The 72,089-nt window shown below is 35.0% G+C and overlaps 1 protein-coding gene across 1 annotated transcript; it reads right to left on the bottom strand.

Moving 5' to 3' along the window:
• Nucleotides 1-35,860: 35,860 nt before the first annotated feature.
• LOC112819864 (uncharacterized) lies at nt 35,861-58,844 on the bottom strand. Its single transcript, XM_073887371.1, has 2 exons — nt 58,610-58,844; nt 35,861-36,334 (listed from the first exon to the last, which is right to left on the bottom strand). Exons 1-2 carry the CDS (start codon nt 58,842-58,844, stop codon nt 35,949-35,951), a joined length of 621 nt encoding a protein of 206 aa, XP_073743472.1. The 3' UTR covers nt 35,861-35,948.
• Nucleotides 58,845-72,089: the final 13,245 nt, after the last annotated feature.

Below are 72,089 nucleotides of genomic sequence, written 5' to 3' on the forward strand. Positions count from 1 at the left end.
AATTTCTTCAGTCCCATCCTGTATCTTCTGGATTAGAAACCTCGGGAGTAGACGCAGCAATGTGTGTTATACCAAACCCTTCGGATGGTTCTGACACATGCTCATGTATTTTTGTTTGTTTTTTTTTTTAAAGATTTTATTTATTTGTTTGACAGAGAGAGACACAGCAATAGAGAGGAACACAAGCAGGGGGAGTGTGAGAGGGAGAAGCAGGCTTCCCGCTGAGCAGGGAGCCAGATGTGGGGCTCGATCCCAGGACCCTGGGATCATGACCTGAGCCGAAGGCAGATGCTTAACGACTGAGCCACCCAGGCACCCCCATGCTCATGTTTGGAAAACACTTCCCTTGTCTCCACTTCCTATGCATGTTTTCTTTGTTGTTTATTCTTACCCTCCCATTTCAGCTAAAACATTTTAATTTAATTCAAGTAACTAAACTGTGGCAGTGATTTTCTTTTAGGTTTCTCTGAATTCAGAGCTGCCATCTTCTAATCCTTTCCCATTTAGAGACAGAGTGATCTTCTAAAATGTGAACCTACTGTGATTATATTTCAGTGCCTAACAATTGCCCTTAGCGTAACATACAAATTCTTCCACATTTTGACAATGTCTTTCTCTTTAGATTCACTTTACTGCCACCATTATGTTCATTTTCAAACCTACCAAACTCTTACCAGTTGCGTCTGCTCTTCCATATTTAGTGCTTGGTACTTGCTGAAACCTTTCCCACTGCTTCCTTCTTGTTCTCCTCCTTTACTTTTTTTTTTTTTTTTAAGATTTTATTTATTTGTTGAGAGAGACAGTGAGAGAGGGAATACAAGCAGCAGGCAGAGGGAGAGGGAGAAGCAGGCTCTCCGCTGAGCAGGGAGCCTGATGTGGGGCTTGATCCCAGGACCCTGGGATCGTGACCTGAGCCGAAGGCAGATGCTTAACAACTGAGGCACCCAGGCGCTCCATCTCCTTCTTTACTTTTAACTGGCAACTTCCACCCTGATTTAATTCTACTGTATAATCCTTAAACTTAGAATTCTTGATCTAAAGTTGGTCATTTCCCCTTGCTGTTTGTTCATTCTCACCCCTCCCTGTTATCAACATTCATTATACTTAATTATAGTTAATTTTTAAGTTGTTTGTCCTCATACATCTCAGGTTAGGATTTATCTGCCTGTATCCCCAGCATCAGAGCTTTAGTTTTCTCATCATTAAAATAAAGATATAATTGTATTTCTGGGATAGATGTAAAAATAAGATGAAATCACAGATTTAGCACAGTGCCATTATTACTGCCTATAATGTGTTGAGTGAATGAAATGTAACTATCCAGTTACTGCGAGTTTCATACTTAATACTACTTTAACCATAATAGTAACATGGTTAACTATTTTGGTTATGGTTCAATATTTGTAAATTAGGAAGACAGTTATTCAAAGAAGTTGCATACACAGTGAATGGTGTCCATTTTAATGTATATCAGGATTGTTCAGTTTATTCCTGTATATAATATGTAGGGTAATTGACATGTGGGATTTACAGAAAGCTCATTGGGAGCTCTTTAAAAAAAAAAAAAATATCTGGCAGACTGCCAAGGAAGAAGTATGATGCAGTGAAAACCAGTCAAAATAATGCTTCATTTAACATTGCAATCATAGATCCTTGGATAATGAGTCTACCTACTTTTCTTGATGATGTACTGGTCTTGGAAGCACTCTGAAATTTTATTCAGAACTTAGAAGTTGTATCTCATAATTAGCAGGTGCTAAATGGCTGGAATTGAATCTTTGGAAAATCAAGGTAAACTTGATGGGTAAACATTGGAATGTGCTATACTCAATGCATTAGTCCTATACTAAGCTAGCCAACTTTTAAAGCTGTAAGAAATGAAATATATATATATGTATATATATATGAAATATATGAAATATATATATATGTATATATATATATATAATAGGTAATCAAGGATGTTACTCTTAATATTGGGTTTCTTTTCAAAATGATCAGAATATCTAGAGATATACTTGGGAACACTGAATAACCAAGAGAAAGTTTTTATTTTTTTTTCTCATGAGTTTTTTAAATAGTACAATGCCTTTTTTCTATCTATCCTGGAACTTCATCATTTAAAAAGTGTCATGTTATGGTAAATTTTTTGGTGTTGAATCAATTGGATTTTGTTGTGCTTTTCCAGTAAGCCAGTATGAAGTGGCTGATATTATCTGACATACAAATTACAAAAGATGAGTCACCTCGGGTTGACAAATTCAGTATTCATTTGTTTACTTCAGAGGACAGAAGGCGTTAAAGTGAAAAACATGCAGCATTAGCTGTAAAATATATTGAGTGGATGTACCAGAAAGGGAAAATAAAGGGTACTCATGGTACAATAGCCAGTAAAATGAATTGGTTAAACAAAGATATCACATGTAAACTTAACGGATTTGCCATTTGATAAATATACGTTTTCTAAAAATATCTCAAAGATTTGCGTGCAAATTTATGTGCCACCTCATCCATGAACAATTGGAATACAGTTACATTCTCTACTCATGTTGAGAATTAGTAGAAATTCTAGACATGTTACTAATTCTAATTAGTTACATTCTCTACTATGTTGAAAGGCAAATACTCAAAAGTTGAAAAGGTTTTCCCCTGGATACTAGAATTAGTTGAGAGATGGGGCTACAAGTTCACATGTATAAGTATGTCCCTACAAGGGGACTCTATGAAAGCATGAACTTCCCGCTTTCACATTAGGCTGTTTGTCTTCAAGTTATTGAGCAGAAAGTTGTTTCAAAGGAAAACCCTTGAGGCCTTAAGATTTTGCCTTTTACTCGGGACTGTAGTTTAGTGTTCCTTGTAGGCTATCATGCTGCCTCTTATCCTATGTCTTAGAGTCCTTTCCCTATCTTGGAATGGTTTTTGGAAGTGAAACTGACATCTCATACAAAGGTGAAGGGACCCTTAAAATTAATCTTGAAATATTCTAGTCAAATATGTTCTTTCCTCTTGTTTCAACTTTATCTTAAAATTCATTTCTTCTCCTTTGCAAAGAAAATGTTTGCACACTGTGCTGCAAAAGAGCTTTCATGGCTGATGATGTGGTTTAGTGTTTGAGTTTGAGTTCTACCTCCTTTCAGGCAATTAATATCTCGAATTCTCTTTTGACCAACTCTAGAGGATTGTTCAGACACCTCTGTAATACTGAAAAACTGCTATAATATGTCTCTAATCTTGAAATATGAATGGAATTCAACTATTTACTATCACACCAAAACACGTTAGTCTAGAACCTCATTAATTTCTTTCCTGAATTATTACAATAGAATCTTAACTACTTTTCTTCTGCCTCGACCCCTCATCAGTTTTTAAGAAAGAAGCCAGTGATATTGTTAAAATGTGTTTAATGCCACTATTCTGCCCAAGCATTGCCATGACTTGTAATCTCAGTCAGAGTAAAACCACACTATAAATATATTTGAGAGTCTTTGTAAGCTGGCTCCCCATCCCCTCTTCCTTCATTATTCCTCTTTTCCTCTCATTGACTCAACCACATTGACTTCCTCTCTATTCTTCTACCATAACAGGACAACTTTCAACTGCCAGCCCTTAGATTTCCATTCCTTCAGCAGGAAATGCTCCTCTATAAAATGTACATAATCCCCACTCCCTCATTTCCTTTACGTCTTTACTTCAAATTTAGATTCTCAGTGAAATCTTCCCTGATCATTCTATTGACAATTTTAACCATGTCCCTGACACTACGCTACACTTCCCAGCTTCATTCCCCCTTTGTTGTTACTATTATTCTAGTTTTCATAACTTATGTATCTTATTACTGCTTCTTTTCTTCACTGCAGTGTCAGTACTGTGAGGGCAGAGATTAGTTTTCTTTCTGTTCTCCACCCACAAGGATTATTACAATTGCTTAACAAATATTTCTTTAATTGTTGTAAAGATATATGACTATTCTAATATATTGGCCACTTGCTGAGAAACTGAAACAATTTTGTCATAAAAAAATTATATGTATATATATATGTAAAAGTGTTCATTGAAAGTGGATTTATTTTATACTCTCTTATTTTTTTATTGATAGTCACTGTTTTTGCATGGTTATGATATACACAGATTTCAGTTAGGACAGATTAGTTAAATAATACCAGTCTCCCAAGAACATGGGTCAGATTTCAGTTGCTAGGATATATTAACTGTGAGTAATTATGTGAAGTATTAACCTGACTGCCTTACCTGAGTCCATAAATCACTATGCAAATAATATAGATCTGCCTCATGATCAATACCAATCCCATCACTTCTTTCAAAGTCTATTGAAAATTGGTCACCACACACATACTCAATTTATGCACAGATACTTAGCATGTAGTTGTACTGATTCTTTGTCCCTAGTGATAAGCCCATGTGATATTTTAAAGAAATGGGCTATTGAATTGACCAACAAAGATGAAAGTGTAGCACAGAAATTAAAAGTGGTTAACACTTGAAGTAAACTTTGAATCAACAGAAGTGGAATTAGAGAAGAAATAGCTGATCATGGGAATGTTGACACTGCTGTTGGGAACCTCTGGATACAATGCCAACAGAGCGGAGTGAAGGCAAACTTAGAGACATAAAGGAGGAAAGCAGTCGTGAAGAAAAGGATGGAGAAGTCTCAGAGGAAGTGACACTGGCCAAAAAAATACACTAAGGGAATGCTGGAAACATTTCATGTCACTGAAAGGGCAAGGGATAAAATGCTACCACTGATCAAATTTAGAAAGGCATGTTACAATTTCCAAGACATGAACGATGCTCTTTCTCTCTTTGGATCATATGACTAGAAGCTAAACACTGTTTAAACTACTGCTACATCAGAAGAAATAAAACACTTTAATCTCATTGTTTCTAAGGTAAAATGCAGTGCAATAAGTAAGTATTAGTGTATTTTTAAAACTTTATTATGTATTTATAACTGACAGGATTTTTAAAATTTTGACAAAAAAAGTTAAAGTTCACAGGACAGTTGTTAAGATGATAAATTGCCCAGTAACTATTATGGTCCCCTTCTACCATGCAGATTGAGGACTATCATTAAGTGTTTGGGGGCTTACAGAGATTTATTATTTATTTTGTATCAGTTGATACAAATTGGTAGAAAGAAATTGAAAGGACATTCTATTACATAAATGTTAGGGGCACAGTTGCAGAGCTAAGAACACATAGTTTCTATTGATACTGTGTTTTTATGCTGGTAGCAATTTACCCTGGTATCAAGTAATTCAGCCATTTTTTTAATGTGCATTTTTGTCTGTAGAACTGTAACACTAGACCCCTGAACCTTTTTACTCAAGAAGCTTTAAACCAGTTCACAGATCCCTAAGTCAACCCAATTTTTAGTACTTTGATTAATATACTATGTTTACCAAACTGATATTTTATCTCTATCATTTGCCTGCAAATGCAAGATCTTGGGTGGTTTGTGTTTGGAGATTAGAGACAATAGCATTTAGTTAAGATTTTACTATTTAAAAAGTACTCTATATTATTTAATTTGATTTTACAGATTTAGAAATAAAGTGACTGGAATGTGGGCAGATTCAGTGCCGTATCATCAACTAAGTTAATAAAGATAACATGTTTTTGTAAGCGTAATTCTCATATGCTTTCTAGTATGTAATGCTAACGGAACTATAATATAGAAAAACCTGTTTTTCCAGTCTAGGACATAGTCTACATGCTGCACTGTGGTGATTTCAGGCTTTAATTGGTATTTATGAACTTTGTGATTAGTGTTGTTTTTTAACATTCTGGATGATTTCTGACAAGCTCCTCAGTCGTTTTCCTTATAATTACTGCTTACTGACTCGATGCCTATTTGTAGAATAGAGTTTTATCATTAGGGCATCACATATCTCCTTTATATTGTTTCTTCTTCATTTGTAGTATATCCACACAATCCAAACCAACCCCATCCAGCTTTCAAACCAGGGTAATCAGGCATTAAACAATGAATGTTTAAATCAGGCATTAAAAATAAATGTATTTCCAGCACGAAGAGATTTTCATTGAATTTCCAGAATCACTGGTAAATTCTATTATTATTTTTTTGTTTTTAAAATAAGGTTTTAATTTTAAAATTAATTTAGACTTAGGGAAAAGTTGTAATACAGAGTTCTCATTACCCTTATACATAGCCCCCCTTATTAGTAACATATTAGTATGGTACATTTGTCACAGATAAAAAACTGATATTGACACGTTATTGTTAACTGAAGCTCATGCTTTATACAGATTATTTTAGGTTTTTAAAAATTTAATCTTTTGTTTGTTTGTTTCAATATCCCAACTAAAATATACCATTATGTTTAGTTGTCATGTCAAATTAGGTTCCTCTTGTCTATAACAATTTCTCAGATTTTCTTTGTCTTTGATGACCTTGACAGACTTGAGGATTATCAGATAATTTGTACAATGTTCCTCAATTGGGATTAGTCTGAAATTTCCTTTGATGATATTGAGGTTATGGGTTTTTGGTAGGGAGACCATGGAGGTAAATGCCATTCTCATAACATCACATCAAGGGTAAATGCTATCTATATGACATTACTGATGATGTTTTCATGATCATCAAACCAAAGTCATGTTTGCCATATTTCTTCACTATAAAGTTATTCTTCTGCCCCCATCCCATACTATACTTTTGAAAGGAGGTCACTATGCACAGCCTATACTTAGGGACTGGGGAGATATGCTTGCCTTCCTTGAGGGTGAAATATCGGCATAAATTACTTGGAATTCTTCAGGATGGGAGATTTGTTTATCCTTTTTGACTTTTTTTTTTAAAGGTTTTATTTATTTATCTGAGACAGTGTCAGAGCACAAGCAGGGGGAGGTGTAGAGGGAGAGGAAGAAGCAGACTCCCTGCAGAGCAGGGGGCCTGATGTGGGGCTTGGTCCCAAGACCCGGAGTTCATGACCTAAGCTGAAGTCAGATTGCTTAACCCACTGAGCCACCCAGGCACCCCTATTCTTGTCAACTTTTAAAATTTTATTTAATCATTTATTTATATCACTATGGACTAATAGATATTTATTTTATACTTTAAGTTATAATTAAATTATCCTTTAAAAAATCTGTTGCTAAATTTTGTCCAGCCTTGGCCATTGGGAGCTTTTCACAGTTGGCTTCTATGTGGCTTTTGTTTTTTGTATGTTTGTTTGTTTTTCTTTTCAACATACTCAATCATTATTTATTTCTTTTTGAGCATTTCTTTATTTTCTGGCATTACAAGATACTCAAGGCACATCTTGTATATCCCATGCCCTCCAGTGCTAGAATCAGTCATTGCTCCAAAGTGTTTCAGTTCCCTTTTTTGGAGAATAATATTAGAAACCAAGATCTGGGTAATAAGTGTGATCATTGTAGTCAGGATGTTGATACTTCCAGGTTCTTGGGTGACAGAATAAGAAAGTACATATATATTAACTCAAGTATACACTCATGTGCATAATTGTCTCTCTGTGTGTACATCCATCTATATCTGTATTTAACTAAACATGAACTCATATAGATGCATAATACATTACCATGTGGATCTTTCTAGCCTTCTCCCATTAACTGTCTCCATCATCCCACTTCAACAGTTAAGAAGCCTGCCTTCTACACTCTGCAATTAACTTGCTCATTTTTTCAATTACATTATCCATGTATAGCAGTTTCCAAATTGTTACCGTCTAACTCCATGGAAAATAACCTCATCAAGTAGAATGCAGTCCTTTATTCTTATAGCCACACTTATTTCCTGAACATCTTACATCAATGACTTCTCCACCCTTTTGAGTGAGGTTATTTCATACATTTATAATACAGTTAGAGGGTTTGGGGGGTTGCTTGTTTGTTTTTGTTATAGTCCACATTCAACGTTAGGAACTCCCTACTTCCTAAAATATTTTTTTAGATTTTCTTATGTTAAGGTTTATTTTTGTCCTGTAAACTTCCTTTATTTTTTGATAAAGGCACAGTTGCTTGTACCCACCATTACCGAATCACATAAAATAATTTAATCACCTTATATGTCTCCTATTCTTTATCAATTCAGTTCTTCCTTCTCCCAAGGCCCCAGCAACCACTGGTATGTTTATTATCCCCAAAGTTTTTCCTTTTCCAGAAACTGATGTGAAACAAAACAATACAATAGTTTTTTCAGACTGACTTCTTTAACTTAGAAATAAGCATTTATGAATTATCCTTATCTTTGTATGGTTTCATAGCTGATATCTTATTATAGCTCAAAAGTACCCCATTGTATGTTTTCTAGTTTGTCTATTTATTTACCTGTTGAAGAACACCTTGATTGCTTCCAGTTTGGGGAGATTATAAATAAAGTATGTATAAACATTGGCATGCAGGTTTCTGTGTGAACATAAATTTTCAAATGAGTTAAGTAAATAGTTAGGAATAGGATTGCTGGATCATAAACTCTATTTCGTTTTTGAACAGTCTGAGAAACAAGCTATGAATGAGAGTTTCAGTTGCTCTATATCTTCTCCAGCAAATTGCGTTGTCTATTTTTAATTTTTGTCTATTCTAGTAGATGTGTGGTAATATCAACTTATTGTTTTAATTTGCATTTTTCTAATGACAATGTTGAGCATCTTTTCCTATGCTTATTTTACATCTATATGTCTTCTTGAGTCAAGTGTCTTTATAGATCTTTTGCACATTTTATAGTGGGTTTGTTTTTATTGTTGGGTTTTAAGATTTCTTTATTTTGGATGCACCGCTTCTATTGGATGTTTTGCCAACTTGTTTTCTAGTCTGAAGCTTATATACTTCATTCCTCTCCAGTGCTCTCAAATGTATCTATTGAAAATAAGAACCAATTTTAGTAACTGGAAGAACAAAGATCAACAAATCATGCTCTTCTTTTATTGCCCCCTGTAATGATGTAAATATTCTCAACTTACTTCCTTTTGGTCATTCTGGTTCCATTAGTATTCTATAACAATTGCTGGAATAAGTGGCTTGTTATTTTTATGCTCTTCAGAATACTTAATGTCTGTTTGAATTTTAGTGATGAAGATAGTATTCCATAACATATGATTAAATCTTTAGTTGAGAAATTGCATATATATATTTATAATTAAGTGTGGGTGGAACTAACATACTGTTTTTGGAAAACCTACTGACCTAGGCATTATAATTTCCAGATTAGAGTTCCTGATCTTTTATTAATCAACTGTGCTACCTCTGATCAATTATTTTACCTTTCTCAATCTCAGTTTTCTCAGATTCAACTTTGCTAGGTTATCTCAAAGTGACTGTCCCATTCCATGGTGTTCTATACCTTTGCCAGAGATTTAGCTTGCAACACCTGTTATGCTGCTGTCTGTATTTCGGATATGAAGGAGATTGATAGAGAAAGAAGAAAGAGAAGAGGTATATTTGTGATTTGGAAAGACATTATCATAGTTGTAGGGAATATTGGATATTGTAAACTTTTTTCCTAAGACTGTCTTGATTTGACATTAAAATTAAATATAAGTGTATATCTAGCTATTTTTATTTTATTTGTGAGATTACCAAATAATATGTTAAGAATTTTTATTTCACAGAGCTGATTTGGAATCCTATTTAGCTTGCTCTTTTATGATATACAAGATGTCTTGATTCATCTGAAAAGCTTATGGAGTGATATATATTCCCAGTATCATTCAAACCATTTGCTTCTTTGTTGTGTCCTTATAACTTAGTAAGAAATACTAGTGGTAAAATATTTCTTAAAATTTTGTTTTGTTATTTCTAGAAACATGTTTCCAATTCATCTTCTCAATACCTTTCATGATTGATACTGTCACCATTTTAAAGATAAGGAAACTGAAGATTATAAAATGTAGGTAAATTAATCAAAACCAGCTTCATTTATGCTTTCGATTATATTAATCTTTCCATTAATCTCTACATGGTGCTATTAATATGGGAGTTATAGGCATCAATTCCAATGAGGGCAGGCAGATAATGTAAGTGATGCTGATTGGTTGAGAGAAAGAGAATAAAAGCATCATGATAAATGACAACTGATAAATTAGCCTGAGGCCATTCTTGCCCACTTAAAGATATAATGTTTTTCAAATACCCTAGCATGTCTTCTCTTTCTCCTCCTTCTCATTCTTCTTATAAAAGAATGAAATCTAAAAAGCAGTCATGTATCTGAAATATCTGAATTATTCAATATTTGCAGCTAATACAAAACATGTTCTGACATCTTGGTAGACCACATGTCTGATGTGTTGTCTGGCTGTAACTTGTGTGCTAGTAGTTTCTGAGATGTGTTTTAAAGAAATAGCAGGAATCATTGTAATACTGCTTTTGGTCAACCAGCATGTACACTGACAGGTGCCTCTCATGGAGCACTGGCTAGGCCCCACACTGTACGTATATATGCCTCCATTGTGCTCATGTTTTGTCATTTACTTCACACTCTTTGTGTTTTATTCTATAAGAACTATAAAATCCTTGATCTATACGTAGTAGAGAGTTCCCAATTCCTATGACATATAATGGAAAAAACATTAAAAATGTCACCTATAGATGACTAAAATAATAGACATTTAGAAATTAAATCATGCTTGATTTATTTTTCAAGTATTTTCTCAATTTGCCATAAAAGATAAATAAATAAAACCACAGGCAAAAACAACAGGCAATAGAGTGATAGTCTTCCTGATTGGCGTTTCTTGCCAACAACTTTATTAAAAATGAAAACTCAGATGCCTCACACATACTAAATATTTCATAGTTAGACATACTCTCCTCCAGAGCTCTTGACACATTTGATTAACTTTAATGTGTTAGTCCACAGCTACCTCTTTCAGATAAAAACACATCATATCTCATTTTATTGATAAGGGATTGGTACCAGAGAACTCACATAACTTTCCAAAGCCACACAGAGATTTTTTTTTCACATGGTAGCTGTTATTATGGAGTAGAAACTCAACTATTTGAATATTATCACAGAAATACATATATTTTTAATTTTGCCTTTTTTTTAAAAAAAAATGAAATCATGGACAATCTACAATAACATCAAAGAAGATTTTACAAGTTTCCAGATTAGTTCCCCATTTTAATTACAAAGAAGGGTCAATCAGATTATTTGGGAAGAAAAGTGTATAAGAAGACACGGCAAATAGGATTGTCTTAAACTGTAGCCGTGTGTGTGTGTGTGTGTGTGTGTGTGCATGTGTGTGTTATGGTGTCACATGGGTTACAATTAGGGATTCTTTCGGACGGCATTTAACTTTCTCTGACTGAGAAGCTTACCTAGATTTCCTGATTCCCTTTCTCATTATCTACCTGATCTTGTAAGCTTGTTTTAAATGGCTTCTGTAATTTTGCTAGGTTGCCCATTCTGAATTCAATTGAAAAAAGTAATTTCTATTGAATGATTTAATTCATTTTAATTTATCAATCTAAGTGGTTTTTGATTTTTGAATTATTGTAGTATGAACTACTTCCCATCCAATTTCATACCAAGATTTGGAGAGATTGAAGTCCTTTTAAATGACATTTTTAAAAATAAAATCCCTATGGTTACTTCTTTCCGTATGGATGCAGTTTTTTTCTCCCTGTAAAGCCATTCACATATCCACCTACTGCATATATATCCATCAGGAGATATGTTTGTGAATTTAACCTAGTGATCTATAAATAGTCTGAGTTGAATATGTTACAAATTATACAAGTTACCTAGTTTCTTTAAGTAATATGATACAAAATATGAATCTCAAAGCTTATTGACTTATCTTTTAAAGTTGGAAATCTGCTTAGATTTTATTGAAGGAAAATCCTAAAATGATAATCACTGTATAATAATTTATTACACCAAATACTCTGCATAATATGGTTCTAATACATTAAAAAATCTTCCATTTCTGTAACTGTTAAAACTAAACCACTGATACTAGTTTTATGATTTTACATATAATAATAATTACATAAATAGTTATAACTATAATTTGGGAATTTATGTAAACTAAGAATAATGATACAGAACTTTAATATATAATACTTTGCATTATTTTACTTTATATTAGAGCAAGAAAACCACATGTTTAATATTTGCTGCTATCTTTCTTGGTAATCTTCTGTAGTCAGTTAGGCCATATTATCAATGTGAAGTAAAATCTTTTTAATACTCCAGTTCATATTTGAAAAAATCCATTCTGCTTTATCTTTGTGTTCAGAACTCACCTTACTCTTGTTAAACCGCCGAAGAGTAGATAAAGAGGTTTTCTATTTGTTTTTTGTGTCTCATTTATCTGTTTCATACCAGTTAATTTCCTTTTCCATAAGAGAATCAGATGTGTTTTCCTCAGTTTTGTCTTCTAGAGACATTGCTTCTCCTCCTCTTTACTGCTCAAGAAAGAGAAAACTATTATTTCCAAATATCTTTGATTTTTTTTATTTTAAGGAATGTTATATTAGAAATGAATACCTGGATTTGTAAAATATTAGTCTTTTCTTTTAAAGATTTATTTATTTATTTGACAGAGAGAGATAGATAGCGAGAGCAGGAACACAAGCAGGGGGAGTGGGAGAGGGAGAAGCAGGCTTCCCGCAGAGCAGGGAGCCCAATGTGGGACTCGATCCCAGGACCCTGGGATCATGACCTGAGCCGAAGGCAGATGCTTAACGACTGAGCCACCCCGGCGCCCTAAAATATTAGTCTTAACAGGAGGATCCTGAGCAAGAAGAGAGGATATATTGAAAAATAATGACTGCAAATTGAGATCCTCATACAACCAAAGACAAAGGATAATTGAGGTCAGAAAGGAAAGAACTAAAAGGAATTAAGCCAGCAGGTTAAAAAGAGTGCAGTGAGTTATCAGTTGAGCCTAAACTGGGATTCAAGCCCTTGCAGAGCTCCTCTCCGAATGCATGGATGTACGCAGTGAGAGTGGATGAGGGAGACCGAATGCAACGTCTGTGTGTCTGGGTCCCTTGCCGAGGTGTGGAGAGATGGAGATCCACTAACATCTCCTGCCACCCAAGCTCCAAAGACCATGCCTCATTTCTACAGAGAGTGAGCTTGACCAAAGCAAAATGAGCCATGTGTATGAAAGAGTCTATAAAATTCAAGATGCAGAAATTAGGTCAGGTGACACAGATTTCAAGAAAGTGACACATTTCAGACTTTCTTCAGGAGGACACTCTGGTCCCAGCAGTGACACACAAGCTTTGATTAACAATCCAGGGTTTTTCTTTTTAGAAGATTTTATTTCTTTATTTGACAGAGAGAGACAGCAAGAGAGGGAACACAAGAAGTGGAGGGGCAGAGGGAGAAGCAGGCTTCCCGCAGAGTGGGGCTCGATCGCAGGACTGTGGGATCATGACCTGAACGGAAGGCAGATGCTTAACAACTGAGCCACCCAGGTGCCTCAACAATCTAGGGTTTTTCAATTTGGAAAACATCCTAGGGAAGAAATCAGAGCTACTTTTAACCTCTATGGTGACTTTATTAAATTAAATAAATCTCCATTTCCAAAGGAGACTTTAACTCTTTCTGTCAGAAAACTCTGCTAGTATATTGGTTTTGGAAGAATAAGAACAAGTATTGCTACCTGCTGGAGAACCGCCATAGTAAATATGCAAATCTGTTATGTCCAAGATGTGAAAGCTGTCCACAGGTGTATGCAGTATGGTGTAGGGGTAGGCTCTGGTGGCAAAGGAGCACTTCCTTTGGAGGACCACAGCGACAAGGTCAGGGGCATAGAAAGATACCACTTAAGTAGCTTATAGATATCGATAAGATAAGCAGGGTGGAAAACATGAGTGTGTTTCACCTGTGCATGGGTCTGACCCTTGTTAAATTCCAGAAACAAGGGGGTCATAAAAGGAATCCCCAAAGAAGCAAACTATTGAAATTAAGTATTAATATTACATTACTGTCTGAATATAAATTTTGCTGGGTACATTCTATCTCCTTTTCTTTCACAGGGGGATTTAAGTCAACCTTCATGGTGTACTTCATTCAAAAATCTTCTGTTGTAAGATTACTGGAGGAAAATAAATGAAACCGTGTGCCTTACTAATGATTTAAATCAAGCCCTTGGATGTTTATATCCAATCATTTAACTGCTTGAAATGATTCCTGTCAGGTTATTTTAAGTGTTGCGTTAATTGCTTACATATTAGATAATTGTTAGACAATTGTAGACAATGAAAAAAATGTACAGTTTTTGTGAATTTTTATCATTTGATTTCCACAGCTAACAGGTTAAAAAGAGTGTAGTGAGTTGATTCCCAGTTCTTTTTTTTTTCTTTTTCCTCATAACATTTATAGTCAGGGATGCAGATGTGGTTGGAGGAAACTGTCTAGAATGTGCCACCGTGGAATTTAAGTACCTGGCAAACTGCCTGATGTATGCAGCATAGTCCTTTCTTCCCAGGGCCTACCCAAATAAATTTTTTCAAACTTGTAATTTAAGAGTGAAGAAGTTCACATGCTTTCATTTGCCTTAGCCTGCTTCTTCAGCAGGGCATTTTGTTACTGGAATTACTTGGTAACCACAGAAAGGCACTAATGAGAAGCTGCCATGGCAATCTTGAGAATTCTTCAAAAGTCTTGCTTGTAAGATTCATTAAGCTGCATTATCATATTGAGTTCTTCTTGTTTGAAACATTGTCATTATTTCCTTTTTGGCTACATAGGATGAAAAGCTAAGAATTTTGCCATCCAAAGAAATGCAACAGTTTTTTTTTTCCTATACTTGACTCATTAATTGGAAATATATTTTGCCATTTCTGACCTTTATGAGCAGTAGCAGCTCAGGATCTTTGGTTCTCTCCAACACGAGATGCTTCAGAGACTGTAAGGCAATCACAAATTCTAATGACAGCAGACCACTTTGTACTCCATGGTAATTCTCACCTCACAGGGGCAATGGATTGCAGATGCACCATTGTCAAGGAGCTGCCATAGAGACCACGTTTTTTGAAATCAGGATGAGTCTATACAGCGATTCTGTGTGTCATTTACAGTATTCTTATCCTGGTGATTATTGTCATTTATATAGTGCAATTTAAGTGGTTTCTGAGATGCTTTGTATACTCAGGCCAACTCGTTTCCATTTGAAACTTTAGGTCAACAGTTTCAATTTGGAACTTCCAGAGTTTAGCAAATAACCCTTGCTTGTCATACAGATTGTTTTGAAATACAATAAACTCCATTTCTCAATTACTACAAGATCGGGTTTCTTCTCTTCTTTTTCCATCACAGCCTTACATTTGTTCTTCTTATGGCCTTGAGTCACGTATTAGTGCACTTTTCACACCAGGATCCTTATAATTCTTATATTTTTCTTCTATCTTCTTTAGCGTCTATCACAGTTCGAGGCACATGGTAACAACCCAGCACAAATGGAATTCCTCTTCCTTCCCTCCTTCCTGCCATTCTTGCATCCTTTCATTCTTTGGGACATATTTTCTACATACGATTTCATTGTTGACACAGATTTAAAGAGTTACCAGGTTGAAATGATCGCATAACCCACTAATTCTTAGCAGGGTGTGAAGGACCACAAGAATCACTTGAAAGAGCAAAGAAGGAAAGAATGAGTGGGGAGGATAATGCACGTGCAGTGACTCAGATACACCTTACTGACTGCTAAAAGAACTATTATTAATTTATTACCATGATTCTCAAAGTATGGCCCTGGGTTTGCAGGAATGGCATCACCTGAGAATTGTTTAGTATGTAAGTTTTTGAGTCCCACTCCAGACCTACTCAATTAGAAATTCTGAGACTGGGGACCAGCATTCCAGTTTCTAAGAGGCTCTCTTGTTGATGTTGAGGCATGCTCATGTTTGAAAACTGCTGATGTCGAAACCTACCTTTACACATAGGGAACAGAGAACAGAGAAGTCAGGTGGTGATTCAAGGTCATATAGCTAGTTCACATAAGCATGCTTGTAGACATTCCAGGTCCACTTACCCACAGCATGAGAGAACTAGTTCCAAGTTTAGGTGTGCCCTTGCATGGCAAATACTGTTCCTCCTTCAATTCAACATATCCATATAAAACTTAATTTTATGTACGGCAATCATCGAGGGTACAATAAACATATGCATAAGACTTAGGAATTTGAATTGGCTGAATGATTTCTGAATGTTCAGATCTCAATCTCCTATTATACTTCATCTGACAATTTGTTTCTTAAAAATCTGAAATCTTCTTACATGTATAGTTAATGTAAAATTAAAGCAGAGCTACTCCTATTTTCTTTTATTAAGACATCTTGATTCTTTTTTGATAGCACACTCTATTTTCACAAATCCCATCCCTTTACCTTCATATGGCAGCACCATAAAAACTTATATTCCCTTTGTGCACATTTTTCTATCATTTGGACTTCTCTGTTTTTATTTATATAGGTCTGCCTACTGGTTATGTTTATGTTTACTTGAACTACTTGGTAGGAGAGTCCCTACATGAATACTCTAGAAATGAACATGAGAAAAATGAAGCCCTGATGATTCTTTCCTTAGAAATAACACTTTATTGATGCTGAAAATTGAGCTGTAATCTACCTGCTGTGGATGACTATATGAGCATCTTTCCTTCCTCCTATTTTTCTTAGACTCATGAGGAGAAAAAAAATATTTGGTTTGTGAAAGAAGGTTTCCAACAGAAAAGGTATGCAGAAATGGCTGAAAGCTATTCGAAGATAACTTACAATCAAGAAATGACTATTATATTTTCTAGCATCTTATCTTGAAAATTCCTTGGGATCATTTCATAAGTGGCACCACCAAACACATATGGTCCAGGTCACAAAGCACTCTGTATAATGGCGAAGAGTATGGTTTGAGAAGCGCAGTAGACAGAATAATTCCCTACTCCCCTGCCCCAAGATATCCACATTCCAACCCCAGGGACCTAGGAATATGTTCAAATATGGCAAAACGGGGATTCAAGATTACAGATAGAATTAAGGTTGGTAATTGCCTGACACCAAAATGGGGAGATTGCCATCAGAAGGGTTCTTGCAAGTTGAAGAGAAAAGCAAAATAGCAGAGTCAGAGGGAGATGTGACTATGGAGGAAATAAATGCGATGTTGGCTTTGAAAATGGAGGAAGAAGTCAAGGTATATGGGCAGCCTCTCTAACCTGAAAAAGGCAAGGAAGCAGTTTCTCCTCTAGAAAGTAACACAGCCCTATCAACACAGTGATTTTAGTCCTGTGAGACCCATGTAGGACTTCACAGAACTATAACCTAAATTTGTGTTGTTTTGAGCCACTAACTTTATAGCAATTTGTTAACAGCAACAATGAAAAATTAATGCAGGAAATAATATAGATCTGGACTTGAATCTCAGCTTTACCTCTGCCTAGGTGTGTCCTTGAGAAACTTTCTTAAACTCTGAGCTTTAGTTCATTCATCAACAAAATGGGTTTAGAATAAAAAGGAATTTTAAAAACTCTCCCTCTGCTAATACTCCAGTGCACGTGTTGTGTTTCATTACTGACTTTATTCCAGCTGATGATATAAGGGCACAGTATCTTCAGCTTTGAATCTCTATTAAGGCTTTGGATTCCTCTGAATCCAGCTGGCATTTGGGAGAAAAGAGGTGGAGAAGATATTTCCACTTTTTAACCATTTTTCTCTAGAAGTTACATATTTCACTTGTGATCACATTTCCTCTAGAGAATAATTCATATAGCCACATCCAGATGTAAGCAGGTCTGCAAAATATAGTCCCCAGCTGGTGAACACTGCCAGGTGACAATTGTAAACTGTGAAAAGAGAAGCAAACCTTTTTGGTGAGCAGTGAAGCCACCTTAGCTTCTTTACTGTAGAGAAACAAAGACCTAAAAGAGGGCCTAGAAGTCATCTACTGTGGACCTAAATCTGGGTAGTCTGGTTAGATTTTCTCATTTTCCAAAATGATAGGCATCATGTTATCCATCAATAAACACCTTTTTGTGCCAGAGTTTTAAGAGTTTAAAATGATAAATAATATTTATAAAATCATTTTGCTCATGCTTGCCATTTTATATGTGCAATATATGTTAACAGTTTAAATGTATATCCATTAATTTTGCATATTAATGGCAGTGACCAATACAGGAGTATTTTTTGCCTGGGTGAGCCAAATATACAGAGATTGATTTAAAAAAAAAGGTACATTTAGTGATGCTAAAATAGAGAATACTCATCTGACCTTTATTTGGGAAAGATATTTAGAGGCGGTAAACACATATATGTTTCTAAAAAGGGTGTTTTCAATCACTTCCAAATAAATGAGAGCTACCTATTTATTCAATGTTAATATCACAGCTTATAAGCTTTACCTCAAGCATAACTATTGGTGGTAATTAGGAGACACAAGATTTCAGTTTTTCAGAAGAAATTCACTTCTTAGAAATGTAGTGCAATCTGTTGTTTGCTCATCATTAAACATATGTTGTTTTGATTAGTTCAGAATGAAAATAATGACCCAATTTAAAGTATCCTTAATTTATTTGCCAAGTTTTTTTTTTTTTTTTAAATTTTTTTTTTTTTTTTATGAGAGAGAGAGAGAGAGAGAGAGGCAGAGGGAGAAGCAGGCTCCCAAGGAGCAGGGAGCCCGATGCGGGACTCGATCCCAGGACCCTGGGATCATGACCTGAGCCGAAGGCAGACGCTTAACCATCTGAGCCACCCAGGCGCCCCTATTTGCCAAGTTTTAAATATATTTTCCTCTTATCTCAGCATGACATATTTATGCAAACCCCTTTTGGCTTATTTTTTGGAAGATAAATAAATGTCTGAAGCACCTACATGTGCTGTGTATTCCTATATATCTTTCAAGAAAGTTTTTTTTTTCTTTTTGCTTGAACAAGACATGACATTAAGTATTCAACTAAAGGAAGTCCCAAGAAGCTAACATCCATAGAAGATTTTTCACCAAACTCCTTCATTTGCATAGCAGTCTTCAAAGACATAATCATATGATTTTTATAAATATGAAAAATAATAATAAATTTTAACTTCATTAAGTTGTGATCACTGTGCCTTTGAACTCTCTTACCCTTCATCATACTTCCCCTCCTAAATACAGATATATATAAGTCTGCTTTGTTTCTGTTGCCTTTTCCAACTTATAAAATCTTTAAAAAACAATTAAGCTCCTTAAAAATAATTATATCATTTTAGGAAATACTGAAGTTTCCGTAAATTAAATCAAAGAAAATTCCCAGGGACTATGATTTTGCCGCCAGCTTTCAACAGGGGCATCTTGTTGTTAAATGCTTTTAGATAAACTGTAAGTTGTTAGTATCTACAGATCTTTATGTGCTGCAATTGTTGCCTTAATAATTCATATGTGTTCCTTTTGAGCTTGTAGATGTCTTTGCACATGGACACTCCACTAGAGTTTTTTTCTGTATAGCAGATGCTTTTAAGTATTGTGAGGGGTTATAAGAGAGTGATATAAATTACTGAAGTTGACTGGGATTCTCATTCAATGGTATGTTTTCCACACTTTCTTTCCTGAGCTTGGGGCCTGGCTAGGGGTATTTGAAAGAAGAAATGAGAATGAGAAAAGAATATCTAGTGTTCAACTTCTCAAGTCCGTTCCACTTTTGTAAATATCTGGTAGGTGTCTGTGTACTTTGTTCTTGAGCATTACATGGTTTTAATCCTGTGCCACTGGCTGGGAGTTAAAGTGGGGCCTGGGGAGAAGACACTTGTCTTTCCATGAGAGAAACTCATCTTGGGAGATGAAAACTCATCTGAAGAAAATAATTATTGGGAGATTTTCTGGTAATCATTGATTCACTAGATTGTTGTCTTCTTTAAAGTTGCTTCCTGCTCCTTTGATGACTCAACACCCTCTTTTTAAGCTACTAACTAGGATCTGCTTGTTCTTGATTATCAGATCTCAGTCTGAGATATTTACCTAAGAATGAAGCTAGATGAATTTGGAATAAGACTAGTACAGTAAGCAGTTCAAATATTCACATTATTCTTGCTTTAAAAATCTCATTCATCACTTATATTTAGATAAAAATATTAAAATATCTTCATGTGTAACAGTTCTTTTGTAGTATTCAATTGCTTTTGAATAGTATCATCAGCAATAAGAAAATGTTTTGTGTATGAAGCAAAAATTTCTTTTTGAGAGAGAGAGAGAAAGAGACTGTGACTGGGGGGAGGGGCAAAGGGAGAGTGGGAGAGAGAATCTCAAGCAGGCTGCATGCTCAGCATGGAGCCCAATGCTGGCTCAATCTTACAACCCTGAGATCATGACCAGAGCCGAAATCAAGGGTCTCATGCTTCACTGACTGAGCTAAACACGTGCCGCTGAAGCAAAAATATTCTTATTATTCAGGATAGGAACAAAGAGGAGGTAATTGGGTTTAATGCTTCTAATTGTCAGTCTTTTCAGTTTTAGCCAATCAAATGGGTATGAAATATATCACTTTGGGGTTTTCATTAATATTTCCCTTATGACTAATATTCTTGAGCAATTTTTTGTGTATTTATTGGCCATTTCTATTTTAAGTTGTGAATTATCTGAATTATCTCTTCTTCTTCATTTTTAAATTGTCATTTTCTTTGTTGTTTGTTCATTTACTTGTAAGGCTTCATTGTATATTATGAATAATAATCCTGTATTAGATATTTATATTGTGAAAATTTTCCAGTCTGTGATTTGCCTTTTGATGAGTAAGAGTTTTAAATTTGATGAAATCCAATATATTATTATCTTTTTAATTTTGTAGCCAGTGCTTTTTTATCATCTTTTAAGAAATATTTACCTATTCCAACCTCTGGAAAATATTTTTCTTTGCTTGCTTCTAGAGGCTTTATTTATTTTTTTAATCTTAAAAATCAGATGTAGAATCCATCTTAAATTACTTTTGATGTAAGGTGTGAGGTAAGGGCTGAGATTCAACTTTTTCCATACATTTGTTAAACAATGTTTATATTTTTTGTTTCTGGACTCTCCCTACTGTTCAGTTTTTCAAAATATCTAGGCTTATGCCACTATCATACTTCCTTGATTAGGTAGCTTTATAATAAATCTTTTAATCAGTTAGCTTTATTAAATAACAAAAATTCAACTGAGTAAATTTTAAAGATCTAACTGGCTTTTATGAATCAATTCATGAATTGGGCAGCATCCCATCTAACAAGTAGAGGGGAATGCCAAAGGAAAAGATTTTTGAAGGCCTGACAAAGAAGTCCTAGGCAGAAAAAAATAATCATTTCATGTGAGCCAACCTTTCTTTGGGGACAAAGGGTCTTATTAGGTGGATTATCTCATTTTACAAAAGGGTCTTATTAGGTGGATTACCTCATCTTCCTTTGGGGCATGGAGAGGACCTGTGTGACAGATTGCCTTACTGGTACTGAGTGGAAAAGCCCTGACTGACCAGTTAAGACTCTATTTCTGGGGAAGATCAAAACTATAATTAGGCTAGGTATTAAACCCTCATTTGGTAACCTGGCCTAGCATGACTGACTCCACTTTGCACCTGTGGTTTTCTTTTTAACCACGTAAGTCTTCTAACTTTGTTCCTCTTTCTTCATCATTGTTGTGGCTGTTATTCTAGTTCCTTAGCATGTTGTGTCATAATTTATTAAGTTCTTACCTTTCAGTTTCAAACAATCCTAGTCTCTCCTTTTTGTGATGCTGGAGATTTGATTCTATAAATTACTTTTCTCCTTTGACTTAAGCTCTGACTTTTTCTCCTTAAGCTCTGCCAGTTGCATGCACTACAGGGACGTGACACTGCAAGGTGAGGGACTATGAATTAGATTTTTGTTTGTTTGTTTGTTTGTTTTTGCTGGAAAACTTCCTGAAAGCTTGCAGTTCCTAGAAACACCACTTTAGGATCTCCATAGTGACAGCAGAGCCCAGGCTTACACCCTTTCCTTTACTCTCCCAGCTCCATTTGCACTATGAGGGCCTCACATTCAAGCTTTACCCAAATCCCTCTATGTGGCCACCACTCAAAAATAGATATGTCTTCATCTGTAACCCAAACTGTCTTCATTCAGTATGAGCCAGAAAGACCCGAGATGCTTAGAACATGGTGTAGAAGGGGACCTCAGGCTCAGGTCCAGTTGTTAATTTGGTCCCATAGGCCCCCTCACCTCAGGAAGGTAAAAGAGAGCAATCGTGAGTGTCCTAGAGCAGGGAGCCCAGGGCATGGAAACTCTTGCCTGCCTCTAAATGTGATTCTGCTTGTAATGTTCATTAATATATTCAAGACATGTAATAAGGATTACATATTTTGTGCCTGACTCTGTGTAATATGCTGATTATTCCACAACCAACAGGAAATAGCCTTATTTTTCCATAAGTATTCAGGAAGAGGCAACTACTTCTACTCACAGTGCTCTGTTGTTTGGATTTGTTGTAATGAGTATAGACAAGCTTTATAAAAATAGGCTGGAAAAAGACATTTGCAATGCTTAAAACTGATGGTGGAATAATACAGAGAACATCTAAAAAACTCTTGTGATTTAACATGAAAAGTAGAAATATCACAAAAGAAGTTGGCAAGGGATATGAGCAATTTAGAGAGGAAAAAAAAATCAGGGGCCTTACCAACATAAGGAGAAAATCTCAAAATCTTCCACATTCAGATAAAGCAAATTGAAACAAAATTATCTATTGCTATTTATTACTAGAGCATCACAATTTAGAAGTCTAAATAATCCATTCTAAATTATAAAAATATCTCTGCAAGATAAACAGTGGGTAATGGCAGGAAACTGGTCATTAAGTCATCAAATATGATACTAGATACATAGTTCTCAGAGTTGCATGGAATATTAAAGAGGGCAAAATATAGGACATATCCTGTTGGTGTTTGTAGACTTAACAAAGGTAAATTTAGCAACAGTCTAAAATAGGGAAGGAGAAAATCTAATGGGTTAGGGAAAAAACATGTGGTTTCAGATTGAGCTGTATCTTGAAGAAAGTTAAACACGAATGATCAGGTAAAGAAGAACAACCAGAAGCCAAGAAAATAGGAGCCGAGGAGTCCAGAAGGAAATTAATAATTTAAGTTAATATTTTGTATAAATATAACAAAAATATTAATACACTTGAGAATTCCATGGTAAGATTTTAAGGCCCTATGCTCTGGAAGACAGCAACGTTAGGCACAGAGTGAAGTAATTATATTTGCCTAGGAGAATTATGATGTGCATTAGATAATTAGCGTCATTTGTTTGCTCACATTTTTGGAATCTTTTGAGTCCCCCACCATTCCTTTCTCTCTTTCTGTGTTCATGCTGGAAGCTTCACTGGCAGTTGGAGTTAGTATTACCAAGCCAGCATCCCAATACACCCAAAAGGAAGATCTCTATCAGGGGACACACACAAGAATCCAGGACATAAAAAATAATAATTAATTAATTAATACATGCCTACAGTATGCAAATTCTAAACAGCAGGATTTTACTTTGTCTTTCTGGGCTTATTCTTCTTCATATCCCTTTGTTTTATATGATCATTTTATATACCCATTATTTTACACATACACACACACACACACACACACATACATGCACACACTCTTTCTAAACAAATGTAAATGGATTAACCACTTACATAGTTTACCTTCTGGAATGTATCAGTTCTAAGTCTATTGATTACAAACTTTCTATGGGATGAGTCCTAGAAAGTCATTTTACAGATACTGTTGGGTATAGAATTCTGATAGTTCAGTACCAGGAATCTGGATCCTTTTGGTTACATTTTAGTTTGTTGCTCTAAGAATAAGATGAATAGCACCTTCTATGGTGAGTGCTGTGAATTGTGTAAGACTGTTGAATCACAGACCTGTACCTCTGAAATAAATAATACATGATATGTTAAAAAAAAAAAAAGAAGATAGCAGGAAGGGAAAAATGAAGGGGGGGGAATCGGAGGGGGAGACGAACCATGAGAGACTATGGACTCTGAGAAACAAACTGAGGTTTCTAGAGGGGAGGGGGGTGGGGGATGGGTTAGCCTGGTGATGGGTATTAAAGAGGGCACGTTCTGCTTGGAACACTGAGTGTTATACGCAAACAATGAATCATGGAACACTACATCAAAAACTAATGATGTAATGTATGGTGATTAACATAACATAATTAAAAAAAAACATTAAGTTACTTGATAAAATTAGTGATTTTCTTAAGCATGAAAAAAAAAATAACCAGAGAGTATGATTAAACGGTTAAAACGCCAAAAAAAAAAAAAATGAATAGCACCTTCTATGCTTCTAGAATTTCTCTGAAACACTATAGTTGGTGTGGATTTCTTTTATGTAGATTTATCTTAATGTGAAGATGCATATATGTAAAATATGAAGAAACTTGTCTCATTGAAGTCTGATTTCTGACAAGTGCATTTTTGAGTTAATCACTGTAGCTTCCGAGTTTTACAAAATTAGGATCGGCTTTCTGTTTACTATTATCACATCCATTGACTCTTATGGTTAAGTAAGTGTGACAAATGCCTACAAATAATGAAGTGTAGAGTCAGTTATAGGAATTTATTTGAATGAATTATTAATATAACAAAGACAAGACCATCATGAAAAGTACCCTTTTGATTGTGTGATTAGTAACAAAGAACCCAAATGGAAAGTCATTTTAGAAAAAAAAAAAAAAGGAATAATCAAATTGCTTAGCATCATTTAGTTAACAAATACTGATTGTGCACTGTTTACCCATCAGTGTTTTGCTGGCCAAAGCTTATGCTGCAGATGAATATTCTTCCAATTACTGTCTTCACATGTTACTGGATTTTAAGAGAGAGGCAAAATTCCTCATTTAGTATTTGAAGTAGAATTTGTAGCATTTAACTTAGAGAAGTAATGTTATCTTAATTTGTTAATATTCTCAACTGACCAAGACAAAAAATCTCTCACCCAATGTGAGAGATTTATTTCATTTAAATTTATTTCATTTAAATTTATTTTTACTCATATACTCAGAAAATGCTTTGATTTCAATTTATTGCATAAGGTATTTTTTCTAAAGTTCAGATATATGTGTATTAAAATGTATTACTACTCCACTCACATAGGAATGTCCTTTGGTTAGAAAAGTCAGTTCACATTTATTGCATTCATTTTAGTCTCTCTGATTAGATCTTAACTGAAACACTTTGCGTTGCTCCAGGCTAGAACACTTAGAATGGAAACAATGTTTCTGCTTAGTTCTTTTCCCATTGTATAACTAGAAAAATATCTGGTGGAATTCTTGTTTCTCTGTACTCATGTGAAAAATCATATCAGGACCTTTTGTTGCCCAGGGGTCAATTACTAGGATCAAGTACATGGCCATATATTAAAAGTGACACTAGCCTACTTAGTATTTCCTGTTTTCTTTTAAATACTAAAATATATGCATCCCGCATTTTTTTAACCAACTGCTAGACTTTGCTTCTTTTTTTACCAACAGAAAGGACCACTTGACCAAAACTTACAGAGTTATCCCAGATGGTATAAACAACCCAGATCTTGGGTATTAGAAATTTAAGGAATTACAGTGCAGAATTTCAGATATCAGCACCATATGGTTCCCCCTGATGATCTGCCTCTAACTGTGTGGTACAGTGATGATAATGGTCTCCTCTCTTTTTTCACTTGTGCCCACTATACCTTCTTGGAAACTGCTGTGGACATTTGTTGCTTTGGTCAACTAAGCATCATTTTGCCTTCTGGTAGAAGGAAAATTGCTTACTTTTCGAAAAATGCCTTTAGCCGTTGCTTACACTCTTGGTCTACCCCATTGATCCCTTATTTTCAATTCATCAGCAAATCCTGTTAGCCTCATATTTAAATTATATCCATAACTGGCCCCTTTTTGTCATCTGAAAACTACCCCTGCCTCTTACTGAAGTTATTTCGAGAGCCTCCTTACTGGTGTCCTGGCTTCCCAAACTTAGCTCTCTATAATCTGTTCTCCACATAGCAGCCAGCATTTTACTAAAAAGGAAGCAAAACCATATTATTTGTCTTCAAAATTTTCTGTTCTTTCCTCATCTTACAATAAAAATCAAAGTCCCTGCTGGGACTTCTATGACCAGGCCTCCTGCTGTTTCTTCGAGCTGGTCTCCTACTACATCCTGTACTGCCCTCTCTCAGGCCCCGCTGGTCACACAGGGCATTTGCACTTTCTGTTCTTTCTGCCTAAAAACACTTTGCCCAGATGTATTCATGAATTGCTCACTTACTTTCTTCTGAATATTTGAACAGTGTTTTTATCCGAATATTTGAACAGTGCTCCATACAGAGTAAGTAATCATCACATTTTCACCGAGGGTCTGAATGACCGTCAGTCAAGGTTCTCTGCCCTCCTCTGATAAGGGATGGTCATATATCCTAAGAATATCAATCTCCGTTTCTCTTTCGCACTTCCTTTCTCTCATTCTCTTTCTTCCCAAGGAAATTGATTATGGCATGTAGTGGATAAGGCCAAAAAGAGGTAAAACGCATTCTTGATAAAAATGCTGTCTTTGATATTCAAAGATTAGAGTTGTAAACATGAGCCCCAGGGTTTCCTGGGTGGTGTCAGACTTTTAATTGCCACTTACTTATCTTCAGTATCACCTCCTCTCTGTTCCCAGTTATTCACCCACCTGTGTGAACAATGCCAGTACTATCAGAATCCCTTCATTCCCATTTCAATTCTCTGGGCTTCCTAGGCGCTCTGTAATCTTTAAGGACTGTAGCACATCCAGTAGCAGAGACAAACACACTGTATCAGCATGCTCTTCACATTCGGGCAAACATTTTAGCATGAGTTGCGTCATACAGACTATTTGCAGTTCTGATGGACTATAAGGAATAAAAATATGAAAAATACCACAGACTTGGTTAGAAAGTGTGATAAGTTCTTCTATACACAAATATGTCTGTACATAGAATATGTAAATATGTATATATAGAATTTTTAACCAAACATATATTTTTCTAATCTATATTTTTTCTCATATAAATTGCTATGCAAAGAAGTTATATGTTTATGCAGTAGTTTTCCCTTTTCCCCTCCTCAAAACCCCACATTAGAAAATGTGAACTTCTTTTCTTTTTCTTTGAGTTCACCATTATAGGTGGCCCAAATGGTCTGTAAATGATCTTCCAAATGTCTGTCAAGTGAATATTGGTTACAAGTGAAGACATGAGATCTTGTGACTTAGAAAAGGCAAGAGGCATATATTCATCAATGCAATATTTTAACAAATATCTGTTAGCCCTCTACTATATACCAGCTATTCTTTTTTTTAAGATTTATTTATTTATTTTAGAGAAAGAGAGCACACAAGCAGAGGGAGGGGCGGAGGCAGAGGGAGAGAATCTCAAGCAGATTCCCCATTGAGTGTGGAGCCTGATGCAGGACTCGATCTCACAACCCTGAGATCATGAGCTGAGTCAAAACCAAAAGCTGGCTGCTCAACGAACTAAGCCACCCAGGCACCCCTTTACCAAATACTCTAACAAGTACAGGTACCCGATGCTGACTAAGAAATGATCTATGCTAGCATATTGCTTAGCATTTGCCCATTTGGAATAAAATACTTTACCAATTCTGTGACAACAGTCCTCACAAGATCTTTCTTTCTTCTTTTTCTTTTTCTTTTTCTTTCTTTCTTTCTTTCTTTCTTTCTTTCTTTCTTTCTTTCTTTCTTTCGACTTTCTTTCTTTCTTTCTTTCTTTCTTTCTTTCTTTCTTTCTTTCTTTCTTTCTTTCTTTCTTTCTTTCTTTCTTTCTGACTTTCTTTCTTTCTTTCTTTCTGACTTTCTTTCTTTCTTTTAGAGAGGGAGAAAGAGGTGGGGAAAGAGCAGAGGCACAGGGAGAAAGAATCTCAAGCCAACTCTATGCTGAGTGCAGAGCCCTATGTGGGGCTCAATATCATGACCCTGAGATCATGACCTGGCTCCAAACCGAGAGTCAAATGCTTAACCGACTGAGCCGCCCAGGCACCCCTGAAGGTATTTTATATTATTAATATTTTAATCTCTGAATGAAATATTCTATATGTAATTTATTGTTTCTCTATTTTCCCAATTTTTTTTAGAAATAAGTAAACAGATTGGGTTCCCTTTCAAACTATATCCCTGAACTTATTTGAAGAAAATAGAAGTTAAAGAAATATGCACTGGTTGGGGCACCAGGGTAGCTCAGTTGGTAGAGTATGGCACTCTGGATCTCAAGGTTGTAGGTTTAAGCTCTATATTGGGTGTAGAGATTACTTAAAAATAAAATCTTTAAAAGAAAAAATGAAATAGGCACTACATTCTAGATGCTCAATAGATGCTCAGTCTAGTGGAGGATAATTATACGGAATAAATATCTTTTTAAAAGACTTAGGTAATCTTAAATGCAATGATGAATTATCTGAATTTGTTTAAATTTATATATTTACAATAAAATATGTTACTTATAAATTATGTAATACTTAAAATTAAATTTCATACTACATATTAGTTATTACATAGAAATCTTATATAATTATATGATTCTACACAAAAATATTAAAGCTACAGTATTTAGTAACTAAAACATAACATCAACGTTATTGTTAGTTACTGTTGTTTTAATTTAGGATAGTCCTGGACTTTGCCAAAATTTAGAATTTAATATACTATGAATACGATTAAATAAATTTTGCTTTCTAAAGGCCATAATTATCAAAAATGAAAAACTGTATTTCCTCCTGAGTTGAGTGTTCATACTTTTAATTGAATTCACTCCTAGGTCAGAGCACACCCTTCCAATATAAATCATTCCAAATTCCCCTGATGGCAGTAGGAAACATTTTAGGAGCTTGAATAAACTCAATGGGTGAGTTATAAGCAACCAGACAAGTGTCATCATGGCCAATCTACCATCCTAAAATAATCCATTTTCAAGAGATTTAAAATTGTGTATATTGATTCAAAAATTCTTTCATCTCAGAGAAAATAACATTTACTTTTCTTAAACTACTTTAAAACTATTTCTTCAGAAATATATTTTCCAAGTGTCAGTGATTTCAAATGTCAATAAATTAAACTTATTTCTACAGGTAGAGTTGTGATAAATTGAAAGATGGATAAACTCAGTAAATGAAACAGTAAGTGAAGAAGAAATGAATTTCATTGTTTCCCAATGAGGCTGAGTTAATGTCTAACTGAGATGATGTGTTTTCATGTTTCTCTTCTCCAAATTTGACAAGAGTGTATTGATTTGGACTTTTCCCTGGATATGCATGCATATGAATATTATTCCTTCAAATGCAGTTGGGCCCACTTTGCCATTGCAGAAATACTTCTAATCCTGAAATCTTCAGCATTTTAAAGATATGAGTTTGGGGGCGCCTGGGTGGCTCAGTCGTTAAGCAGCTGCCTTCAGCTCAGGTCATGATCCCGGGGTCCTGGGATCGAGCCCCACATCGGGCTCCCTGCTCGGCAGGAAGCCTGCTTCTCCCTCTGCCACTCCCCCTGCTTGTGTTCCCTCTCTCGCTGTGTCTCTCTCTGTCAAATAAATAAATAAAATCTTTAAAAAAAAAAGGTATGAGTTTGAAGGGAATCTAACTACAACTTTTTGTTTTTGAGGCTAGCCCAATAGCCTATATCCAGAGTGATATTTCCTTTCATTCACTTTCATAGGTGTCATTAGCCCCTGTAGTTTTGATAAAAGATGGAAAGCCCTTATCACATGTGTATTTGTGTCTTTGGAAGTTCACCAAACATAAAGGAAGAATAACAACAACCAAATCTAAAAACCAAGATTACAGAATTGGCTCCACTATTTGCTTACTCTATTCCCTTCAGTAATTTGTCTCATCTGGCTTTCAATCTATTTCTTGCATAGAAAGCCATGTAAATAGGGATCTGATGATTTTTTAATCTTTTAAAATTCATTAAAGAATATTTTTTTTCTTATTTTATATTTGGATGGGTTGGGGCAGGTTTTGTTGCTTTGTCTGTTTTATTTCCAAGTTAGACAACTATATAGCTAATAGTTTGGAATATTTGGCATCCTTTTCAGTGTCATTCTTTTTCATTCTTCAAAATAAGCCTTTAATATTTTTTTTTCAGTTTCCTTTTTTCAGTTTTTCAGTTACAGTATTCCTTTTTTATTTTGAATGCTTTATTTGGATTGATTTTTAGAACTCACTAATGTCTTTGGTTTCTCAGTTTAGTGCCATTATAGCCTTCATTTATTTTTCCTTCCTAATTCTAGCCCATTTATCATATATTCAAAATACCACATATCTCTCCTTGAATGCTGAATAATGTCTGCTTATAAATTTTACAAATCAAACACAAAAGATATTTTTGGCTTACAGAAGACACAGTGTGAAAATCACTGATCACATGAAAGGTTACAAATTTTTAAAGCATGTCAAGTATCATGGACATTTCATGGGGGGAATTTTACTCTTTTTAGTTTGCACAAATACATACAGAAGTCTGTGGAAGCTGGGCTAAAACATTGCACGATCAGGACCCTCAGAGCACAGGCATCTATCCACATTTATAGATGCAGGGACTCTGAAGAAGCACATATCACAAAACTACTGTTGACAGTTTGGACAGTGGGGACTTGCTCCAGCTGGCGCTGAAAAGGCATCCCAAAGGGAGAATGTACAGGGTGTACAAGGGCCCAAATGTCCATCATCTGTCAACCATCCTCTCTCATCTCTGACTTGGGTTCAGTTCACTTTATCATCTCTGGGACGCAGACACCATGCCTTCCGTGGCATCTGACAAAAACCACACCAGATTGGGAAAATAAAATAAATTTTTATAGCTGAACTTTCAAATCACTCTTAGGTTCTTTTGAAAAGTCTGTCATTTCTGTTAGAATGCCTGTTTAGTAAGTCCCAGATGTGCTGGCTGATATTCAAAAGGGAGTTACCATTCAGTGTTTGATAAACAATGTGGGTATGTAATATTTCATTCCCTCAAATTGAGTTGTTTTCCTTTACCAGTCTGTTTTAGTAATCAACCCTTGAGACTTTATGGACAACCTGTCTAAGGCATACCTCTTTTAGGTAAAGAGTATTTACCTTATCACTATATGATAGGTAATGGCCCATAAGTGCTTAGACATAAAGTTCTATTGTCGATTTTTACCTGGTTTTGTTTATGTCTTGTTTTAATTTCATCTATACTATTAGTTCCAGGAAGTTCCTGGTCCTTTGCATCCTGTTTTATATTGTAATAGGCATGAACATAACTTAAGAGTTTTCATTATAACAGCAGAATCTTAAAAAAAATCATGTTGACTCCTCTTTTCCCAATACTGTATATCACAATGGATTACATAGTACTATCTATAAAATAACATGAAACAGAGATTTAACTTCTCTTAGTAAATTTTTCTTTCACAAAGGTTGTTTCTTGGATATTGTGACATGTTCTAAGCTTTCTTGCTTGGTTGCTGTTGTGTATGGATTGCCATTATTGAAAAGAATTTGTGGTAATTTTCTTAGTGTATGATTTACAGCTAGTATCTCCTTATTTTGTTGAAATCTTTCAGTTAGCCAGCCATTAACATCGATTACTATATATTAACATGCAACATCTGAATTCTCTGTTTGGCATTTGATCTTTTTATAAACCACCCAAATTGCACTTTATTGTGATGCTTGGATTTAGGCTCATATCCAGCAGAAAATCTATTTCAGAGTCCCTAAACGCCCTGCTACTTTTATAAACCCAAGGGGTGTTATTACCTCATTGAACTGCATGAATCAACTTAATCAGCCAAAAACTCTGAGCAGCATGTGGCCCACAGATAAGTAAAAATGGGTTTCCTTGCCTTTAGCATTCTTGTGATCAATGAAGGTGACAAGCCATGAATAAAAGGAATCAAAGAAAGAATTGACAGAGGGCACAACATGTTAAGACTGATCAAAGGGAGTTGGAAACAAAGGCTAGGAGTTACAGAGAACAGAGCCATCTGGAGAACATTTGAGAGTGAGAGTAAAAGTGGAATGCCAAGGTTGATGATAGATACAACTAAACCTTAAGGGATGGGTACGTGCATATTGTCACTTTGAGGAGATGGAATATGAGGAGGTTGATCCTTAGAGGTGGAGGGTTGGAAGTCTGTGCAAAAAGGCACAGACACAGAAATCAAATGGAATTGTGAAAAAATATGGTTAGACCATGGGTCTTAGGTGACACACGGAAGTCTACAACAGAGTGCTAGCTGTAAGAATTGAAAGGAATGGCAGAGAGAAGATACACAGAAACTAAAGAGCAGGTAAGTAAGTTAAGCCTGAAATTGGTTTTGTCAAGGAAATTATGAATCCAATTTTTGAAATGCCAAATTTGAGATGAAAATGGAATATCTTTTAGTTATTTTAGATAAAGGATCAAAATCCAGGAAGATTAAAAACAAGGGACAGAGATCTTGGAGTTGAGCTTTGAGGTTTCTATGAAATTTTGAGAGCAAAGCTCAGTTAATAATTATCAGTGAAGTTTCCTAGAATGCCAAATCCTTTCACAAATGTTTGCATCGAGGAAAGTGTCTTTTCCCTCACCAAAGGCTAAATTCCAAAAAACCTCTCTCCCATTCCAGCTGCCCGGGAGATACATGCCATAGTTCATAAATTAAACCATCACTGAAAAATTAGCTCCAAGTACCCATCCTACTGCCATTATACTAGCAGCAGGATTTTTATGAATTTCCATATGAAATAACACATTCCCATTTGACAGGGACATATTTTCTTTTTAAAAGTACTTATCCTCTGACCTTCCCCCCTCTCATGTACTCTCACTCTCTCATTTTCTCTCAAATAAATAAATAAAATCTTTAAAAAAAAATAAAAAAAAATAAAAGTACTTATCTCAGTATCACATACTATTTATGCCCTTTATGTGTTCTTCCCTTGATTATTAAGAATTAATTTCCACAAGTACTTCATTGTTTACTCATGATACATGTATCAGGACAAGTATTTCAATCTCTTATTTTATTTCTTGATAAACACCCTATTATTATATATTTATTCAGTCATTGGAATAAGAAGTAAAAGCGCTTTTGAAAGAGTAAAAAACAAGTAAATATATAATGGTATATATCTCATTTAGCTTTAGAACTTGTGAAATCTAAATTTATGCTCTGAGGAACTCTGGTTATTCGACATTCACTTGTCTTATAAGCTATAATAGCTATTCATATTATTAGGATTAAGTATCAGTGATACAGGATATATTCCAGAATTTTGTAAAAGCTTCATCTTGCTCAAGAAGACTAAATCAAATTAAAACTATTTTATGGCCTTTTGAAGACTAGGGAGGCCCTTATCTGACCATCACCTTTAAGGTTGACAGCCTTGTTTCTGGTCTTGAGGATGCTAGGGTGACTAGATGCTTGCTAGACTCTTAGAATAATGGATTCAATATGGATGCAAATCCTTTCCCATTCCTAACAGAGAAGCGGACTCATTTATCTCTTCCTCTGAAACTGGGCTGGCCTTGGGACCTGACTGGACCAACATAATGTGGTGAGGTGAATTGTGTAACTGCTGAGGCTTCACCTGAAAATCTTGGCAGTGTCCACCTTTACCACTTGACATGTCCTCAGAAGCCAGCCCCGTGTCAGTTGTCTGACTACTTTGACACCACCATTCTGTGGAGAGGCCATCTACATGACCCTGCCCAAGTCACTGAGCATGCTAATTTTAAAATGGGGAAAATAATATCTTCTGTACTTTCTTGATATTCTGAAGATTCATTAGTCAAAATAAGAGTGTTTGTATTAGTATATATTTATTTTTTAGTATATATTTCTGAGCACATGTAGTTTTATGAATATGTATTTAAAAGAAAAACTTACTCTGCAAATACAGCCAGATTCTTTTAGTATTTAAAAAAAAGGCACCCCATTTATTTTTACCAAACATTTTCATATTGGATAATAATGAAATGTTCAATGAGGAAAAAACGTTAAGTATATCACCAAAAAAAAATGGTGACTACATGTTTTGTATTGCATTGCATGTGTGTACATGTGTGTGAATATGCCTCATGTATTATGTAAAAATCTGTACAGACTTTAGAGATCTTTATAAAATGCTATATGATTCCCTCTTGAAACTTTACCTCTTTCTTATATCTCCTTTTTGCATCCCTCCATATTTCAAAATACCTGCGTCAGCACAACTATATTCTAGACCATTCTACTGGCATCCTTGTCACTTCAGTTTTATAAATGTATGCGTTATTCTTTCTCAGGAATCTCATTAGTCTGAATATAGATCTGTTTTTCAGGTTACTAGCTCAAAGAGGAATGTTTTTTAATTGAAAACAGTCAAGTGTTATAATTAAAGCACAAATAAAAATGATTAGCCACCACCTACAGTTCATTACCTCAGTGCTGTGTCCTAATAACAGCTTTTTACATCAGTAAATCCACATAGGAATCTTCAGCATCTTGGAAGCAGAGGTTAGGATGTTGTTTTTGAGCACAGCACAATCCCGATTCAGCACGTTAGTGCCCTGCATACCCTCATCTGTCCTCTAAGTGGAGAAGAGGTGTGGTCCTGGGAAGGTAGCCTATGAGGATACAGGAGGCCTGGACTTCAGTCCTCACAATTAGTGACTTTTCTGGCTCTGTTTACTCAGTCGTACAATGGAGGATATCATTACCATTGCAAAGATTTATAAATACAAAATATGAAACATTGCCTATGAACAGGTAGGAACAAGTAGGGCCAGATAGGATATTCTAAGGTGTGGCAGTGACATTTGTAGCATAGATCACATTCTGACAGTTAGAACATCACGTTGCTTGGAATGATGCTCCCTGGGTTGGGATCACCATTGATTATCTTATTTCTCCTTCTGCTGATATTCTGAGCAATTTCCACTATCAGAGAGTAATGATATGACCTGAATCGACCAGTTATGCAGATAAAGAATAGAACTTTAGGGCACCTGGGTGACTCAGTTGGTTAAGCATCTGCCTTCGGCTCAGGTCATGATCCCAGGGTCCTGGGATCGAATACCGCGTCGGGCTCCCTGCTCTGCAGGAAGTCTGCTTCTCCCTCTGCCCTTCATCCCACTTGTTCTCTCAATCTCAACCTCTCTCTCTCTCAAATAAATAAATAAAATCTTAAAAAAAGAATAGAACTTTAGGGGAAAAATAGTCCCTGGAGGATACTTGCCTCTTGGATAAGACCCTAGAAGTTTCCAACTTAAAATTTATGTTTTTTTATTCCCAATATACACTGGAGTTATTTTCTTGTGTCAGTCTGTGACCTTGAGAATCCATGGATTTAAAGGATTTTAGGAATATACTATGTGATCTAGAATGATAGAAATTTTCACAGCTACATTTACAAAGATAGTTTATCTTGGCCAAGACTGCTGGCATATGTGGCATGGATTCTGTATTTACCCTATTTGTAAATACCAGAAACCAACATGAGTTTAATCGAAGAAGAACCTTATTTTGAGGATTCAAAGAAGCAAAAGGGACAAAATATATTCGGGACTCAGAAAGCCGCGAGAGTAGGAAATAGAAACGCATTAGGAATTCAAGATATTCTCACTTGTGTTTCTCTTTGTTTACTTTATTAGTGTGTTTTTTTATAATCTGGTTTTGGGGCTTTTTGTTGTTGTTGTTTGACAGCAACTTTGTCAAAGTACTGGAGGAAAACTGTAGAACAGTACTCAAGCTTTTAAATCTCCCCTTTTTTTTAAGAGACCATTATATATTAAAATATAATCCCTTTTTTTTCTGATTTAGGTTTTATTTCATCATCATAAACTGAACTCTACAATCCAGCTAGACCTGGGGATAAGGAACCATGGAGCCTGCAGAACTGCCCCAAGAGCACAGAGATTCTGGGGTATTTCGATCAGGTGGGGGTGAAGGGGTGCTCTCCCGAGCTACAGAAGGAATGGTCTGGTAATTAAGATAAAACACAAGTCGGATTTATTAGATCTGTCCACAGTCAGCAATGGTGATCTTCTTGCTGGTCTTGCCATTCCTGGACCCAGAGTGCTCCATGGCCTCCACGATGTTCATGCCTTCTTTGACCTTGCCGAACACCACATGCTTGCCATCCAACCACTCGGTCTTGGCAGTGCAGATGAAGAACTGGGAACCGTTCGTGTTGGGTCCAACGTTGGCCATGGACAGGATGCCAGGACCCGTGTGCTTCAGGATGAAATTCTCATCATCAAACTTCTCCCCATAGGTGGACTTGCCTCCAGTGCTGTTATGGCGTGTGAGGTCCCCTCCCCCCCGCCCTCTGGCACATAAATCCCGGAATAATCCTGTGAAAGCAGGAAGCTTTATAACCAAATCCTTTCTCCCCAGTGCTCAGGGCACCAAAGTTCCCTTACAAACCAGTCACCTAATACCAATTTCAAATTCTGAGAATTGGATTCTAATTGTCTTGGGTTAGGTCATCATTTCTTGTGTACGCATTTGTGGCTTTGGGGATGGGACCCATTGTACTGACACTACCATCGAAGGTCTAACTCTGTGAATTGGTGGGTAGAGACTTAGATTTGATAGAAAAAAGAATGGGATTATTGGCTTGGACTGAACAGTCAACCTAAAGGTAGTCTGCAGGTCATTATTAGTGGAACCCTAGAAAATTATGTTGATTTGTTCTGTATCAGGATCTCTTTTAGACTATCATTATTCTAATATTATTTCTGATACCTTTTCCTTTATCATTAAGGTTTCACTCAGAGAGAAGTGACTATTTGATTTCTAGCTGAGAAAGCATGTAATTAAATAATACCCTTGGGCTCATTCTATTTTCCTGCCTTATCATGAAATAAGAACGAAAGGTCTCCTGAAGGAGAATTAAAGAAAATGCTGATACATAGCAAATGATCACTTAGTTTTGCCTCCAAAGGCAATCCTCTTTCTACAAAATAAGTTAATATACTGATTTAGGGAACTTTGCAGGGGGAAAAAAAAACTACATAAGCATTATAAATGCTGTCATGTAAGTATTATTTTTCATTGTTTCAAAACAAAGAGAATAGTAGGTGATTTTCCATTGTTTCTGCTTCGTTATCATCAGCAGCACTGACGTCAGGAGCAGCATCTATGACTTTACTAAAAATGACACAAACTAAACATGTGCTACATTCTTCGGATTATTTCCGAAATTAGGACTTTCTAAAAGAGACTTATTTTAAGCTTCTATTAAAGATATGCAATTATTAAAACAGAAAACTTGTGAAAGAAAATAAAAGATTCAAATGTAAGGCAAAAATCTGAAGGTTATGACATTCATATTATACACCAAATACAAACTATTTTAATTTTTGAATTTCATTCTTTCTCATATTCCCTTACCTTTATATGTACTTGAAGGAGATGAACAAAATTGAAGAGAATATTAGTAGTGAATTAACACAAAAATATTGCTTATAAGGACTTGACTTATAAAAAGGAGATTAAACAAAAAACAGATATAAAATTAAAAGGTACCTTAAGGAAAGACTCAGGAGGAACTCATCAATAAGCATAACAATTTTTATTTGTACAAAGTATCATACACATGGATATTGTGAAAGACATATCGGTTAGTTTTAATTTCTAAGCACATTGAGATATTCAAGGCAATGAAAAACCAAAGTTAAAAAAACAAAACAAAAAACCCCAAACAAACAAGAGTATATACTTGGAAATATTTGGAAAGTTAAAAGCATTAGAATTAGGTTAAAATTGAGGGTAACGCTGATTGTACTGATCACCCTATAAAATAAATAGACTATTTGTTAATTAATCTCAAGAAATGGTTTAATTTACATATATAAGAAACTAATTATAAATGACATGCTCAGTGAAGTCATGAAACAGATAACTTCCAATTTTAAACAAATTATTTTAAATATCATTTTTTTAAAGATTTATTTATTTATTTTAGAGAGAGAAAGAGAGCATGTTTGCATGGGGAGGAGGTGGAAGGAAAGAATCTCATGCAGACTCCCCTCTAAGTGTGGAGTCCCCAGGGGTGGAGGGGGGTGCTCCATCTCACCACCCAAGAGATCATGACCTGAACCAAAACTAAAAGTCAGATGCTTAACCAACTGAGCCACCCAGGTGCCCTAAAAAATCTGTTTTATAATCAATAGTATCTTTCAATTTAGTTTTTATTAAGATATTATAACTACCATGATATCACAAAATAAATTATTAAAAAGATAACACATTAACTTAATATTCAGCCAATATTTACTGAATACCTAATGCTTACAAATCAAGTTATAAATCCTGGAAAGCAACCAAAGATTTAAGAAGCATACAACATGTATGAATAACTATGGAGTATTAAAATAGTAAAAGTATGCCGTACACAAGGTGTTGTAATTGGTTAGGAGAGCGTATTTGGCTTTCTCCTGCTGGTCATAAGTTGGAAGTGGACCCAAGTATGAGGTAAGGTATCAGTTATTGATTTAGGACTGACTGGGATCGATTGCTATACAGTGTGTGGTCTGGGTTCTTAGGTTGGCCAGGCAGATTGCGGGTCAGTTGTATTTTTATATATGCTCTGGCATTGTCCGTTTGTATATTCAGTCTCTCATTACTAAGGCAATGACATCCTGTCATTATGAAGGTTTTCAGGAAGACTTCTTATAGCTTCTTTTATATCATCATTCTCATATTAACCCTATTTTCTCAAACCTGCAGCATATTTGAAAAAATGGTAGTTATAATAAATGTTCAAAATGACTAACTTTAATGTTATAGTTATTTGTTGTTTAAATGTCTGTATTTTCAGAGACATATATCTGTTTTATGGGGATTTTTAAATTTAAATAAAAAATTTATTTAAAAATATATGTAATATAATAGATTTGGAATTGAATATGTTCAGGTCACTAGGACTTTTAAGAGTCACAAAACATGTAGAGAAAATTGATAGAATCATGACATGGCTTGCATTCTTTGACCGAAGAAGTGAGAAGAGTCAATGAGAGAGTAGACATTTAATTACTAGAGGACTAGAGCTAAGGTCCATGTTGGACATACCATGTACCCTGAGCTGCCTTCCTCCTCACACTTATGGTAATAAAAGGTAAACAGTAACTAGACTATAGAGTTGGGATCTCTGTGCATTTCTGCAATTCTGAAGCTCTAGAGAAGATTTTGGGAAAGTAAGGATAAAGATAAATTGGTAAGGCCATAAGGAAACTGATGAGTTAAGAATGTAGGAATTACCTTGAGTTTTTCTATTCATGAGTGTTTCTGAATTTTGAGAATGTACTCTTCCACATATTCTGGTTAAGTTAATGTAGGTATGATTGCATATATATCTTGTCTTTCTTGTTTTATTTATTGGCCACTGTACCTAAAAAAAAGAAATCCTTTGCAAAATTGATGAGGCTCATTCTCCTTATTTACTATGTAAGTTGCTCAGGGCCCTGGAACATTTAATTAGGCAATTACTTAGATTGCCCTCTCTATCCTTACTATCATGCAGGTTTCAGTACAAACAGGCCACAGTAATAGAACAGAGTCAATATTTACCGTCAAGTGTCTGTTACATCTACATAGTAGTGAGTACTCCTGTGATAATTTAGCATTGAATATTCTACAGGAATTATGTACTTGTGAGTGGAAACCCAACTATCATTCTATATGACACCTGATCCCTGCCCTCTGCTAGGTGATTATTGTGGAAAACTAGACATGTGCACACTTAACTCTCATCAAAGATTAAAAGTATGTAATGTCTAGGGTGCCATAAAGTCATAGAAGTTTTTGCAGCAGACAGCACATGTTTCACTGGAAGTAGAAGAATTCATGGATCAATGCTAGCTCTGTGGAGGGGTTAAGATTGAAATGGAAATTAAGTATAGAATTAATTTACATTTGGGAAAATGTTGGAGAATTTTGGGGGCTGGGGAGGGTTTTTTTTTTTTTTTTTTTAGAAGGAATCCACATGATCAAAACATAAAAGCTAGAAACTTTTTTGGCAGGAATTTAGATTTTCCTGGGGTATAATGATAATACACCTGAAGACAGACACAAGATTAAAACATGAATGTTCAGAACTCCTGAAGTGACCTGAGCTTTATAATACTTCTTTGTGTATGAGATTTCAATAATGGCCATCTCTACATGTCTACGCTTTAACTTGGCTGACCAGCAAGTAAGTGCACAGAAAACCATACCACGGCTAAGACAGCTTAGCTTGCCTGTTCAGGAACACATATTTTACTGATTAAATCTAGACTTTTGCTAAAACAAAACTATTGGAAGCGAGTATTTTCTACTTTAGATTTAAAATGAGATGAATAAATTTTATTTTCTATAGTGTAATTTTATAACTTTGATTAATACTGCTTTAAAATGCTGTATTGTTTCCTAATGTAACTGGCAAAAATACAAAAAGGTTCAAATCCTTCATGACCAGACTCTAGGTACTGTCTCATCCCTAAAAAGACAAACAGTGGAAGATACTTCCTGTTGTCGTGAAATAGTCGTTTTTGGAAATCTTGTAGTCAAGGTAAAGTTGTCTAGAATTAACTTGTTAGGTTTTCATTATGGACAAGGCACTTTAATAACCATCATTATGGAAGCAAAATAAAATTACAAATAATGATTGCTTTGGAAATTGCAATTAAGCAGAAACAGCTAATGGGCAGCTTCTATTCAACCTGCAGTTGGTATTTCTCATTTTCTGACAAAATGTTACTGCAAAGAGAATGAAAAGCAAACATTGCGTTTTTACAATTTTATATTTTAAATAGAATAGATGTACCTAAGGTAAGAAGATTACCGAATTTGGTCTGAAGTGCGTTACAAGGGACAAAAATTTTTGAAACTTGGGCATATAAGGCTGTCTAGATTATTAGATTATTCTTGCTTAACATTTCATGTTAAAACTACAGTTAGTTGACAAAAATGACATTAATGTTTTGACTGAAAATACCAGTGTCTTGTCTTTCATGAGCTCTGAATGGCTTAGCCTCCCTTTGTCGGTCTTTTATATTGTGAAGTCATCCTGCCAACTCTCCGTAGTTAACACATTATGGCTGATTTTTCTGTCTGGAAAATACTGACTCTTGGCTTATCTTGCAGGAGAACATCATTTGCCAGTAGTCATGCCTCAGGGTGGATAGAGTACAGCTGAGGGCGTCCGCGGTCCAGGGAATGAAATCTCAGTGGTCCACAGAGAAACCTTGGATAGCTTTATGGACAAGGTCAATCCACCACAGGCTTTCCTCCCCTCTAGCTCTCTCTCTAATCAGGCCTTCTAACCCCCATGATTCTTTCTCCTAACATCTGCTCTGGAACTTCTGAGGTAAAAATGAGCTTATTTCATAAATGTTCTTTTGTCTTTTAATCTAAGAATATAGGGAAACTTGCTTTGCTCATACCCAATCAATTCTTCTCCTTTTGCTTTTGTATTTAGTCTGTCAAATTATACTTTGAAACTTGATTATACCCATATTAAAATCCATATAATATTTTTAGAGACAATGAAGGCCCATATATTTTTCCAAATCTGTATGCTTTCATTTTATTGTACTATAATATACATAACACAAAATTTACCATTTTGGCCATTTTTAAGCATAGTCCACAATATTTTTAAAGAGTATCTGTGATGAGAGTTCAAGGGAAGTTGAATTATCTTATAATTCCCTATATCACATAGGCCACAGGTATCAAATGAAGAATCTTCAGCAAGTAAGTGGTTCAGTTTTTCAGTAGTTCCCCCCCCCCACTCTGTATACCTTTTTCTTACCATTATCAAAATCTTAAGGCATGTATAGTAGGTGTGAATATTCCACAGTCACCAAATACTCCTTCCTTCTCATATTAGCTTATAGTTGTGAGGCCTTTTAAAGATGGGAATATAGGCTTTCTTTGATTCTGCTTTAGCGGCTGCCTGCTAAACTCCATCTGTGACAGTTGTGTCTTTTCACAAGGGAATGGAGAATGATTTGTTTCAAATTTTGACAACACTCTACCTTCTGGTATCCATGGGAAATTTTGGTAACGCCATAAGATTACTTAGGCAGAATAAAATGATTAACTATCCTTAGGTTTGGACTTGTTGCATGTTTAATTCTGACATTTACTAGCTGCGTGACATCTGATTTTTTTCTCTGTCTCCATTTACTCATCCACCAAATGAGCAGAATTGTGGTTAATCTCATTTACAAAGAAAATCATTCATCTCTATCAGTCCCCTACTCCTCCTACCAATCATGCCACATTTCTCTGGCTCATTCAGGTTTCTAGACTCTTCTAGATGACTAGTTCTCTTTTTATTTCTCTTATCAAACATCCAACACCTTATCCCTCATCCACACTCTCAACTGCTGACCTTCTTCCTATTTTGCTAAGAAAAAAAAGAAGAAAATTTCAGCAAGCTCCCATCATCACATATACCCCCACTCACCTGTATTTTTGCTCTTGTACTTTGCCTTTTCTCCTCTAAATATTTATGAGCTCTCTGCTCTTAACAGAGGCCACCTGCTTCATTGGTACATCAGATCCATCCCCTCTTCTCTACTCAAGGCTTTCACACCAGATTTCTCCCTTCTTTTTGGTGTAATCACGCATTTATTTCCTCCCCATCACAAATACACAGGCTGTATTTTTTCCACTTTAATAAAATCTTCTCCTGACCCATTGTCTCTTTCCAGCTACTACCCTGTTCCTTCCCTTCCCTCCCCTCCCCTCCCCTCCCTGCCCCTCCCCTCCCCTCTCTCCACCCCTCCCTGCCCTTCCCCACCAAAATTGTTGTGTCAAAGTCAACAGTAACCTTTGCTCTTCTAAATCCCTTGGTCAGTTTCTTCTTAAAATATGAGCGCTGTGAATTGTGTAAGACTGTTGAATCACAGACCTGTACCTCTGAAACAAATAATACATTATATGTTAAAAAAAAAAGAAGAAGATAGTAGGAAGGGTAAAATGAAGGGGGAGAAATCGGAGGGAGGGGGAGACGAACCATGAGAGACTATGGACCCTGAGAAACAAACTGAGGGTTCTAGAGGGGAGGGGGTGGGGGGATGGGTTAGCCTGGTGATGGGTATTAAAGAGGGCACATTCTGCGTGGAGCACTGGGTGTTATGCACAAACAATGAATCATGGAACACTACATCAAAACTAATGATGTATGGTGATTAACATAACATAATAACATTTAAAAAAATATATTCACTAGAATTCTTAATTCAGCCTTTTCTAGTTTTTTCTCCTACTCCCCTGGCTACCTTTGGTGACTGTTTTGCTGATTCTGCTTTATCTTCCTATGCCAACCCATGGACTTCCTCCCTTTTCCATATATAAACAATCTCTTTGGTTCTCACCCAGTCTCATGGTTCACTGAGTATTATCTGTTTACAAACAACTCCCAGATTTACGTCTTCAGCCTTGATCTCCCCCTGAAATCCAGGCTTATGTCTGCAGCTGCTTACTTGATATTACACTTGGCTGTTTAATTGGCACCTCATACATAATACTTCAAAACATAAACTTCTTAGAGTCTCAGGGCAGTCTTTCCCATCTCAGCAAATTTTAACTTCTTCTTTCCAGGTGCTCAGGCTAAACTTTGCAACTCCCCTCCTTCCCTCACATCTGATATTCAAACCCACAGCAAAATCCTATTGACTCTGCCTTTCATCCAGTGGGAGACCGCTTCTCAACATCCTCTGCATCCCCACAGTTGTAAAGCCACTGGTCCAAACCATCATCAGCCCTGAAAGGAGTTATCACAATAGCTTCCTGTCTGATCTCCCTGTTTCCCTTCTCCAGTCATTCTCTTCATGGAGCCCCAGTGTTTCTCAGTGAGCATATGTCCCTCTTCTTTTGAAGTCACTTCAAAAGCCTTTTTCTCTCAGTGAAAGCCAAAGTTGTTAAAAATATCACAAATATTTTGGGATCTGATAGCTCTTTCCCATTCTTTCTTCATCATCTGACACACTTACTCTTCATCATCTGGCACTTCCTCACCTTCGGCTACACTGTTGTTCAAGATACTCCCAAACAAACCAGGAATCCTTCCCCCAAAAGATTTCCCATTTGTTGTTCCTTAGATTTGGGATGGTCTTTTCCAGATATCGCATTACTCAATCTCTCATCTACTTTAGATTTTTATTAAAATATCATCTTCTAGCACTGGGTGTTATATGCAAACAATGAATCATGAAACACTACATCAAAAACTAATGTGTAATATATGGTGACTGACATAACATAATAAAATAAAATGAAAAAAAAAAGAAAAAAATACTAGCTATAGTAAGGATTCAAAATTTAAAAATCTCAAAAAAATATCATGTTCTAACTAAGGGAGACCTGGTTTGACTATCCAATCTATCTCTCTATTTCCTTTCTCTGCTTTCTAAAAATAACATCTACAAATGACATTTTGCATTTTAATAAGTTATGTTTATTTTCTGACTCTTCCTTCTCCCCAGCGCCACGAGAACATAAGGTCCACGAGGGTGGAAACTTTATGCTTCTTTAAAAAAGTGTTACTGAAATTGTGGAAATTTAAAAGTATCTGGGACATAGTTGTTATAGACAGATATTATTTGAATTATTACCTATCTTAAGCGGTTGTTGAAAAATTAGAGGAGGTAATGTACATAATCCCTGAGGACATTTGGTACATAATAGAACTTCAGCACATGCTTTCTGTTATCAAGGAGATGCCTTGAAACCTCAGAGATGTAATCATTCTTTAGGATATGAAGGTGGTCCATGAAAGAAGAAGGTATATTAATCTCTGTCTTCGTACATAAGGGACATTTGATTGGGAGGGTCAATAGTAGACTGCAGATCTTTCTGTTTTCCTAAGCAGAAAGTAATTTTAATTAAACTTAGGAGACTATGTCACTGAATTGCATATTTAGATGTTTTTCTAGAATAATTACTTTTCTGTATTTCCATTAAATTAAACATTGTAGTATAGAAGTATATGCCATTTCATTCTGGTTTTACAATAGTAAATACAAATTTTGTAACATAAGTTTAATGTTACTAAATTATTTCCAGTCTTTATTATACAAAATCACTGATTACAGTGACAGATATTTGCAGTCAAAAATGCTCTACAATTAATGAAATGTTTAAAGTTTTCAGTTTAAAAGAAAAAGCGGATAGTGTCTAATTTTCAAACAATGTTTTTATAAAGATTATTTGAGGCAGTTATGTACCAGGTTTTGTATATATTTAATTTTATAATGAGAAGTCAGGTAAAACTTTATTGCTCTATTTTTTAACAAAAGATTTTATTTATTTGAGAGAGAGAGAGAGCATGAGCATGGGGGGAGGCAGAAGGAGAAGTAGACTCCCCACTGATCAGGGAGCCCAACACAGGGCTTGATCCCAGAACCCTGGGATCATGACCTGAGCCGAAGGCAGATGCTTAACTGACTGAACCACCCAGGTGCCCCTTTATTTCTCTATTTTAAGAATAAATACTACAGATCTTTGTATCACTTAATGGTGACAAAAACTGAAATGTGATGGATAGCAACTTACCACTTGCTAGGAGGGAGAGCAACTTATCTCTAAGTAAGGGATATCTTATTAAGATGAAATAAGGAAAGGGGCGCCTGGGTGGCTCAGTTGGTTAAGTGACTGCCTTTGGCTCAGGTCATGATCCTGGAGTCCCGGGATCAAGTCCCGCATCCGGCTCTCTGCTCAGCAAGGAGGCTGCTTCTCCCTCTAACCCTCCCCCCTCTCATGTACTCTCTCTCTCATTCTCACTCTCTCAAAATAAATAAAATCTTTGAAAAAAAAAAGAAATAAGGAAAATAAAAATTCTTTGGATGTTTCCAAATTGTTCTTGCAAATTAACATGTTTAATATACAGGAATTATAGTTTGCTTCTAAAAGTTTTTCACTTAGCAATTTTATGAAGTATTGTTGCAATCAAAAATGAAATCACACTTAAATTTATAAAAAAATTTGGGGCACCTGGGTGGCTCAGTCGTTAAGTGTCTGCCTTCGGCTCAGGTAATGGTCTCAGGGTCCTGGGATCGAGCCCCACATTGAGCTCCCTGCTCAGCGGGAAGCCTGCTTCTCCCTCTCCCACTCCCCCTAATAGAAGTTTTATTATGTACCTCTCACTGTGTGTCTCTCTCTGTCAAATAAATAAAATCTTTAAAAAAAAACATAAAAAATTAAATATATATATTTTTATTTTTATTTGTCAGAGAGAGAAATAGCTAGAATGAGCACAAGCAGGGGAAATGGCAGGCAGAACAGGTAGAGGGAGAAGCAGGCTCCCTGCCAAGCAAGGAGCCGGTACAGGACTCAATCCCGGGACCCTGGGATCATGAGCCAAGCCAAAGGCGGACGATTAACCAACTGAGCTACCCAGGCGTCCCAAAATTAAATATATTTTTAAAATGTATTTTCTTTAAAATTATTTGGATGGGGATTGTCTGGGTGGCTCAGTCGGTTAAGCATCTGACTCTCAGGTCGTGATCTCAGGGTCATGAGATCGAGCCCCATGTTGGGCTCCATGCTAGTTGTGGAGCCTGCTTAAGATTCTCTATTTCTCCCTCTCCCTTTGCCCTTCCCCCACCCTGCTCATTCTCTCTCCCTCTCTAAAAATAAATTAATTAATTAATTAAAATAAAATAAAATGATTTTGATGGGATTGTGAGTCAGCTCCTGTAAGTATATTCAGGTTAGAAACATATGCCTCAATCCTCACAGCATCTAATTTGAGATCTGGTACATTCCAAATGCTCAAAATTTATTTGATGTAGTTTATTGAAGTTTTTTGAGAAGTCTCTTCTATAATATGGTCAAAATATATTTCTCATACATTGTAACATATGTATGTTTTCCTTATTCTTCCTATTCTCTTTATAAAAAAATGAACACTGAAAAATTATTTTAGGATAAATATTTGCAGATAGGGAAATTTAATAATTTATTTATTGAACTGCTATCTTTGGGTAGCCTAAATGCTAACTAAATAACAAGCTATGTGCCTCCTCAGAAATGTTTATAAGTTAAAAAGATATGAGGCTTCTGAAAGTGCAGAAAAGGAACAAATAAATGTTTTTATTATGCAACAGATTTATAAAGAAAAGTCTTAGAGGCTTCAAATTGAAACATGCAGTCTCTAAAGGTAATGAGTAAGAGCTGTGGGGAGAAATGTCTTCATACTGTGTCTACAGTATAGTTATAGCATTTTCTGCATTGTATTGCCACAGTATCCTAGCTAGAAATCAGCCAAAATAGCTTTTCCAGGAGTTTCTTTTTCATGTCTTTTTGTTAAAGCATAATTACATTTCCCAAATAGGGGATTACTTAGTCAGGGTCATCCTGGCACTTTTATGTATGTAGGAAAGGAAGGGCATGGTGACTTGACACATCATATCTGTAATATTCAAGTAAGAGCAGGTATAGTAGTAACTCTGGAGAACAAAGTGAGGGTTACCAGTGTGGAGGTGGTTGTGGGGGTTAGGTAAAATAGGTGATGGGGATTAAGGAGAGCACTTGAGAAGAGCACCAGGTGTTGTATGGAAGTTTTGAATCACTAAATTCTAATCACCTGAAGTGCTGAATCACCTGAAACTAATATTACACTGTATGCTGACTAACTGGAATTTAAATAAAGACTTAAAAAAAAAAACCTACACTGTAAAAAAAAAAAAGAATAGGTGCAGTGGTTCTATTTATAAACTTTAACAGAATTAAACACTTTACAAAGAAATTAAAATTACAAAAATAATACAAAATTGTAAACATATGTAAATATAATTTTACCATCTTAACAAGAAATCTAGCCAGTACTAAAAAAATCTGTGCACCAAGAATGCACCAGTCACATGCACTTATACATTGAATTTTACCAAACCTCAAAGAAATGACATGCCCTATCTTATACCATTTCTTTCCTGACATGATAGAGGGGAAAACCTCCCACATCATTTTTAATGTGAATTGCAGTCTCCAAAAATGTCTTCACAAAATGATTTCTTATTAAAATATAAGCATACTTAATTTATCTATCTGTAAATAAAATAATACATTGTGACCAAGTAAGTTTTATATCAAAAAAGCATGGATGATTAAATATTAAGGAAATTATTCATACACATATGAATATTAACAGAATGTTACTTTCTGTTCATGTTAAAAACATTTACTATGTGCAAGCAGTTTTTTTTTTGTAATTAAAATGTCTATCTAAAACCTCTAGTAATTTTTATTTAATGTTGAAACATTAGAATTATTTTCATGCGGATTAAAAAATTGGGATTGAGACAAGAATGCTAATTACCAGAGCTTCTATTCAATACTTTATTGCTAATTCTAGTCAACATAATACAACAAGAAAACAATGTAATAAAGGATAGAAAGCAAAAAAAAATTTATTTGCAAAAGATCAAATTATGTATCAATAAAGCCAATGTCTACATAGAAACTACAATTAATGAAATTCTAAAAGTGTGCACATGCTGAAAAATCACTATAAAAATTGTCAGTTTTGTTTTCTACGAGCACACAATAAAGGAATAAATACAGAGATAAATGAAACAAACAAAAGTTTAAAAATCTGAATGGCTTAAAAGTACTATCCTGTAAAGAAAATAAAGTAAAATGTTAATAATAACACCCCATAATAGTTTAGGTTTGTATATCTCAGTTATTCTATTTTCATATATACACTTAAAAAACCTAGGGATGCTTTCACCAGTATAGGAAGACATAGATGAGGCTATTAATTTATTATAGACAAATAAATGTGTAGTGAAATTATAAAATGTGGATGAGGAAGAAATTCATCAGTTGAACAATAGTGGTTACTTCTGGGGTGGAAGAGAGATTGGAATTAGGTAGTAAAACAAAGGATCACAGAAGAGTTAAGCAACATGATCACTGAGATTTATGGATATGTACCAAATTTCTATAGTGATAACAGAAGATACATCACCTTTTCAAATGCATATCAACATTTAAAAAATGATGTTGAGAGAGAAAATAATAATTTTCATGAAATAGAAATACATCATTCTCTCATCACAGAGCAGGAAAACTGGAAATCATCAATAAAACAAAAGGTAATAAAAAACTCAAAAGTCCTTCCACCAGAAAATTGAAGGAAAACTTTTATTCGAAAATCACTTGGGTGAGAAGAGAAATACAAACCTAAAAACTGCAAGCATATAGTTGTAATATTCATTCTTTTAAACCTGTAAGAGACAGAGTTGTTTTGAGTCATAGGCAATAATAAAAAGCTCTTTAAGCTATTTTAAAGGGCTTGAGGGGCGCCTGGGTGGCTCAGTTAAGCGTCTGCCTTCAACTCTGATCATGATCCCGGGGTCCTGGGATGGAGCCCCACATTGGGCTCCCAGCTCAGCAGGGAGTCTGCTTCTCCCTCTCCCTCCCACCAGAGAGCTGGGGCTCTCTCTCTCTCTCTCAAATGAATAAATGAAATCTTAAAAAAAATATAAGAAAAATAAAAGGCTAGAGAAGTCTTAATACCAGGTTGAATAGTAATACTACTGTAAGTCCATGTCACTTCAGGCTGAATAGTAATACTACTATAAGTCCATGTCACTTTCACATATAAATTTAAATATCCAAAATGAAATATTAAAAGCATAAAATATTTGTGCTTTAGAAATATTAGGGCCATGGAGTATTTAATAAAGGAATGGAAATTTATTTCAATAATAAAAAATACATTAATTTAATTAACTGCATAAATGGGTAATAGAAGAAAAATCTCATGACCAAGTTAAGAAATACCCCCCAGATACCTTTTATAAAATTCAACACCTATTCCTCAAGGAAGCAAGTACTAAATACATAAAACAATATAGTAGTCATTTCTGTTACTGTTTAAAATGTACAGGACACTGAAGCCAATTTGATAAAATTAGGTTCTAATCTATATAAAGAGGAGACAAAATTTCCATTTTTAGAGACTGTGATTAAAACCCCAAATCTCACTGTGCTTATTCTTTGAGGATTATCTTCCTGCAACTCTCCCTTAGCAGACAAACTCTGAAGTATACCTATAGGTAATACATGCATGTAAATAGATGTGTGTGTCTTTACATGTGCACTCTTGTAAATATATGCTATATATCCATCTACCAATATTTTAGTGACTTTATTTTCTGGCACACATATACACAAAAGCTCTTCCAGACTTTTATTCTTCAAACTCTAGCTGTAGAATCAGCAATTCTTTGTCTGTTTTGATATGTGAATTAGTAACATAAATATGGAAACTAGTATAGAAACTAGTAATACGGGTCCAGAAGTGAAAACTGTGCACAGAGGAATACGGACAATGTCACCTTCACCCTTCTATCTTTTCAACCCTCTTGCCACCCACTCTTTGTAAGTAATCAATACCGTTAGTATTTGATTTACTTTCTCTATCTTTATTTTGGCAAAGAAAAGAATAAATACATTTATATTTTTGCCACATTTTTATTAAATGAAAAAATGACTCATTATAGATATTCTTTTGTATTTTGCTTCTTTCAGTTAAAAATATATCCTGGATATCACTTCTTGTCCATTCATAGAGATCATCATCATTTTTTGTAGCTACATAATGCTTCATCATGCAGAAGTACTGTCTGTTTAATCACTCTCCTATCAATGGAGATAGTGTTTTATTTTTTTTCCTTTTCTGTTTTTAATTACAGCTAATATTGCATGAATAAGTATGCAAATGTGTGTTTTCAAGTTGTTGTTTGATGTATCTCCAGCCTAAATTCATAGAAGTGAGTTTGCTGGGTCAGAAATTAATGCTAATGTACTTTTGTTAGATGTTGACAAATTCTTCCCTAGTTTGAAGTGTAGATGATACCTGTTTATCCCAATTCATGCTCAGAATATGTTGTCCTTTATATTTTTATTTTTTAATAGATATTTTAATTTTTTTAGCAATCTGAGAAATTGAAGGTGAAAAATTGAATCATAGTGTAGTTTAATTTACATTTCTCTAATTACACATTATAGTACTAGCTTTTTGTTATTCATTTTGTTTTGTAAAAGGCATACCAGATTCTTTCTTGGACCCCTGCTTTGTTCAGTCAATGAGACTCCAACTAGCATGCTATAAGAACACTCAAGCTGTCTTTTGAAGAGTCCTCAAGAACAACTGAAGTCTCCCATCAATAGCTAATTCTAACTTCCAAACCTGTGGGAGTTAGTCACTGCGGAATCAAATCATCCGGCCCCATTTCAGCCTTGAGATAACTTGCAGCCCTGGCTGGTATCTGAATACTACCTCATGAAAGACTCAAGTCAGAAATGCCCAGCCATGTTCTCCTAGTGGTGGTTCCAGGTTCCAGTTTCTGTTTGTCTGAAACTGTCTTTCATTTGTCAGTATCTCTGAAGGCTATTTCCCACAGGAAATAAAATACTATGTTTGCAGTTATTTTAGCATTTAGAAGATGGAAATTCATTATTTCTCTTGTGAATACAATGCTTTGTTACTTGTTCTTTTAAATGTGAATTGCAGGTTTTTGTTGTTGTTGTTACTTTTAAGCCTTTTGTTTTCATTTTCTTCTTAAACACTTTCATTATGATGCTAAATGTGGTTTTCTCAGATTCATCCTGTTGGGTTTTGTAGAACTGCTAAAATCTTTCTAAATAATTTCTTTTGCCATTTTTTTCAGTTTTATCAGCTTTTTATCCACTGTCTCTTCTAATAGACTTTGCCCTATTATTCTGCTCCTTTCCTTCTGGATTATATATTTTTATTTATGACCACTATAGTGCTTATTCTGTTTTATGTATTTTCATACTAAATTTGTCTCTTTTCTTCAATTAGCATCTTTTCTACTAATCTATCATTCTGTTCAAATATTATCTCTTCAGTTGTGTCTAATTTGTTCTTTTTTTAAAAAAAAAGATTTTATTTATTTATTTTAAAGAGAAAGACAGCAGGTGGAGGGGCAGATAGAAAGGGAGAGGCAGAAGATCTCTAGCAGACTCCTGTTGAGCCCCTAGCCTGACATGGGGCTTGATCCCATGGCCCAGAGATCATCACCTGAGCCAAAACTAAGAGTCAGAGAGGCTTAACCAACTGAGCTGCCCAGGAGCCCCTCTAATGTGCTCTTAAGTTCATTTGCTGAATTTATAATTTCATCTACTAGATATTTCAGTTTTAGAAGGTCCACTTCATTTCTTTTGTAAGTTTCAATTTATTGCTGAAATTTTGCATCATTTATATTTTTGACCTTGTTATTAATGGTTAAAGACAGTATTTGAAAATACTGGTATCTGTATTGTCTAGGAGACTTTTTCTATTTTTCTGGTGTTTCTTTTGGTCTTATTTTCTGGTATGATTATAATTTTGCTTAATGTAGATATTTTATGTGAGATTCTGAATAATGTCATCTTCCTGCCAAAGTTGTATGTTTTGGTTCTGGAAATATTTAGAGAAGGGGTAGGTGATCTGAATCACTATTGGATTGAGGTGATTCTAAGGAGTTTTTCATTTTTATTTTGATTGGTTGATTTCCATACTGCTCTTCCTTTAATGTGTCTCCCTTCCGAGTCTGTCCTAAAGCCCTACTGTTTTTCTAGGGATCCTATGCCTTATATGCACAAGGATCTCCATAATAATCTGCCAAAAGCCCTCTTTGACTTCTGAGACTCTTACCTTCTACTTTATACTTAATTATCAGCCTTTTTTAATTGCTGCACTCAAATAAAAACACATTGTAGGGAAAATGTACAAAACGTAAGACTCCATTTGACTTTTTGTTTTCTCTAAGATGTTATAACCTCAATTCATAAATGTCCTAAACACCATCATTTTTCTCTTCAGCTCTGACCACATAAAACCCTTATATTTCTTACTCTCTCAGTTACAGCTGAGCTCTTCATATCTTTACCTTTGCCACTTATGATATGGTAAATATCTCTGGGGAAAACTCGTAAAAAAATTGAGATTCACCTCACTTTGTTCCTCCCTTATCACTGGGATATCAACTCCTAATTCCATTTAAATAAGAATTGGTCCTACAAAATACTCTTATATAGCCAGAAGTGAAAGTTTTCTTTGCTGCCTTATTTGTAAGAGTCACAGCATTAAACTGTACTTATAATTTTCTCCTTGATATGGTCAATTTGTATATTTGTTTCATGGGTTTTTTTCTAACTTTTAAAAATTATATTTAAATATTGGTGAGGGAGGTCTTAACATCTGACCTCATTTACATTTTTTTAAGATCTTATTTATCTATTTGACAGAGAGCGAGCGAGAGAGGGAACACAAGCAGGGGGAGTGGGAGAGGGAGAGGCAGGCTTTCTGCTGAGCAGGGATGCGGGGCTTGATCCCAGGACCCCGGGATCATGACCTGAGATGAAGGCAGACGTTTAAGGACTGAGCCACCCAGGTGCCCCTTCTTCCTACATTATTTACCAATAGTTCTTTATCAAGATGTCACCTTTTTTTTTTTTTTTTTTAAGGATATCACCTTTCAAATCATTCTGGATCAGTGTCATTGTCCATTTCCTTTCATTGTAAACCTAGTTAGTGATTTTCTTTTTTTCTGTTGAGGCACATTGAAAAGTTTTATTTTTCTTACTTGTACTTGGATATTTGTGTTGTTGTTTTTGTATTGTTAAAAATTTTTTAGGGATATAATTGTCCTAAATGCAATGAGCTAATCACTATTTTATAAAATAGAAAATATATATATGTATATGTTAGTGTACCTTTTAATGCACTACCTAGTGATTATGCTGGGTGTTGATATGCCATTATTTATAAAGATTCAATCAGATGGAAGTAGCACTACATGAGTGTCAGGAGTTTTATGGTTCTTACTGACTTTATAGTCTTGTCCACATTGATATTTCTGAAACTCAATTTATACGCATCTCTGAAATTATTTTAAAGAGAGACATATGATTTTTTAATAGTGACTGCATAGTTGAAAATTTGAGTTCGGCATTAGAACAAACCAGAATTTGTGAGATGCCATTATCTTTATACATACTTCTTTCTAAATATATAGACTGAAAATAAAATGTAAGAAAGTAAAAAAATAGCAGTAGAAACTGCAAATTTCCCAACCTAAAAACAGCAAAATAACTGCAGTTTATCTGCATGATTATTTTCCTAGCCTTCTTAAATAATGAATTTGGTGGGGATTGTATAAACATCACTATCTATTCTTTTATAATTGCATAGTGCTTAAGCTTTTGCTTGTCTGCAGATTTGTCACGGGACTACTTACTCAGTCTTATTCAACTAGAAGAGAAGTAACTTCCTTTCTGTTAGACTCTAATGGACACCATTTGGCAAGTGTTTTTTTTCAACCACCTTTACCTTATTCCTGAAAGAATCCGCATTCTCTAGGTAGACGAAAGACGGTAAATCAACTGTAGTGTTAATCAATAAAAGTAATCAGTCTCTGAAGCAAAACCTATCTATTGTAATATGTAACAACTAGCTCTTGGGTAGACTTTAAAACACAGCTTAAAGAGTGAACAGAGTTCTGCTACACTATTTTTTCCACTTTATTCCAAGTGACATTAGAATTTTAGATGAGACTAGGGTTTAAACAGATTGTTTGAGAGTATGTGCACTATGAGTATGAAAAGAATATGGAAAAGAACGAAAGAAGCAATGGAAATTGTGAAAAAATATTCTCTGCAGTGTGATGTAATGAAAGAACATAAGCTCTAGGGTATGATTCCAAATATGACTTTGCATGTGAAATAAAAATCTATTTTTGTGGCTTATGTGCCATCCAAGGGTTTTATCTAATTTCCAGATCATTTTCTTTTGTGTAATTTCTCATCCTGTAAGCAACTGTCGATTTGGCGATAGAATTCTCTTTCCATTTGAAAATTTATTTGCTTGAATTATTTGCACTTTATGCTTCATTGACGTCAGTCTTCAAATTGGTTGATTACATAATGTACTTAGAAAAATTAGAATAAGAGTTTAACACTGAAGCAATTAATTAAAGAAAATTAAAGAAATGGTTAAATTAAAGAAATTGTTAAAGAATTTACTAAATAAAATTTAAAATAGGTATGTTTTGAGGATGGTTGGAGGAGAAGAAATGAAAATCAGAAATAGGAACGACTATATTGAACCCATGTAATAAAGAATGAAGGAAAGTTTATTTAGGACATACATTATTATTTTTTTAAAGATTTTATTTATTTTTATTTGAGAGAAAGAGAGTGAGACAGAGAGAGAGAGAGCCTGAGGCAGGGAAGGGGCAGAGAGACAAGCAGACTCCCCACTGAGCAAGGAGCCTGATCCAGGGCTTGATCCCAGGACTTGGGGATCATGACCTGAGCCAAAGGCAGATGCTTAACCTACTGAGCCACCCATGCACCCAGGACATACATTATTTTTATCAGTTATTTAAAACATTTTATCATTAAAAGAAATATAATTACTTTAACCACTGATGAAGTGAACTTCTCTAATGCTAAATACAAAAATTTTAATGGAAAATTATTTATAAACTTTAAAGTCTATGATAAATGATAAGTACATACAATTATCAAAATTTCTAGTGACATTCACTTTATAAAAATATCATTAATATACAGAGATTTCTAAACGTTAAATCCTTAATATTACTAAGACAGAATGGAATAATAAAAATGTGACAAAAACAACGAATACTCTTGTTTATAACAGGTATATAGTTTTGACATGTAGTCTCTCTATTGCAAGTCTGTAAGTAGTCTTCTTATATTTGAAAAACAAAACATAAAACTTTAGGGTATATTTAGCACTGTTTTTACATCTGAGCTTTACTTGAAATATCTGTAACCCATAGGGAGCAAGACACGTTTCAGACTAAAAACTCATATGAGCAACAGTCTGGGGAATAGGGAGATGTAAAGTACAAAAACTTTTGCTGTGATGATCCCTTTATATTACTGGCTGCTGAAACAGTAGGTGGAGAGAAGTACTGAGAGTAGCAAAATGCTCGGGTAGATCCATGGGGTTGGTTCAGACACATGAAAACCAAGATGTTACTTCTTACCTGTTGGGACCTTGTTACCAGAGTCATTAAGGACTTATGCTAGAATTAAGCACTAAACAATATTAGCTCCAAACAGCATGGAAACTGGAGTATCAGGGAAAAATTGTATATTGTGATTTGTCAGATTAAGACCTGATGATGGCTAAAGTTCAGGGGTAATACTGTGGAATTGCTTTTCAGTTATATAATATTCCTCAAGTAAGGATTTTTAGTTACTTATTTTTGTAATCAAAGGATATATGTAAGATCTGATGATCTATATGTATAGATAACCATACTCAATGTCTAATGGTTGATAGGTATGCTCTATTCCATCTTCCCAAGAGATTCATTTTTTTAAAGAATTTATTTGTTTGAGAGAGAGTCAGAAAGAGAGTGTGTGTTTGGGTTGGAGCAGAGGGAGAGAAGATTCAAGCACACTCCTCACAGAACAGGGAGTCTGAGGTGGGGCTCAATCTCACAACCCTGCGATCATGACCTGAGATGAAACCAAGAGTCAGTTGCTTAACTGACTGAGCCACCCAGGCGCCCCAACAAGAGATTCATTTATTGGTGTTTGTCAGTTATATATGATATCCTCCAGGCTTCTAGACAAATGGTCTGTAAACATGTCCTTCCAGAGAGACCAAAGGTCATCAAGAAAGTATTTACAAGTCAGATTTTTTTTTTTCAAGATTTTATTTATTTGACAGAGAGATACACAGCGAGAGAGGGAACACAAGCAGGGGGAGTGGGAGAGAGAGAAGCAGGCCTCCCACTGAGCAGGGAGCCTGATGCAGGGCTCGATCCCAGAACCCTGGGATCATGACCTGAGCCGAAGGCAGACGCTTAACGACTGAGCCACCCAGGCACCCCTACAAGTCAGGTTTTTAAGTGTTTGTTTAATCATCTTATGGTTCTCAAAAACAAGCTCTTTTAAAGCATGCTATTTCACTCCTTAATATGATATAAGACCTCATTTGAAATAAGGCTAATGGAGTTTAATTCTCCATCTCTAATAAAGTGATTGTAAACTTTCACTTACCAACATCACTTCAGCTTCTTCTGGCAATCCCCGAGGTTAAGAAACGAGCCCAGATAATAGTCAAATCACAAATTATTTTCCTTACTACAATTCTCTCTTTTCACACATTTAACCATGTAGAATCACTGCGAATCATTCATTTATGTTGGTGAAGAATGGTTTCTAATACCCCGAAACTGGCGGAATCTCTGACCAGGTTTCACTGTCACGTTCTATCTGTGCCACCTGGAACCTGTGAGTCAGTAGCTGCTTTCAACATCGAATGGACAATCAGCATCCAAGGTCACAGGGCAATAAGTTTAATTATAGGACTTAAGCTTCTGTCATGAGACCAGTAATTTTGTCTTGGTTGTTAAACTCTACAGAAATAACCTGTCTTTTCTGTTCTGGCAAGCGAGTTTGTTATTTACTGTCTCAACTTACATAACTGACCGACGAACCCTAGGGGTTTCTTCCAAGTCTATAATACAGGTGTTAACAACCAATGCTTTAAACCTCTGCCTTGAGTACAAAGTGACTGTAAATGACAATAAATCTCAGTGTGTGTGATAGGACCGATTATAGTGTCAAAGCACAGTCTTCTAAGGCTGTATCCTATCTGTCATGTATTTAAAAATCAAAGCTCTCAAAACTCCAAAGTATAAAATGAAACTTAAGAAAGGTCTAGATTATATAAAATCTCCCTGAAACTTGTGAAAATAATTTAGTTGTTTAATTATGTCCTTTTTTTTTTTTTTTGCATTAGCAATGCAAGCAGCTTTAAGGGAAACTGAAATTTGTTAAGTGGAGTTTAATTCTGCATCTCTACTAAAGGGATTGTAAACACTTAACAATATCACTTCAGCTTCTTCTGGCAATCTCCAAGGTTAAGAAATTCTGTTAGAAATGCCTTCCCAAGCAAATTTCTAAGCTGAATAGCATGCTATCCATATTCTTTTTGCACAATAGTATTTAATTTCTATACTTTTCATTCTTTCATACATAGCTGGAGTAGCTCCAACATGAATTACATGTAAAAACGAAGACGCACTAGAAAGGAAAACTGGTTGTAGTATTCTTTTTATGTGATTTATAATAATCTATTTTTTATTCAAGCAGTTTAAGTACAATTAAAATTAAATACATTAAATACATAAAATTAAATACATAAGTACATTAAAAATAAAATTGAACAATTACTAGAAATTGAAGTTAAAATTCCTTCTAAATAACTTTATTTTAATATGTTAACTGTTAATTAAATGGATTAGAATTAGCATATTCAGCAAATGATGAAGATTGTTTTTAAGACAGTGGATTGACCACTGTGGCAGGCAGCCTTCTCTTCTGTTTCTAAGCAATAAAAGCACTCAGTAGCCCAAATTTCATGAGGCATCTCTGAAAAAAGGCAAGTGGATTGGATAATATTGAAGAAGTTAACCAAATTTTTAACATTTATAGGGAGGTATACTGGGGGAAAAAATGACTGTTTTCACAGACATTCAAAAACTAGAAGTGATATCTTCCAGAAAGATAACTGTTTCCTAAGAATGCTGTAACAAATTACCCTCGTTTGGGAGCATCTAAACTACAGAAATTTATTCTTCTGTAGTTCTGGATGTCAGAAGTCCACAAACATGGTATTGGCAGCTCTGTAGTCCCCGCGAAGGCTCTAGGAGAGAATCTGTTTTTTTCCACTCCCCAGCTTCTTGTGGCTGTCAGCTTTCCTTGGCCTTCTTTGGCATTCACGTCTCTATCAGATTCTGCCTCTTCACATTCCCTTCTCCTCCGGGTGTCTCTCTTCTCTTCTGTCACTGCCTGTCTCCTATTGGATTGAGTGCCCACTTGGATAATTTGGAATGCTATCCCCATTTCAAACTTAATTGCATCTTTAAACCTCTTCTTTCCAAATATGATAATATGCACAGAGTCCAGGGATTAGGATTTGGATATATCTTTTGGAGGCAAGATTTATTATACTAGAATTGTTTCTGGTAATACTGTGTTAGGATTATTTATACAAAATAATAATCTTTCCCCACTGTTCACATCTCCTCAGCATAAGGATTTAACAGTAGAAAGTTGTTCTTTCAGTCGTGAGCAGAAATTTCAGATTTGTGCTTAGGAGGGATGAGGACATATGCATAGGTTTTGTTATATCTGCTAGGCATGAGGAGATCAAGATTCTAAATGATCAAACACTAAACATAATTTTCAAAAATAAACTCACAGTCATTGGAGAGGTAAGTTTGACTATACCATTTTCAGCTGTATATCCCGTATTTCACCCTGCCACATTCACACATACACTACCCTCAGTAATAATTAATAAAGGAAAATTGTTGTGAATCAGTATCTACAAACAGATTAAAGCATATGAAAAATGTACTCATCTGAGACTTACCAAAATTTAAGAATAGTGGACAGCATGAGAAAGCAATATAATAAAAGTAACCAAGAAACCAGTTCATACCCAAGAACAAAGATTTAATAGAGAAAAGGACATTAGAAGAAACATTATCAATGAGCTCAACAAAATGTAAGATGCAATCTCCACCACTAATAATTATAAAACCTTGGTTTAAAAATTGAAAACAGCGGGGCGCCTGGGTGGCTCAGTCGTTAAGCGTCTGCCTTCGGCTCAGGTCATGATCCCAGGGTCCTGGGATGGAACCCCACATCGGGCTCCCCAGGGAGCCTGCTTCTCCCTCTCCCACTCTCCCTGCTTGTGTTCCCTCTCTCGTTGTCTCTCTCTCTGTCAAATAAATAAATAAAATCTTTAAAAAAAAAAAATTGAAAACAGCTCTTGAAAGTTGCCAGGAAACACCAAAGAGAGCCAGAAATTAAGAGGCTAAGATCTCTGAGAACAGGACACTAAAAAAACCTCCAGATTCATCAATGAAATTGTTTTAGAAAATCTGATTATTTGCTGACGCCTGAAAAATATTTAGAATTTGAGAGAAAGTAGTAACCTAGGTCCTGCTGAGTTCTTAGTGAGTTAGGGAGAACATAATTATACACAGTTCAGCACTACCATGCTGCCAGGACACGACACATAATCATGAAGAAAAAAACAATTATAAAAACCATGCATGAACCTAGTATTTTATAAACAATAATACACATAAGGCATTGGGCCAGCCCCTAAAGGGCAAGTGCAGGGAGTGAGAAGCAGACAAAGCAGAAAGCAGCTGTTTTGTGGCTGAAAATTTAATCAGAAAAGTCTGCAATTTTGAGGGTACTGTTTACATACTCTATTGGTTCTTTTCTCTGGAGAATTCTAATATAATATTCAACTCTTCTTAGCCTGGTGTTGGGGGGACAATGTACTTTGTCTTTCTGATTTAGCCTGTGTCTTAGGTAAGCATCAAGTCCCTGAGTCTCAGCTCCTATTCCTCTTGGTGCCTTACCCTTCCGTAGATGTGTTTCTGGGCCCACCGCTCATACTTCCATTCCTCTTCCAGGAGCAAGGTTTTGTTTTTGTGTTTGTGTTTCTGTCCCTTTGCTTTAGATGTAATATGTTTATTTCAATGTCCAACAGTAATAGTGTTTATTGCTTTTAACCTCCACATATTCAAACTTTTATTCCAGAAGGGATAGAGTAGAGAAAGGAACAAGTAGAATTGCATGCCCTTCCCCCCATACCTGCCATTCTTTCTCTAAGTCTGCAGTGTTAAGGACATCTTCTTATAACTTTATCCAGTAATTTCCATGAGCACCTGATGGGGCTCCAGGTGAAAATCCTGAAGAGGAAGTAGACTCCCTAGTTTCTGTGGCCCATAGGGGTTTCCCAATCCTTCAGCAGTGCACTCCTGATATCCACTAATTCACAGCCTCTGCTAAATAAACTCTTCCTTGTAGCTAATTGCCCAATAAGCCACTGCCTCTGTCCCATCTTTTTTTTTTTTTTTTAAGAGTTTATTTATTTATTTGACAGAGAGAGAGAGAGACACAGCGAGAGCAGGAACACAAGCAGGGGGAGTGGGAGAAGGAGAAGCAGGCTTCCTGCAGAGCAGGGAGCCCAATGTGGGGCTCTATCCCAGGACCCTGGAATCATGACCTGAGCCAAAGGCAGACGCTTAAGAACTGAGCCACCCAGGCGCCCGTCTCTGTCCCATCTTTCCCTGCAGGCACCTTCTTAGATTTTGTTCACCTGAAACCTCAGTGCCTAGATAGGTTCAAGGGAAGTTGTGAATTTGTAGTTTGGCCTTTTTTCCCCTGTAAAATCGAAATTCTTTCCAGGTGTCTCATCTCTGAGCAGATACCAGATGTCAAAAATAGATTTTTTTAAAGGATTATATTATACATGTTTCTGATCCTCAAACCACTACTTTATGCCAAAACAACTTGGAATATTAAGCTTTGTAGTTTATTTATTTATACAGTGGTTTGAGTAAAACTTTATTTTTTTCTCCCCTTCTCTTTTTCCTTCCTTCCTTCCACTTTTGATGGGATGCAGGTCTTAGTTTTGCAACCAATATAGTTCCAATGTTTTCTTGAGGTCTGATAGAATTTAGATTTTTTTTCAGTTTTTCAGATATAATTGATATAACATTATATTAGTTTCAACCGCACATGATTTGAGATGTATATATATATGCAATATATTGCAATATGAACATAGTAAGTCTATTTAACATTCGTCACCACAGAAAGGCATGTTTTTCTTGTGATGGGAACTTTTAAGATCTACTCTCAAAGCAACTTTCAAATATATAATACAGTATTATTAACTATAATCACCATGCTGTACATGACATCCAATCACTTATTTATCACATTAAGGGCATTTTGTACCTTTTGATCTCTTCACCCATCCTCACCCCCTGCCTCTGGCAACTATCAATTTGATCTCCATTAAAATTTTTTTTTCTTTTAAAATTTTCACATATAGGGGCGCCTGGTGGCTCAGGCGTTAAGCGTCTGCCTTTGGCTCAGGTCATGATCCCAGGGTCCTGGGGTGGAGCCCCGCATCGGGCTCCCTGCTCAGCAGGAAGCCTGCTTCTCCCTCTCCCACTCCCCCTGCCTGTGTTCCCTCTCTTGCTGTGTATCTCTGTCAAATAAATAAATCTTAAAAATTAAAAAATTAAAATTTCACATATAACTGAGATCATAGGTATTTTTTTCCTGCTTGACATATCTTGCTTAACATAATGCCCTCAGGCACAATCTATGTTGTTGCAAATGGCAGGATTTCCTTCTTTTTTATGGCTGAATAATATATATATATATATATATATATATATATATATATATATACACACACATATATATATACCCCATATTTTCTTGAGTTAATGTTTTCATTTCCCTCCAGTAAATACCAGAAGTGCAATTGCTAGATCATATGGTAATTCTATTTTTAATTATTTAATTTTTTGAAGAACCTCCATACCATTTTCCATATTGGCTGTGACAATTTACTTTCCCACCAGGGGTTCCCTGTGCTCTACATTCTCACCAATACTTGTGGGTTTTGTTTTATTTTGTTTTTCATAATAACCATTTTAACAGGTATGAGGTAGTATCTCATTGTGGTTTTGATATGCATTTTCCTGATGATTAGTGATGTTGTGCATGTTTTCATGTACCTGGTAGGCATTTGTATATCTTCTTTGGAAAGATGTCTATTCATATATCCTCTGTCCATTTTTTAATTGGATTGGGTTTTTTTTTTTTTGGTATAGATTTGTATGAATTTTTTATATATTGTAGATATTAACCTCTTAATAGATACATGATTTCCAAATATTTTCTCCAATTCTATAGGTTGCCTTTTCATTTTGTTATTAACTTCCTTTGCTGTGCAGAAGCTATTAATTTGATATAGTCCCATTTGTTTGTTTTTGCTTCTATTGTCTTTGCTTTTAATATCAAATCCAAAAAATAATTTCCAAGACCTATGTCAAGGAGCATGACACCTATATTTTCTTCTAGGAGTTTTATGGTTTAAAGTCTTACATTCAAGTCTTTAATTCAGGTTGATTTTTATGTATGATAGAAAGTAGGGATCTAGTTTCATTCTTTTGCTTGTGGTGGTTGTTTTCCCAAGATCATTTATTGAGGAGATTGTTCTTCTCCCAGTGTATATTCTTCATAAATTAATTGACAATATATGTATGGCTTTATTTCTGGGCTCTCTATTCTGTTCCATTGATAGATTTATCTATTTTTATGCCAGTACCAAACTGTTTTGATTACTGTAGCTTTGTAATATAGTTTGAAATCAGGAAGCATGATGCCTTCAGCTTTGTTCTTTCTCAAGATTGCCTTGACTATTCAGACTTATATTTTTTTAATTTTATTTTATTATGTTAGTCACCATACATGAGTAGTTTTTGATGTAGTGATCCACGATTCATTGTTTTCGTATAACACCCAGTGCTTGAAGATCTTGGTAGTCATTTGTAATAAAAAAATCCATATTTCACATGTGTGTAAAGAAAAATGCAGTTAGATTAGAGATACAAAAGTAAAAAACATACAACTATACAAGTATGACAATGAAATATGGGTGAAATTCTCTTGAATCTCAGTGCAGGGAAAGGCCTTCTAAGATTTTAAAAATCCAGAGGCAATAAGTAGAAGGATTGATGAATTTGAGTATGTAAAAATATTTTTAAAGCTTTTGTATTGTGAAAATCAACATAAAAATCAGAGAAAACTCTAAAACTGGGAAGAAACTTTTATAGTAATCAGAACAAAAGACTAATATTCCTAATGGTAAAAAAAGCCTTAAAACTGATGTGTTAAGTAGCAAAACTCTGATTGAAAAATGAGAAAAATATATGGACAGGTGATTCAACAGAAAAGATAGAGAAATGGTTTTTGAAAATATGAAAACATTTTCAAACTCACTCATGGTTAAAAAAAAAAATAGAACCAAAACAATGAGATACTATTTCTCTCCAACAAATTAGAAAATAAAAGTATGAAAAAAGAGCGTAGGGAAGGATTCTCTCTCTCTATATATATGGAAACTTGGAAGAATTCCTGCTGGAGTGGTCTGTAAAAGAGTAACAGTGAGACATTAGCTAAAATCATTAGAAAATGAAGGGTGATGTCCCAGGACTAGGCAGATGATGACAGTAATGAGATATGGTGGTTAATATAGCTTGTTGACCTGAGATTCAGAGCCGGAGATTTTAGAAAAAGAAATGATTGTATTACTTACATTTTGTTGCACAACCAATTGACTAAAATTTAGGACCATAAAAACACTGCAAATATTTATTGTTTCAGAGTTTCTGTTGGTCAGGCACTTAAGAATAGCATTCCTTCAGGCTTCTGCCTTAGAAATTTCTATGATAGTGCAACTTTTATGTCAGCCTTGACTGGAGTCATCAGAGTTTCCCTACTGAGCCTGGAAGATTTACTTCTAAAGTTGCTCACTCATGATTGGCAAGTTGATGGTGGTGGGTGGAAGAAAATCTCACTCAAAATGTGGACTTCTTTATAGGGCTGGTGGAGTGTCCTCAGGACATGACAGCCAGATTCAGAGCAAGTGATTCAAGAGAAAAAAGGCAGAAACTTCAATGCCTTTTATGACCTACTCTGAAAGTCACACTCTATCACTTTCCACAGTGTGGGCTAGGACTACACAGAAATGTGAATACCAAGAGGTGAGAATTATTAGGGATTACATTTGAACATGGCTACCAAAAAGGTGGGCATATGTTCTAAATGTGACTTTAGAAATAAAAGAATACCTAGTTCATTTCCAAAACAGCGATAGAAGGACTCAGAAAAATAAAGCCACCAGTGAGAAAAATAAAGCCACTGTTGGGAGACACTATGAAGGAATTCATGCACTAATTAGTACATCCAGGTGATAGCTGGATTACAATTTGGACAAAATGAATGAAGGGACCATTCAGGTAATATGTTGAGAGTATAGATAATTTTATGTGTAACTCATGCATAACATTGAATTTTAAAGAATAGAGTAATAAAGAAGTTGACAGAAGACTACAAAAGAAGAAACAATGGAGTTTTACAGGACTTTACTGGATTAAGGTGAAGAAATAGAAAGATAACCTAGCCATTTAGGAAGTTTTTTGCTAACTGAGATAAAAAAAAAAAGACATAATGAGATTAGTCCCAATGGATTCATTGCAGATAGTGGTAGCAAGGCTTTGAGTAATATAGGATATGACCCAGTGAGTTTCTGGAACTTTCTCTACTTCACTGGGTAGGTATAGCTCTGTCTACCGGAAAATAATGTCTTGGCTATAGTGCTTAGGCCTGTACTAAAAGACAGGACTAAAAGTTTCTGGAAGATGTGGGTTTAATCCCAGTTGTTCTGGTGGGAGGATTTCTGTTGCTCCCCTTGGAGAAAAGCTACTCTTTTTAAAATTAGTGATTTTTAATTGAATTATATTGTTTTTAAAGAAGATGATTTGTATGGTGGTAAGTACTATTTTTTTTAGTAGTTTTACTCATTTTTATTACTATTTCTTATGAAATTTTTTTTTTATGTCCTAAAACATGATCAAACTTTGGAAAGTGTTATGTGTTTGGTGGTGGTTGTGGAGTTATTACTAACATGTTGAGATCTGTCTACCTCTATATGTCAGCATATAAATGCATATATGTTGATATAAGTAGTTAGACATATGTACATGTCTTAAATTTCATGTTATATATTAAATGTGTAATACTTATATGTAGAATATTAATATGTATTCCATATATAAACTGTTTAATCAGTGTTCTTAGTATTTATTTTTGTACTGGCTGATTCATTTTGAGAAAAATTAATGTTAAATATACTTTTATTTTTTGAATTCTAATAATGCATTATAACTTTTAGTCTATTGTAATAGGTACATAGCAATACATGCTTTTTATATCTTGATGAATGATTATAGTTTAGATACTATCCTTTATATAGTATTCTGTTTAGATTCCCATAATATTATTATATTGCCTTTCTTTTATAGATTTGTCTGGAATTTTGCTTGGCCCATCTCTTGTAATTTTCTACCCTTCTGAATCATTATGATTTAGATAAGACTTTTTGAAACACTGTATTGCTGTGATTTTTAAAATACAGGAGTCTGTTTAAATAAATGATTTTTAAAACTTTACATTATGATTTCTAGGATATGTGAAATTATTCTTCTCATGTATTCTGTCTTTTCTATTGACTCTCTTTTTTTCCTTTTCTGCCTTATTTTAGATCAGTGGTTCTCAAATGAGGCTATTTGTGGTTCTCACAGCAGTCACAACAGGCTGAGGATTGCTACTAGCATCAGCTGGGTAAGTCTAGGGATGCTGCTAAATATCCTACAAAGCACAGTGCAACCCCACGTGACAAAGAACTACCTGGTCCAAAATGTCCATATGCTAAGATCGAGAACACTTGTTCCAAATTATATGTTCTATATTCTATTCATTTTTTTTACCTCTGTCAGTGTGAGATAGACTTAAGATTTTAGTTATTATTTAAAACAATCTTTAGAGGATGTTGAATTAATAGACATATTTATTCTCCTGTAGTGCTAGAAAAAAGGCATTTATAAAGACTTAAACTAATGTGGTTAGTTTGCTCATCTTTCATATTGCTTTTAAATTTTTATTTTTATGATATTTTTAATCACCTCACACTGAGTTATTGTCAATATATACACACAGAATAGTCATGTGTGTATATATATATATATGTATATATATATATATACACATAGATATGTATGTATGTGTATTTACCTATAGGTTTTACCATTTTCTTTACTTATACCCTCTTCTCTCTGTCTGGATCTCCTTTCCTGCTTGCTGAGTTACACCCATGAGTAGCACTTTCAGTGGAGGTAGATGGGTGGCAAATTATCTGGCTTTCATTGTATCTAAAACTGTTTTTATTTCACTTACATTATTTAATGATTGTGTAGCTGGAATAAAATTATAGTCATAGTAATTTTCCTTCAGCACTTTGCAGATTTTATTTCAGTAACACATTGTTGCTCTCTGTGATTAGTATGTTACTCCTTCATAGGTAATCTTATTATCAAATCTGATTTAGAACCAGCATTTTTTTACTTGCTAACTCAGTCATTTTTGATTGTGTGTGCCTTAGTGTTAATTAGCTCTTGACCCCTGCTTGAGACCAATTATGGTTTTGTTGTTAGTTAGATATCATATTTTATGTTGGTTCTGAAAATTATTGCTATTGTCTTGTTAAGTGGTATATTCTTTAAATTGTCTGTAAGTTTATGAAATCATCATTAGAAGCCTAACAGACCATATTTTATCCTCTACAATTCAGATCCTATTTTGTATGTTCTATCTTGTAATTTCTTTGGAGAATTATAACATATTTTTTGATTTTCACTTCATCTGCCTAGTTTGAACTTTTAATTCTCGATTAATTATATTTTTATTTTAAAGATTAAGATTTTTGGAATCATACAGATTGGAATGTCTGCTTAGCTTCATCAGATATACTTATTTTAATTTTTACAATGTCTTCATTTTCCCATACATATTCTCTATATTCTTATCACTTTTTACCTGACAGTAACAAGATGGCTACTAAATATCTGGTGTCAATTTCTCTTATTCTTAGCTAGAACACTAAGTTCTAAAATCTGAAGGAAGTCTCAGTTGTGGCCCCAGTTACAACAGTGGAAAAAGGGAGCTGTGCTTCATTCCAGTAAACTTCTCAGAGAGGACCCAGAAAACCATGCAAGAGTTTAGAAAAGTGCCTGTATAAGTTGTAATGCGTAGACTGCCTCAGCCATTAAGGTGCTCTGCTCAGATCTCTTTGGCAGGCTTTCACGGGGAGCATAGCTGACTTTCATCCTCCAGCTGTCACCCCACTGATTCTATCACATTCAGACCAAAGCATGTTTCTCTTGGGCTCCAAGGCCCTGCTCCTTCAAGGCTGCCCCAGCCAAAGATTAAGCCTGATATGGAGTACTAGATCCATTTGATTTCTGCCCACTTCAGGACTGACCAATGGGCAGCTCATTGGCCAGGTCAAATTTTTCTCAGAACTGGGGTGTTGTCTGATACACTTCCTACCCAGTCCTTTTTTTTTTTTTTAACAGTTGTTAAACTTGCATCATGATCTGAAGGCTCTCGATTCCTACTCCTGCTCCCATGGTTGGCCACCTGCTTTCATCTTGGAGTGAGCAAAGGCACTTTCATTTAGTTTTGGATATGTTGTACAAGAGATTTTGTATTCCCTATTTAGTTGGTCTAATGGGGATTTGGAAAGACCACCACTGCCACCATATTCCCCAAACTCCAACCATTAAACGCTTCCAGGTAAAGATCTAATATTTTTTATCAGATATATTATCCATATAATATCCATGTTCCAAACAAATACTGAGGTATATAACTTCTTAGTTCTTCAGTAATTTTAGAATACATATTGGAAATGTGGATTCTAGAAAGTTACTTCTAAGCACAACTATAAGCAAAGAACAGAGAAATTGAGTTCAGGAAAGTTGATAGTATAATTGCAACAATATCAATAACTTTACCATATTTAATGGGCTGAATTTATATATAAATCAATTTTTAGACAGTTTCCACAGAGCTGATATAAATAAGAGTAGAGGAGTCATAATATATTTATCTTTTATTCTAGGAATAAAAGCTCACTGTAGTGTTAATCTATGAGTTATTAGTTGTTAACATTATCACCTCCACGAGTAAGTGACTTTTCTTGTATCCAGCAAACTGACAAGTCTTAAAGTGAGGATATGTACTAAGATTTTAGTACAAAGACTATCAGTATCCATGAGCAACTGAAATGTGACATCCTTTATCTCAGCAAGTTATACTTAAGATATTCATTTGGTATGTATATTTTGTAGACAGAAAGAGAATAGGTATATTCAATTGGAAATTCTATGCCATGGCACACAATTCTGACATAAAAGGAAATGGCATTGTAAAAATTGAAGTCATTTTGACTGAGAGAAGTAAAACAGAGGAAAATTCTAAATAACAGAAAGCAGTTAAAGCTGCCCTTGGAGAACTGTAACTTTCTGACACTTAGATCATAATTTGTGTACACACTGAATTTGGCAGAGCTATGGGGATATCTCTTTTTCAGTATCAAATATTATTTCATTTTTGATGCTAAGTCTTTCCTGCAATATTAACTTTTTATACTATTTTTTCCTCAATGACCTTGACCAACATGTGGGAAATAATTCGCCCCATCTTCTTAAGTCTTGAAGGGTTTGGTAATTTATCTTAAAGAGATGTCATTGTAGCAAATGTCCTCATTGTTGCTTGAAAGCTGTATCTTCCTTAAAAAAACAAAAACAAAAGTGAATGTTACATTAGGCAGATGTGAAATCATCCAAAACTATGAGCTATTTTAGTATGCAGAATATTTTAGATTGCAACAAAATAAGCTAGTTTCTGTTTTCCTCCAGTGGGATTTGTGAGATGAAATTTTTGTGAGATCCAATTCATCGTGGTTTATGAGGCAAAGGCAGGGTAGCCTGAGACCTAATCTTGATTTCTCCACATTTAACACATTTATTTTTAGAATTACATGTAGATGTTATCCCCCAACTTTCAAGCTGTTAAACACATTTGTCATGTGGCCTGTCACTAATTACATTCGTATTTGATTACCAAATTGCTCATATCATAGTCTTTAGATAATGTATTTTTTGTTTGTTTGTTTGCAGTAGCTTTTGGTAATCCTTGCTTTCTCCAGTATACTGGGTGCACTGTTGACTGCTTAATTTTGAAATTAAAGTAAGTACTTAGTACTTCATCTCTTTGGCTTTACAACCAATGGTCTTACCACTCTAGTAAGTTTCTAGAAGAGGCTCTTCAATCATTCCTAGGGAGCAAGAAATTCATTTTTTATGAGTTACTAATAGAAATGGATCACTTCTCTACCCCTCAACACCTCGGACAAGAAAGGGGATCAGGAGAATTTCTGGGTAATATCATTAAATATTCCACCATTTCCTCTTTCCCACCGCACTGGCTAAACATGCCAGCAAAGCCATATTGAGTGATGTCACTAAAGGCAGTGACAGTGAAGCTAAATAAAGCTTAAACTTCAGGGCCCTACACATATGTTTACAATGACAGACATTTTTGACAATTTACAATAGTAAGATTTTTCTGTTCTCATTCTTTAAAATGACTTCTGGCAAATGCCCAGTGCTTATAAACATAGGAAGAATGAATCTAATCATTAAATTTTAGAGGTTGGTGGAGATTTATGGTTTAGCTACTTCAATTCCTTTTTACTGAGATGCAGGAATTTAAGCCCAGAGAAGTTCACTTACATGCCTGAAGTCACAAAGGTTTTTAGCTGCAAAACCAGTGCTGAAATTCCATTGTCTAAATCCTGAACTAGTCTCCTTTTGAATGTATTAATCTACTCCTTAAGAATATAATGGGTATTATGTTCTGTTGATACAGTAAAGGGTAAATGCTATGGAGTTGAGCTGATAAACGAAATTCTCAACTTTTAACATTCATAGGCCCTGTTTGTGGGCTCTCAGGGAAGCTATTACTTTAACATTTACCAAGGTCAAAATGACTCCAAAAACCTCAAAGCATGACTCTATTTCTGCCTTGAGCATACATTGTACATCTGCTTCCAATAAATAAATTAAATTAAATAAACTAACCAACCAAAAAGGAGCATTCTAAACATAAAGATAAGGGGGGAAAAATCGCTGCTTCTCATAAGATTAAAGTCATGAAGTTTGCACATACTAAAAACATAAGATAAAGTCTGTAACTTTCTGGAATGTCCTTCATCATGATAATTTGTCTCTTTACGTAAAAAACATAGATATCCCTGCACCCCCCCTGGAGCACTCTCTTCTTTGTGAAGACTGTGTATCCCAGGCAGCTGTCCTAACTTGGGCCCAAGTAAAATATTTTTCCCTTCTCTTTAAAATTTTTTAAAAAGTTTTGTTCATTTTGTATCAAAAAGGTGGATGAAGATATGATTCTAGTCCTGACACACTTGCTGGTTGAGAAATCCTCACTTCATTTTTTTTTTTTTTCATCTGTTAAATGGCAGTGACATCTGCTTGAAAGGATTGTCATGAGGCAGTATAGAGGAACTTTCTAAGAAAGTGATATGCTGCCTAAGTGGCAGTTATGCTATGATGTTCTGTAAAATCTCTGCATACATATTATAACTCTGAAACTATTTTAAAATAACAAATGAAAGACAAACAAATGTAGGGATAACAGACAGCCAGCTCCCAACAGCCTATGGAGGTCCCCACAAAGAATAGTCCCTTGTTTAATCTGTTTAAGTCATTTACATATGACCATTAGTGGAATATATTTACAACAACATTTCACTAATGTCCTACACCTAACTAAAGAAAGCTTCTACTAAACCAGGAGTATTCCTATTTTGAAGATATTGGAAATGTTTCCTTCTCTCTCTATATATATATTTTATTCCATTGGTATATTTAATGAGATTATGTTAGCTTTTATCCATTAGTTATGACATTAATGTTCATATTCTCTCTATATAATAAAAAATTCGTATTATCAACTATATAATAACATATACAATTTATATATTATAATAAAATATAAAAGCCCTTAAATAAACCCAGACTTCAACATTCTAAACTAAAGCAGAATACTTATGTTTAATTTAATTTTTATTTTATTATATTTTTAAGATTTTATTTATTTACAGAAAGAGAGGGAAAGGGAGTATGAGAGGGAGAAGCAGACTCCCTGCTGAGCAGAGAGCCCAATGTGGGGCCCGATCCCAGGACCCAAAGATCATGACCTGAACTGATACTTAACCAATTGAGCCACCCAGGCACCCTTACTTATTGTTTAATTTTAATTTGTAATAAGTATATTTGAATTGTTAAATAAAAATTCCATACTGCTTTTGATGCTTAATATTTTAATAGTTACCTAAAAAAAAAGGAAAATAAGAAGGAAAAAAAAGCTATCAGACATTCAGAAGAAATAAAAATAGAAAAGAATTAACAAAATGAGAAATAATCTTTTGGATCTCTTCACTAACTAAAGTTATGTTTACCCTTTAAATTACATGAGACCATGAAATATATTAGGAATTTTAAGAGAAAATAATGATGAAAAGTACTGAGTCATGACTAGGGTTTTTAAGTGGGC

This window comes from Callorhinus ursinus, unplaced genomic scaffold, assembly GCF_003265705.2.
Source record: "Callorhinus ursinus isolate GAN/ISIS: 27379988/994484 unplaced genomic scaffold, GSC_fseal_2.0 scaffold3, whole genome shotgun sequence".
In the NCBI taxonomy this organism is placed as follows: Eukaryota; Metazoa; Chordata; class Mammalia; order Carnivora; family Otariidae; genus Callorhinus; species Callorhinus ursinus.

Coding starts and splice junctions, on each gene's coding strand:
- LOC112819864 (XM_073887371.1), bottom strand. CDS start 58,844: ATGGGGATAGCATTCCAAATTATCCAAGTGGGCACTCAATCCAATAGG. Junction 36,335..58,609: donor TACAGAGCTGCCAATACCAT/GTTTGTGGACTT, acceptor TGGTGCCCTGAG/CACTGGGGAGAAAGGATTTG.